Source organism: Cupressus sempervirens, chromosome 9, assembly GCF_028749045.1.
Source record: "Cupressus sempervirens isolate cs-2001-9-10 chromosome 9, ASM2874904v1, whole genome shotgun sequence".
Taxonomy (NCBI): domain Eukaryota; kingdom Viridiplantae; phylum Streptophyta; class Pinopsida; order Cupressales; family Cupressaceae; genus Cupressus; species Cupressus sempervirens.
In genome coordinates, this window is record NC_143126.1 from 278,698,244 (window position 1) to 278,770,332 (window position 72,089).

General features: G+C 34.4%; 1 protein-coding gene and 1 pseudogene across 1 annotated transcript; both read right to left on the minus strand.

The window, feature by feature from the left end:
• Positions 1-14,099: 14,099 nt before the first annotated feature.
• Positions 14,100-15,192, minus strand: LOC149538522 (factor Xa inhibitor BuXI-like). The gene is made up of 2 exons (XM_089799845.1): positions 15,046-15,192; positions 14,100-14,952 (listed from the first exon to the last, which is right to left on the minus strand). Exons 1-2 carry the CDS (start codon positions 15,057-15,059, stop codon positions 14,358-14,360), a joined length of 609 nt encoding a protein of 202 aa, XP_089655971.1. The 5' UTR covers positions 15,060-15,192; the 3' UTR covers positions 14,100-14,357.
• Positions 15,193-23,910: 8,718 nt separating this feature from the next.
• On the minus strand, positions 23,911-53,339 carry LOC149538523 (3-hydroxy-3-methylglutaryl-coenzyme A reductase 1-like; annotated as a pseudogene).
• Positions 53,340-72,089: the final 18,750 nt, after the last annotated feature.

Sequence of the window (72,089 nt, forward strand, 5' to 3'; positions counted from 1 at the left end):
GAGGAAGGGCAAGTATTGCTTTTGTTCTCTCTGGATCAATAGTTAAGCCCTGCTCAGATACAATATGTCCTAATAGTTTTCCTTGGTTAGTAGCAAAGACACACTTGCTTGGGTGGGTTAAGCAAAACCCCAAACTCCCTGCATCTTAGGAATACCTGCCTTAGATGATCAAAATGATCCTCTACATTCTTTGAATACACAGTGATATCATCAAGGTAAACCAAGACAAACTTGTCAATCAATTTTTTGAAGGCCATCTCCATTGCCTTTTGAAATGTAACACCTGCATTGGTTAGCCCAAATGGCATCTTACAATAAGCATAGGTACTCTATTTAGTGGTAAATGCAGTCTTGTACCTATCAGACTCTCTAACCAGCACTTGATTGTAACCAGAAAATCCATCAAGAAATGAAAATCTCTTTGAACCACTGACCTTGGACAAAATCTGCTCCATAGAAGGGAGAGGATGGTGATCTTTAAAGGAAGCTTGGTTAAGGTCCCTAAAGTCCACACACAATCTAATTTCCCCATTCTTCTTCCTAACAAGGACAAGGTTTGCTACCCATGATGAGTGCTTGATAGGGAAAATTATATTGGCCTCAATCAACTTGGATAGCTCTTTTCTCATTAAGGGTTCAATCTTGGAATTCACTGGCCTCTATTTTTGTCTTACTGATTTTACATCATCAACTAAATCTATGGTATGTTGAAATAACCTTGGGTCAAAACTCTCTAAATCATCATAAGTCCAAGCAAAAACATCATTAAATTCTTGACATAGATGAACAAAATTTTCTGGCTCGATTTTAGAACATACCTTCCCCATGTTTAAGGATTTTCCATCAGCAATCATGATTGTAGTGTAGTCACTTTCATCAGTAGCTAGATTCATGGCCCTGCCTCTTGCTTGGTTATCAGGATTGAAAACACTTTCTAAGGTAATGAGACCCTTAGGCAATTTGTTAGAACTGAGATGAATGATCTGATCACCATACTGATCCTGCAGTCTTGACTAATTTCTCTCTAAAAATTTTGCCTCATTTTGTAGGAAGCTCACAATTTGCTCATCAGACTCAAACACTTGCCAATGGATGTTGTTATCAGGTATGGCAGGCCTTACTACCACTTTGATTTGTTGCTTCTTCTCCTCCTCAAGATTCCCTGGCACATCATAAGATGCACCTATTGTTGCAAGTCTATCAACATGTCTATTATCTTTTCTAGGGATGCTTTGAATATTAAATGCATTGAAACCTTCAAGAAAATCCTATACTCTATGTTTATAAGACTTAAGCAAACCATTCTTGGTGATATTCTAATTTCTCACTTGATTAACCACCAACTCACTATCTCCATGCACCCTTAAGGCTTGAATTCCTCTTTTTTGAGCAAGTATGAGACCTTGAATCAAGGATTCATACTCGGCTACATTATTAGTGCAATTGAATTGGAGCCTAAAGGAGAAATAATATCTTACTTGTGCAGGAGAAACCAACATCACACCAGCCCTTGATCCATTTTTATTTCTTGAGCCATCGAAGTACATACTCCATATCCCACTCATATCTTCTTTAGTATCCACAAGATTGGGAACTAGAGCATCTTTTTCCAATATACAATATATACTAAGACCTGTCTCGAGGGTTTCTGACATAGGGTCAAATTGATATGCATTAGCCCATTCATCCAAGAAAAAAATAGGTATCTTTGCTAGGGAAGTGGTGGGCTCATTCACTATGTCATTCTCATCCATCTCTAGGATAGGGCAATTCATGTTGATGGGGTTGGGGGTGTAAGATTTAGTATGATGGAGGGCTTGAGGCTCTGCTCTAATTGAAGCATTGGCTCCATATCTCGTCTTAAAAGACATATATGACCAATCAGAAGATATAAAACCACCTATTTGGGCAGTGAAGTCCCTTGACAGATAGATGGAAAAATATGGCTTGACCTCAGCAATAGAGATATCTTGGGTTACAGTACAACCATGGCATGCATGTAAGGCCATCTCCACATTCCTAAGGATCCCTACAGTCTTGACAGTACTACCATCCAACTGTAATACATCCCTAACAATGGGCTCATATTTCATTCCCAAAGTATCAGCAACACACCTAGGCATCACTGAACTGCTAGCCCCTGAATCAATCATGCAATTATGGACTAGTTTGCCCCCTATGATTAGAGAAACATAGAATGGAGGAGATCTAACCTTTTTACTTGTTTCTACTTCCCTTGATGGTTGTACTAGGCTTGTGGCACTTTCCATGCTAAGTATATGATCCTTTAGTTCAATTCTTTCCAATTCTTGCTGCAAGAACCTCTTTTGTATGGGTATAGTAGCAACAACATCCCACATGGAGATATTCACATTTGTCATCTTCATTTTCTCTATCACACTGAATGGCATAGCAGGTGCTTTGGTAGAGACTTTGGGAGCTGTGATTGTATGAGGTTGGGGTGGAATAGCCTGAGGATCACTTGTATCTTTTCTACCATGGTTTTGCCTTTGCTGTTGAAAGGTACTTGATTGATTATTTGTTGCTTGCTCATGAGATATTGTATTTGAAGTTGAGGCCTGATTGGGAGGAGGAGGGACAACATCTTCCATAGCTCTCCTTTTGCTTCTAGTGTTATGAGCAATGGAATCCTGGTTTACATTACAATGCTCCTCCATCTGATGATTCATAAAAGAGAAATCACCCTGTCTTTGCATATCTAAGGCATCCCTAAATTGGTCCTCCTCGTATGATTGTTTTGCTGCAGGTTCTTGGACTGTCAAAGCCATAAAAGATTCAACCTTCTGACACATGCAATAGGCATTGGAGTAATTGCAGGATGGACAAAAATCCTGGTCTTGGGCCATGTTGTTTTGAGGGACTATGGCTCTACTTTGGTTTACATTTGAGGTTGAAGCATGGCCACCCTACCTATTCTAATCAAAGGAATTGTTCCAATGATTAGGATTTGGAGGCCTACCACTGCTTGGAGCTTGATATTGCAATTGATGAGGTTTACTACCTTGAGCTTGCTGTCTTTCTAAAGTCACCACCTTGTTGCTCATTTTATGCATCATAGAGAAATTATCCTCTAGCCCCTTCCCATGATCTTGCAATCTTTTCTCTAGGTTCTTTTCTCTTTTATCCATGTTCTGCATCAGAGATTGCATCATCTCTTTAACTTCATCTATCCCATTTGAAGATGTGGAAGCTTAAGGGATTGGGACAAGGGATTGAGATGTAGAAGTTGTGGGAAGGGGAGTCATTGCTGGTTGATGGTTTGGAACATCAGGGAAGAAAGGCATAGGAGGCCTTGGAGCTAGTTTACCTCCTTGTATCAATATATTTTCTGCCCTTAATGCTATGTCATAAGCATTAGGCAAGGTATCTCCTCCCATAGTTTGGATTGTAGTGGCAATATCACTGTTAAAAGCTCTAAGATAATGCAAGAAGGCATTACTAGGGGTAGGATTCGCTAAAGCAGGTATTCTATCCCATGTATTTTGAAATCTATAATTAAAATCAGTCATACATTCATGGGGGGCTCTTTTTATAGTGGTCAACTGTTCTAAAAGTGACAAATAGTCACTTTTATCCTCAAAATGTTTGCACAATCTTGCTCCTAATCCATCCCAATCTGTTATAGAACCGCGAGCTAAACCTCTATACCATTGTAGTGCTTTTCCTTTCAAGGATGAGGCTAGGAGCCTAACTACGACATCATCCTCTGTAATACCATGGATATTATAGACATTTGCAACCTCTTGAATGTGTTCTGAGGGAGAGATAGAAATTTCACCAGTAAACTTTGGTAGACTTTTGAGGGCAACTACTGGTATGTCATGTCTTTGGGCTAATAAGAGAGGACTCCCACTATTAAAGGTGGCAAAAGTATGAGCTCTAGGCAACACTATATAGACAAGTGATCTATTGATGTGTATTGGTGGCAGTCTAGGCTGAGATCTAATAGCAGGAGGAGTAGAGATAGATCTTGTAGGTGTATTTGTTACTACTGCACTCCTAACTGGTGATAAAGATATTCTAATCTTCTTTCTTCTAGGGTTTGAAAATGAAAGCTCTTGATACTGAAACTTACCTCTAGAAAATGCCCTTGTTTTAGCTTTGGGCATGAATCATTGCAACTTTGGTCTAGAACCAGATATGTATTTGAAGCTCAGAGTCGCCAAGTACTTGAAGAATGAGCCTCTTGAAGGCTTAAACACCGAAGCCAGTACTATCTCCTCGGTATTGATCTTGAAATCTTCTCTTTTGACACCAGTAGCCTTGAAATTTTTTGAAAGTTAGTCCCACCGGGCATGCCAAAAACTGTTGTCACTTAGGTTTGCACCCTTGTCCAAAGCCTTTGCATGAGGACAACCTAATGAAACATGGAAACAACCTCCAAGCTGTGGGACTTGAACTGTGAGGTTGAGTCTCCGGAGAAGGCCGACTTCCTCATACTATCAGGATGCACCTAACTACTCTTAGAGAGGAAAAGGGAGAAGAAGAGCATGAAAGAAAATCTACCTAATCTAATCTAAAGAGGTGATGCACCAAAATAGAGTGTTCAGACCAATCTCTGCCCATATATGCACTATTGAACCAGCATGAAACTAAAGTATTACACATTCAGACTTGCTTTAATCTAATAATCACATGCATTTTAGAAAATCCAAGATGAATGACACAAGGAAAGGGGTATTCACTTATATTATCATTCATAGATTAAAGGAGATATAGTCATGCAGATTACAGATTTTCACAAAACAATGACGAAGGCAAAGAGTTCTTGCACTTTCATACCAATGGTTGAAGGAGAAAAGGTAGAATATCATTCAGTTCAGAGGCAAAGGCAATTTTTTACACTGAAATTGCAGAGCAACAGCAAAGAAAAGTCAGAGAAGGATCGATCTTAACAAAATCACAAAATTTACCTTTATAGTGCAGGCATAACTGAGATTTTCCCTCCAAAATTATCCTACAACCACCACCATCAAGTCCTGCAGGGAACAATCATGGGGATCTAAAGAAAATCTGATCTTTATTGCAAAAAAGTGCCTTGAGAAGATAGAAACGACACCATAATTGTGCCCTGACCAAGTAGATAGATTGGATCGAGGTGGTAGAGTGTTCCTCCACATTCAGCATTCACTTCTAGGTGGTTGGGATTTATTACAGAGATTAAATCTACAAGATAACCCAAATTTCTTCATTCCTGAGCACCTGAATTAGCAAAGTCAGCAAGTCAACTAAACCCTAGCACCAGAATGAGCCACGTGGTCCAACAGCTTTTTATCTTTTCGCCACCTTGCAAAGTCTCTCTGAATTGACCATCTCCATTCTTTACTAACTGCGCCAACCTCTTAACCCCTGACCGTGACGGTCACATTAACTGCCAGCCGCTAACTGTTACTGCTCGCACCGGACCCATTGGGACATGTGTCACCTAGGTGCTATGTCGCTATGCGTATCTTCCGGGCACTTTTCCATAGAGAGATAGCACCCACCATAGATTTAAACTGATCTGACGATCGTGAGGACTCACCAAAATACTGCGCTTTGTCCTTAACCTTTAGGGCCCACAAAACACGTCGCATCTATCTCAACAACCATACCACATTGGACAACATTTGGCATCTAGCTGGTGATTCAAGGAGAAACTGGTCCCGCAGAGACACATGGCGGCTACCCGCTTTCCCACATTTTTTAACTTCCTCGTAACTTGATAATGCGAGAAAGCCTCAGCCTTTGATCTGCTTGCATCAGACGATGAACATAATTCATACTTTCTAAACCTTTGAGAACATTCACCGTGATGTCATCTGGGACATGTGCCTTCCACCTGCTTTCCAGCAATATTTAACTTCCTTGCATCTCCATAACGCGGGAAAGCCTCAACCCTTGCTCTGTGAAGATCTGACGGTGCATAGAGATCTATAGAACTGCATGTCTAGTCAATTGGGTGGGCCAATAAGATCCTCCTTCATACTCTGACCTACTTGACAGCTGCCACGGAAGACAAGCCACCTGTTGATATCTTCTGAGAAAGTGGGCCCATGACGTCAACAAGACAGGTGTCGCCAAACCGCTTCCCCGCATTTTTTAATTTCCTCGCATCTTCATAATGCAGGGAAGTGCTAGCCCTTGATCTTCTTAGATCTGATGGTGCCTATCACTTGTACCTTCTGGACCTGCACGACCATTCGCCGTGACATCACCTGGGACACGCGTCAACAGCTCGCTTTCTCACATTGTTAGAAGGTCTAACAAAGCTCAGAATGTGGGGAAGCGGGCACTAACCGATCTGCCAGCTCAGCCACCACCTGTTCATCCTGTGGCGCATAGAAGAAACACAGACCTATCTGCCACGCATCGTCGAGGCGTTATGTCACTAACGGCAAGAAGAACCAATTTCTCGATAGCGCCATAGCACCCTCTGGTGCCGTAACCTGTTGTTGAAACTTGGCGAAGACCCCGCGTGACGTCACTTGTCCACACGTCAGAAAGGGGGATTCCCGCATTATTTAAACATCTTGTATCTTGGTAATGCGGGAATGCATCGACCGTCGATCTGGGAAGATCTGAAGGCGAGGAATGTTGCACGTCGGCGAGGCAAAACATTAAATACCTTGGGCATTAAAATATCATAAATTTGGCGAGTAGCTATTGGGTAGGCCGGGTAAGCATTTAAAATTCAAATTTTGGCGGGGCGCAAAAATAAGCAACAGTACCCTATACTTCAGCTGTAGGAAGTTTGATGTATGTTATGGTATGTACTAGGCCAGATATTGCACATGCAGTGGGAGTTGTTAGCAGTTATATGAGTCATCGAGGAATTGAGCGTTGGAATGCAGTAAAATGGATTCTCAGATATTTAAGAGGAACATCCAATAACTATTTATAGTTTGGGAGCTCTACTACGGATTTATAGGGCTATGTTGACTCAGATTTGGCAGGAGATATTGATACCAAGAAGAGTACTACAGGTTATATCTTTACTGTTGGTGGGGCAGCCATGAGCTGGGTTTCTAGGTTACAGAAGGTTAGTGCTTTATCCACTACAGAGCCAGAGTATGTTGCTGCTATAGAGGCAGCCAAGGAGATGATATGGCTTCAGTTCTTCTTGAAAGAATTGGGATACCTTCAAAAGGATAATTATTTGTTTATAGATAGTCAGAGTGTCATTCATCTTGCAAAGAATTCTACTCTACACTCAAAGACAAAGCACATTCAGTTGTGGTACCATTTCATTTAGTTAGTTTTGGATGATGGACAGTTAAAGTTGGATAAGATCCATACAAATGACAATCCAACAGATATGTTTACAAAGGTAGTGACAAGGGAGAAGCTAAATTCCTCTTCAACTTTAGTTGGTCTTCTAGACTGAACATGAATAAAAGAACAACAGAGTCCAAGGTGGTTTGATCTAGTGAGAGCCCCATGTGGTAGCGGTATTGCTAAAAGATTAGTGTCCAAGTGGGAGATTGTTGTCTAGTGTGGAGTTTGATCAGTCCCCAAGTGGGAGATTGTTAGTTTGTCATGACTAATCAGGGAAGTATTGTACATACTTCATAAATTCTTTGGAATAAAAATTTTTTTTGGCTCATGGCCGATGTATGGCCAACATGTTGTAACCCTAAAGTGGCATAAAAATACTTGTATAAAAGGGCTTAGGGTTAGGGATTGTTTCATTGTTGTGATGCAAAAATTGATTCTTGCGGCGGTATTGAGCTGTAAGGGATTACAGATTGTAATCAAGCTATAATCATTGGATCGTAATAATATTGGACTTTTTGTTTGGTGAACATAGCCGAGGGATTGGGTGAACCATGTCAAATCTTGGTGTCTTGTGTTCTTTTCTATGTGATCTATTATTTTTTGTTATTGGTTATATTTGCATGTAATTGTTATTTTTGTCTGTGGTTTTATCCTAACATAAGTACCTCTGAATTTCAGTGAGATGGATCATTTACCATATAAACACTCTTCTTTTCATTCCTACTTTGGATGCATCCTTTTATATTCGATTGATTAGCTCTTCAGGCTTCGGTGTTTCATGTCATTTGTATCTTTGAGTTTAGTTGTTTTCCTTTGTGTGCTTGGTGATTCAATGTAGATTATAGTCTTCTCTACCTGGCTAAGTTCTATTTTAGTGGAGGTTCTTCAAATCGACAGTTACTTTTGATAGATTTTTGTAACTTCTACATGCTTCAATCGTGTTCTTCATGATCATATTTTGTTCCTATCTTTTACGACATTCCCTAGTTTGGAGGCTTCTTTAGTCCTTCACTAGCTCTTTCAACATTATTTCCATCTCTTTTTGGAGTAGGGTTTTTCTCATGTGGTTTTCTTCATTTCTCCTTTTTTCAAGTATTTGGTTGTGCTTGGGTACTACATCAGGATTTATTCTTGGGACCCAAATTTACTTTCAATACTAGTTTCTAGGTCTTTGGCTATTTCCTAAGTTTATCTTATGGGGGTGGGGGGGAGGTTAGAGTAATAAAAAATTTTCTTATTAATTAAATCATATTTGATTAATTATTAAGTCACTTATTATCTCTAGTTTACTTAAGCTAAACTTTCGACATATAATAATTAATTCTTTTATTAATTATTACCATGCAACCTAGGTTAGTTACCTCTTAGGGTTTTGATATCCTTTATAAGGACAATCTCTCTTTGTAATCAGAACATTGATTCACTTTTGATAATATAAATTTCTCTTTTTGTTTATCAAGAATGGCTCTTTGTGGATCTGGGAATTCTAACCTCTATAACTTTTGCTTCTCTCTTTTTGTGATAACTATTTGCATGCAAGTGATTCTTGGGAGCTATGGGGTTGATCTTCCATCACCTTCAACACTTTTCTTTTTAGTAATGTTGATGGTGCATCATGGATGATTGTCACTAAATTTGGAATCAAAAGGTTATTTATGATTTTTATCAATGAGAGGATCCTAATCACATTGCTACTAAATTTACTTATGTGCTTGTGATGGTTTTTCTTGGATTAGATCCAACATATATGCCCCTAGCTATTACAATCTTAGAAAACATAGTACAACAAGAATCAAACTAAAAGAGTTGGATCAAAGAATTGGAAATGAAATGAAATGAATACAATTACTTATAGAATGCATTCAAAATATCCTAGATATATTCTTGTCTAGGAATTTCCTCCTCTTGGGTGGTTTAAGGTGATTCCAAATTGGTAGTTTCTATGATTATTTACAATAAGTATAAGATGATAAAGATAATTGAATCATAAACTTGTAAATTGTATGCTCTATTTTTCTCTCTTGTTCCATTGGAGTCTACAAATAGTGACAGAAACTAGTCTTCTCTTTAATCTAGAAAAGATGGGAGGTGAAAGGATTTCTTGATCCTATAAATTGTGACAATGTAAGGAAGAATATACAAATTTGGAACATCCTTAAGAAAGATGGAGTTACTCCTTTCCTAGAGAGGCTTCATGGGTTTGACCCCAAAATTACCAATATTGTTTGCAAAGAATTGAAGAATTAAACTATTACAATATTAGTTTGGAAGCGTGAACTCAAGGAGGAAGGTTACTAGTCTCCTTATGGAGGTGAAGAAGTACTTTGAGTATTATGGAAGGAATTGTATGTGGCTATGGATAAGTTTGTGAATAATAATGAAGGGAAACTAGTTAAGAAATAAAATAGTGGGTATGTCATGAACTCCATCAAGAAGATTTGGGTTGTACATTTAAAAAATTAAATTTATCTACTTCTTGTATGGTTGATTATCTAAAAGATTAAGATATTGATGTGAAGTTTGAGATGATATCCCTAGAGAGACAAGGGAGGATTCCTAGTGTTAACAAGAAGAAAAGTCCAAAAATCCCTAAATCTAGAAGATCCTCCCCTTCACTAAACCTTTTCATGGACCCCCTAGAAGACTTTTCTTGACATGTGAAATTAATGGATATGATGGTAGAATCTGAGGAGATGATACCAAATTTAGAGAGGAAGGTATGGCCCTCTTTCCCTCATGAATTACCCAGGCAATCATCCTTTGTTACAAGTTAGGGAAACTTTATCCCATTATTAAAATATTTTTTTGATGAGACATTTCTCTTGTAAAATATTTGAAAAGTACCCATGACAATATGATAATAAATCCAATCACATTTTATCAGAGTAATACTTCTTATCAAAAGATATTTACTAATAAGACAAGAGTCTACAACACAACAATAAATTGTAAGTCTATTATTTGGGAGGTCTTGGGTCTAAGTCTACTAAATATTTTTTTAAACGAAGAATAAATTTTAACTTCTTTAGATGTTCTGTGTGTGTGTGTGTGCGCGCGCGCGCGCGTGCATGCGTGCGTGTGCGTGTGTGTGTGCGTGTGCGTGTGCGTGTGCGTGTGTGTGTGTGTGTGTGTGTGTGTGTGATCTATCCACAACACAATTTAGACTAAACAAATTACAAAGTATAACTCTTAATCTAACTAGATCTAAATGTATATTTAATAATCCTCAAGTGTGTATTGACATGTGGTGTGTGTGTGTGTGTGTGTGTGTGTGTGTGTGTTTGTGTGTGTCTGTGTGTGTGTGTGTGTGTGTGTGTTATCTATCCACAACACAATTTAGACTAAACAAATTACAAAGTATAACTCTTAATCTAACTAGATCTAAATGTATATTTAATAATCCTCAAGTGTGTATTGACATGTGATCTATAGGCACTAGAAAAAATATAATTAGCATCTTAACAGAAAAGTTTACACAATTCCCAAAATGTATAGCATAAGAAAGAAATGCAACCATGCACATAATGATCGATTTTTAGGACAGTATGGGTTACTCGTGTGATTTTAATGAGCACAACCCTCATCCATTAAACATTAATAGCTAGCTACATGTATAACACAAGGAAAGATTATAATGTTAGAATATCTTCAAACAAGTCTTCATAAATTCAAACATTTTGACATCACCTTTGACATATTCATTTTTGTGCATATATTGTAACCAACTCCTTCTATGAGATCACATTTCTTGTGTTGAAGAGCTTACAATCCCTATTTATGCTTCTAGATTTTTTATGGATGTTTATTTTGCATTTGCAAGACCCCAATTTTGATACAAGTAGGGAGTATGTTGGCTTTGCAACTATCAAAAAAAAAAAACTTTACCAGTTGACGAATATATGGTAGCATATCCATTTTGTTGACATTCTGCTATCATGACCATTTAATAGATTGAATTTCTCTATTGGGTGTTCATCAATTATATCCATTTAAGTTTCCCTATAACACAACAAATTTTATGAAATTAGAGCCCTATTCACTTCAGAAATCAAAAGAATCAAGGATTTTAAGAAGAAAACGCTGCGACAACTCAAGCTTTCAGAGAATACGAACTTACCCTTGTGCATGATATGGATCTTACATTATTGTGTATTTGTACATCTGCTTACTATAATTGCGACTTCACAGAGAATAATTGTGACAATATCCTACAATCTACACATTCTTGTGAAACATTCTCATGCAGAATAATTTGCATATCTTGTCTAAGCTTCCATGTTTTGCATACATCTCTACCAGAGCATATCCAGAAAATATGTCAATATTCTTTTCATGCACAGTGATTTTAACTCATCTGTTGGTGGGCAGGAGGAAGAGACCATTTTGAATTTCGAATTTGAGCACACACACTTAACAATATTTGTTAAACAGTGAAATGAAGTTCAATGAGTTATGGATGGGCCTCACACCAGCCATCGAAACACTCAACGCTTTGAGTGTGTTAGTTAAGCCAAGCCCTTATGAAATCCCCACCATTCTATTCTTATATATTTTGTTATTATTTTTTATATTGTAGAGTTTTGAGACTCTTGTTGGAAACAAACCTCAACTGTTATTTATCATTGATTATGAGTTTTTATGTAAGGAACGACCTGGTAACTACTTCACTTCTAGGAGATTCATAGTTAACATCATAGAGAGAGTCCATGATTGTATCACGTTGAGAGTCTGTGATAAAATGTTGGTTGTAAACCTTACTAACTTGTCATGTTGAGAAATTACATGACAACATCGTGTTGACTGAGTCCGTGATGAAAGGTGATTGTGTTTTTTGTAGGTTTGTCACGTTGAGAGATTCCATGACAACATCACGTGGAGTGAGTCCATGATTATGAATAATGGTTATAGGTCTATCATGTTGCGTGATTCCATGATTATTAACAATGAGCAAAATATTCTCTTAGTGTCATGTTGAGAGATTCCATGAAAGCTGGTTGTGTTTCTTGCAGGGTTTTCATGTTGAGTGATTCCATGTTGGTTTGTTGGTTGTGTTATGTTCAACTAAAGATCTCTCTCTCTCTCTCTCTCTCTCTCTCTCTCTCTCTCTCTCTCTCTCTCTCTCGGAGTGTTGGAGTTTGTAGCTACAATAGAGATCTCTTTATCTCTTGGGTGTTAATACCATTATGGTCACCTTCAACTGAAAAGAATATTCATGATAAATTATAATATTAAATATAAAGACATGTGTCATTCAACATGCATTGAGGTGTCAAGAGACCTTTGGTTGGAATGTAAAGAGTCTCTCTTTATGTTATTTATATCACATCACTCAAAAGGCATTGTACACTTGAATTTTATTATTAAGAAAATGATCATTTGTTGTGCTTTTGGGTTTTTCCCTTCATTCTCTAAAGGTTTTCCTAGAGTATCTTCTGGTATTTTTTTAGTGTTAAGTTTCCCTTATTGTTGTTTATCATTGATTGTTGAGTTGAATCCAACACCAACTACATTTTCTTTTATGTAAAAATGTGTAACAATCATTTGTTTAAAATAAAATTAAAAAGTAATTGGTCAAATCCTAGGTTATTTATTATTAATTTATTCTTATTTGTTGCGAGAAGCTCGAGTAAACTCAAACCCAAGACATTAGTGCAACAATCTTAGTGCTTGGACCACCCTTCGATTAATTATTTTACGCCTTTAATGAAATTCAATTTTGAAGCTACAATATTTTAGGGATTGTCATGACTAGCATCCCGCGCACTTGCCAAAAACAACATTACCTTGGTCTTGGTCACAATAAATCACTCACACAAACTCAAGTATGTAGTGAGCTTATAAAGACACCTTCAAGCATCATATTTTTATCAAATCATTCATGCATTGTTATTATGAATATTATTATTATAGAACTTAATTTTAGAACAGAAAAAGTAAGGGTCCAAGTAGGCAATTCTTAACATTAAAGCAAGGCATATGTACATGTTTATTTATATATTTCATACTAAATAAAAATTACCTTAGCTTGAGAATCTCTTTCAATGTACCAATTACATGATTGAGTGTGATTATTTGTATAATGTCTCATCTTATTTCTTATCATTAACATTTTTTTATTATTCAAATCATAATAGATTTAATGTCTTTGTAAAATCCAACTTACTTTGTAGGGGTGTGTGGGGGGTGTGAGGGATGGCCTATGATATTAGTGCTTGTTAATTAAGATGTACATGAGTTTTATACCCTAAAAATGAGCCTTTTTTGCCAAAGTGTTATTTTGCATTAGATTTGATGTGCTTCCCAACTTACTTCGTACTAGAGGGTAGGGAAGGGAATCTTCTTGATTTTCTACTATATTAATGCTTCTTAATTTATACATGAATATTAGACCCGCAAAAATGAAAACATGACAAGTACTCTTTTACATTTAGAACCTCATAACAACAAAGTAAGTTTGAGTGTACAAAAGCACATAAAAATCTAACATCTATTAAGTATGCATGATGTACCTAAAAGACACCTTACAAATACATCTACCTCACTTCAATAATTTAACATTCTTTCAATATACCAGCATTTAACATTCTTCCAATAAACCAATACATAGGCTTTGAGATGACATACTACCCTAATTATAATTATAATCTTTCAATATACCAGCATTTAACATTCTTCCAATAAACCAATACATAGGCTTTGAGATGACAGACTACCCTAATTATAATGTAGATCATAGAAGTTGTTGAGAGTCAAAATTTTCATTCCACCTTAAATATATTCTCAATGCAAGCAACATCACTATTTTCCAAAACACAACCTCATCCAAAAGCATAACATCTGTTAACCTTTAAACACCACATATCCCATCATACAAATTGTTCAAATCACGATATTGATATAAAATAACCCTATAACATCCATTAAAACCTCAATGACACCGTTCATTCATTACCAACCAATTCAGCATTAAAATGTCATAACCAAATTTTCCTTATTACAAAACACTAAACCCAGCCAAAGCTCAACAACTTACCGGTCTAAAATCCTCCGTCTCCCGTACGTCCCGGGTTCGAAACCCCTTACTCTCTTACCATTGCAGGCGCCTGCTTGAATTGCACAGGCAGGGGCTGCAAATGACCAGCAACAATCCAGCCGTTCCCCTGCTTATCGGCACGAAGTCCAAGAGCACTACAGGCAGGGCCAACGCCAAATCTTTTCTTGCAAATCACCGCCGGACACCAGAAAATCCCGTACTGATTTTCCCCTATTTTGGAAATCATAAAAGATCGGCCTTCCCCTGGAGCTATTTTGATCAAAGTCTGGTTAATTCCAGAAACCCTAGCGACGGACCAGGCATTCGCCCCGGAATCGTTTCCGCAAATTGATGGAGAAGAAATCGAAACATGCACGGCCGTGTTGCGATGAAAGAGCGAATTATTTCCAGAGCAAACGGGGCGAAATACCACAGGAAGCCCTTCCCCGGATTTATCCTGCACAACGTATTGCGGACAAGTGTTTGTGAGTGCAAATCCTCGGCCTTTGCCCCCTGCCGTGGCTAAAATGAAGTAATCCAGCCCCGATTGCAAAGGATTGCCTTCCATGTCCAACAGCATTTCCTCTGCATCGGATAGAACCGCCATTGAAGCGGCCAGAGAAAGGAGGATTACCGCCGACCTGTGCACAAAACCATAATTCAATTGGAAGATTGACGATTAGGGAAAACAGGGGGAAAACAGAAATGGGATAAGAGTATGCTCTGTTTATTACCAAAATGTGGCCATTGTGAGTCAAGCTTGTGACAATTTTTTCTTCCAACCTGTTTCAGAAATTTTAGAACGTGTTAAGCCAAACAAGGTTGTGTTGCCCGAGGTTATATATATAGTTGCTCTCGCCATAACTGACGGTTACATAGTTCCATAATGGTGGTCAGATTGGCATGGTGTTAAACTCCGCCAAGTGTCCTCGGCCATCTAGCACTTTTGATTTTTTTAAAGAAAAGTTTAGGGCTTGTTTGTTTGCAGAATTTGACTCCAATAGGAATCTAAAATTGGAATTTGTCTTCAATTTCTGTTTGGTGTGTCAAATTGGAATTGAGAATTATAATTTGTTTTTAATTCAAAGTTTAGTGCGTAAAGTCATAATTGAGAATTGAAATTTGTATTCTCATTTTGGCCTCAAAATTATTGTGTCCATTCTAAAAAATACATGTTATTAGAATAATTATTCCTATTATGATTTTAACTTTTTCTTATTTGATAAAATTTTGAAGTTTGTTGCACTCCATTGCCTATTCAATTTTGAAGTTTGCTACACTTTATTGCCTATTGGAGCTTGAATCTACCTCGTCAATTCAAACTCTCTCCTCTCTTAAGCAAACTTAGCAAGTTATAATTATTGACTCCATTGTTCAACACTTCATTGTTATTATCATTTATTTGCAACCCATCATCTACTAGTGAAGAATATAGGGCTCGTTGTGGTGATCCCTTGGCATGGAGACTCCCAAATGCTCAGTTGGGTTGTTGTATTAATGATATTGACATAGCAGTATTCCAAGCCAAGTCCTTGAAGGCCTAGATTTGTTTGCTTTCTCACAAGCAATGCAGTGAATGTGCTCAATTGGGATGTTAGAAATGGATGCATTGTTGTTAATCTATTTTGTGTGGCTTTGACTGGTATTAGGACGAGTCATTCCTTTTCCCACAACTTCAGCCTCAATCTCGACGCTACACTTTCTTTGATATACTTCAGAGGATGATATGCCATTCTTTCTATCATGTTTCCTTCATCCACTCTCACAGAAAGGATAAAGAAGTCTTGCTTGTTTTTGATACCGTTATTGTATTATTAATACCTTGTAGAAGAAACCAAGTGCTCACTTTCTCACTATCATCTCCATTTGGAAGATTATGGTGAGCTAGTTGTGATTTGAAAGCGAGGTTTGTATCTAAAATATGATATGGTGGAAAATGACACAGGATGTTGATCAAGCATGAGTAAGATTATAGACACGTGTCATGTCGAAAATGAGCTAAGCCAAGGAGAACTAAAAAATATCAATTTGCATTCCAAGGAATGGAGAAGACAGAATCTGCTACGAATTTTTCACCATTTGCCCCCTCCAAATTACATGATTACTCAGGCTTAGTAGAACCAAATGAGGTGTAGAATAACAAATCCTATTCCTATTCATATTCCTATTCCTACTTCTATTCTTGATTCCTATTTCAGATCCATATTCTTAATTCCTATTCCTATTACTATTTTGCATTCCTATTCTCAATTTCCTATTAGATTGAAATTGACTTTTTCCAAAACCAAATTTAGAAATTTTATATTTGTGTCCAAAACTTTCAAAATGGAATTAAAATTACAAAAAATTAATTTTACCTCAAAATCAAGTTATTAGACTTCTCACTGGCTACAGGAATTGAAAATCAAAACTTGGTTACACTTTTTTGAGGAGACTAAAATATCGCATTTTATTAATTTTTCATGTCCTTTTAGAGTTTTCAAACTAGCAACATCAATGTTTCATAATTGATTTTCCTTTTCCTTGATTAAATGAGGACGAGTTTGGGATTCAACTTGACTCTGTTGTATTTTAGTTCTATATAGGAGTCGTCGCACTGAGCACCCAAATGAAAGACAAAGGAATAAGAAACGATGGAATTCGTTGAAGTATTGCCAAAGAAATCTAGATGTCATAACACAATGTATGATTTTCGTCAATACCAGGACAAAGTTGGAATGACTCATAGACAAATGAGAGCTTGAGATCACATAGTGTCTGCAATACATGGTAATATGGATCAAAAACCCAGAGACATTGTTATGAGAGAATTTAGATCTGGTTCTTCTAGAGTGTTGATTATAACTAACCTTTTGGCTCGAGTTATTGATGTTCAACAAGTTTCTCTTGTTATCAATTATGACTTGCCAACACAACAAGAAATTTATCTCCTTTGTATATGTCTTATTGGGCAATTTGGTAGGAATGGTGTGGCTATTAACTTTGTCACGTGGGATGGTGAGAGAATGCATTCAGATATCCTTCAACACTTTTGCACTTCTGTTTTACTTTTCTATGTGCACTAAGTTGCTCTATGCATGACTAAATTAAACTATCTGGTGTCATTGTAGTTGGCTCCTCTACCTAGTGCGAAATTAAAATCTTAATTCCAATTCTAATTTGAAGAACCAACCATAGAAATGGAATCTTTTGACTCATCTTCCAAGTGAACAAAACGATTCTACTATAATTGCAAAAAACATTTTCAAGATTTGCAAAACCTTGATTTGGCTAAATCAAAATTTGTAGAAATTTTGATTTATTTAATTCCATGAACCAAATGGACCCTTAGAGAAGCATTCTTCTTAGCCTGTGTTTGTTAAGTGTTGAAGGATAAAGAGTGGTTATTTTCAAGTGTCTTCATTTCAAAGATTGTTGAAATTTAATGTACAGATGTATTATTATTCATTGAAAAATTATCAAACATTTATTCAAAAGTGTATTAGCAGTTATTTATTAGGGTATAAGTGGGTGCCAATTAGTAAATGATAAATTTGTTAATCGACTTCTAATTATTATTAGTTTTTGGTTCCTTCAAATAATTAATTGAGGGTTTGGGTGCATGTGGAGTGAATGGCTATTGTCATGTGGGCAAATACATAATTGAGGGGTTGGGTGTGTCTCAAGTACATGGCTATTGTAGAATGGGTGGTTGTTATTGCTCTTCCCCTAGCATTTCAATTTTAGGTGGTGCAAGGTATGTATTGGTAGAGAATTTGAGGGAATATCATCCTAGTCTTCTTTCAACATTCAATTTTTCCTTCATTTTGATAAAGAATGTCATCATGGTTTTCCTTCTATCCCTTATAATTTTAAATTATAGGTAGATGTACATATATAAAACTCTCAATATTAAGAATTATAAAATAATTGTATTTCTATTTCTTTCTTTTATCCCCATTTTTTTTTTTCAAGATTTTTCTTCAAATCAAAATAAATGCATGCAACTACAAAATAATTAGATGTTTATAAATATGTGAATTACAAAGTTCCATTCAATACTATTTTAGAATGAAAGTATGAAACATCTACAAATATTACTCCCCCACAAAATTTAAAACAATCATATTGTATTTCTTCTAACTTCAAATCCTCAAAATAATTTGAGGAACAATATAATGTCTATAGAAGACTTCAATATTGAATGATTGCTAACACTTCCTTACAAAAAGAAATAAAATAAAATAAATATTTATGGTTACATGGTACAAGATTTGATTGATTTGTTGGTGAATAGTATAAAGTCTATTTATTTGATTTATAAGTTAGATAGACATCCATTTTTTACATTAATGTCCCCACTAACCAATAAAGATAAGTTTAAGACTAAATTTTATTTTTTGATGGAGGTCATCCAAAAACAAGTTTTAGGTACCTAATACAGGCCCATGAGTGCCTGAAACCTCTTTGGCTAAGAGCCAAGGACTAAGGAGCATCAACACTGCCAGATTCACCTAGGGTACGATCTTGGCCTCATCCCTTATAATGTCTTCAGACCTTGCACTTAGCAAGACTTGATCCCTGGTGGGCCCTTTGTGAGCCATTCAACTTCACCAGTAGACCAAGGGCCCATTGACTAAGACTAAATTTTGAATCAGAGATAACCTTTAAGACAACATTTGAAAATTGAGAAAAAGTTAGTGATGTACATGGCATACTGAAGATTCAACTATCCAACATTTTTGATGTGTTTTTAATAAAATAATGGCTAGCACTTCAATCTTAGTTGGTATTTCTCTTCATGATGTTAGGTCATTGAATGTGATATAAAATGTTGAGGAAAAAACATTTATAGCATAAATTAGAAGCTTTTGCATTTTAAGCACTACCATCATTTTTTCTTTTACATCTTAAATATAAAATAAGTGGATTAAAAATGTGATGTCTAGATATATGTATTGAAGGCTTATGAATAATTGCTTGTGAAAATAAGAAAGATCATTAATTACTTTTCATGACATGGTACAAAAGTTGGCTAATTATTGGTGAAACCTATAATTCCCATTTATATTGTTTACTAGCTATCTAGGCATCTCTTTTGGCATGTGTGTTCTAGCTAACCAATAAATATGAGTTTAAGACCATGTTTGAGAAGGGAGGAAAAGTTGTTGATGCTATTATAGTTTTGGTTAGATAAAACAACATACTCAGTGTGTATCAATGTGTGTGTGTGTGTGTGTGTGTGTGTGTGTACATATATATTATAATTAATATATAACTAACTGCATAATTTTTAATATTGCCACTAATTTATTCCACTGAATCAGTCAAACATTGATTAATCACTGAAGGTCGTAACTAGCGATCATGTGTGGGGTTATATGAAAGTCACAAACCTGATGGGTTGTAACTCCACATTGTAATCACATCCATCAAGAATGTGATTCTTTCACACCAATATATATCATGTGTGACTATCCTCTCGACAAAATGCATTTTTTATCAAAATTCAAAAAAATGAAAACACAACAATTTTTTCTAAATTTTTCAACATTTGTTCTTCACATATGTTTTATAACAATTTTTTTTTAAAAAAAAGAGAAAAATCACTATATTTTTAAAGATGTCAAACAATTTTTTTTTACTTTTGATACATTCTATGTGGAATATAGTTGACACCATATATATCGGGTGATATCTCTGCACTAAATTGATGAGACTGAGCACATATTTATCGTAGTCTTCTACTATTAGTTTCATTGCAGATTTTCTCCAAGTTGTCTTCATAGTTATTGTACCACTAAGATGGTATTAGAGTAGCATACTTTACTAGGGACTTGTAAAATTTTGCACTAGTTGAGTATATTCAAGTGCGAAGAGGAAGCTGCTAAGGGCTATGATATCACTTCCCTAAAATTATGAGGATGCACTGTCATTAAAAAACTTCACTTCTAAGGAGAAATGAAACAAAGGAGACCATTTTCCTCAGTCACCACTCAAAGTTCAAGATCATGGACATGCTTCAAAAGAAAACCTACAACAAGTCAGGAAGATGGTGATGGAGATTCTAGAAAATCATTCAATCTAGAGGGGGACACCTTAAATATGTTGGGAGACTTGTTTGAGAAAGTTGTGACACTGAGCAATGAAGGAAACTTTAGCCAGTTCATGGTTTTGAAGCACCATGCCCAATGATGCTTCTCTCTCTCGATGGAAACAAAGAAATATATTAAAAGGGTGAATCCTGACCCATTATTACATTCATAATTCCCATCTGCCATCGAAGTGGCAACTAAATAAGGTTTCTCAACTTACCAATTGATATCCTTCATGAAGGGAGAAAAATGAAAAAAAAACTAATAACAAGCACTTGCACCCAAAGGAGGTGCAAGGGATATGCCAATAGGTGTTTAACTGGAAAGGTCAAAGGAAGTTTAACATTGCATAAGGAAGTGTAGAAAAGTGATGATCTTAAAACATGTCTTATTGCATAAGGAAAATCTCTATACAATTAGCACCTTTTTGGATGATTTAAAGTTACACTATTGTATTTTTTTCTTTTCACAATCTACCATAAAAAACTCTAGTGTTCAAATGCATTAGAAAGGTATTCTTTCTAACTATTTTGTTTCCTCCAAGGTCAAAACCATTTTTCTTGCAACCACACTTGGAAAACCTTCAAGAATTGTTGTTTCTTATTAACCACTTACTAGAAAGTCGCTTAAGTTCATCAATTGATAAGTAGGGCATTTTTTCCATAGCAAGTCAAATTGTTTGACATGGGTCAATGAGTTTGACTTAAAACTACATAGTTAAATCCTAATAGAAATATCGCAATTTTGATATTGTTATTCAGATTGTACTATGTATTTTTTGAGCCAAACTCATTGACCCATGTTTCATGAGTAGTGACTCACTAGATCTCATCCATCATTAGAATGAATTGAATAGTTAACAATCATTGCATTGAGGTGATGCTCACAAAGATGAACTACCAAGATTTCCCATGTGGTCATGGATCCGGTACTACTTCAAGTCAAGCATGCTTAACATGTAACCACAAGCACGATGCTAAATGAACTCCATTTAATTTCTTGATTATTTGTAACATACATTTCTTGCAAAGAGAACATGAGATTGAGAACAATATTAAAGCATGAGAAATTTGCAAATAAGAGTAAAGGATTATTGATAAGATTTACATGCATGTTAATGTAGATCATTTGTATGATATATTCAGATCCTATATCTAACTTCAGCTCAAATTAGGTCTTTGTTCTTTTCATCCTTTCAAAATTTCATAGTACAAGGTTTGATTTATGGGGGAATAGTATAGAGTAATATAGTAAAATAATTAAATCAAACTAGCCAATAGAAAATGTAATTCTAATCTAAATTAGAATTTTGTTTTATTTAAGGTAGTTTTAAGCAAGTAAATATGTTGTCTTAAACTCAAGTTAGGTCTTGTTCTCTTCATCCTTTCAAAATTTTAAAATACAACATTTGATTTATGGGGGAATAATATAGATAAATATAGTAAAATAATTGAATCAAATTAAGCAATGGAAAATATAATTCTAGTTTAGATTACAATTCTATTTGATCTAAAATAGTTTTTGTTGGAAGTCTTAATGGGAAACAAGATACTAGGGGGCGAAGGGGTGAATCAGGATCTATAAAACTTTTCATTGTTAAAAAAATTAAAGTTTATTCACACCTAATCTATCTCATATCTTAGATCTCATACCATATAAATATAAACTTTTAATGCTGAAATGAAATTTATCTAAGCATAACATCCATAAAAATTAAAAATCATAACACAATGATTTTGGTAGCCGAGAAACACATCAAGATGAAGGTAAAACTGGGGTCCAGATGAAACCCAAAAATCTTTACTATTGCAACAAAAAAGTTTGCCTATTAGGGCTACAATTTGTTTGTCAAAACCACTCTATTAAGAAATTTTCCATTACGCAATCTGTCAAAACTGATTTAGTACTTGATCCTTTAGTTTTCTCTAAAAGTTTTTTATGGATCTCCTATCCTCAATATCTCAAACTAGTCTCCTTATTTGATATGTTTTGTTTTGTACTTCGCTACTCTAGTTACTCTATCTAATCTCCCTTTAGACTTAACCTTCCTTTCTTTGTACTTAGCTTGTTCACTCCTTTACTTCACCATTCACCATACATTACAATCCATAATGATTTTAGGGTTAGAACCCTTCTTAAATAGAAAATCATAAAAAGTTCTACATCTTAATCAATGATCCATATTTCATCCTTTTGTTGTTTTACTCTTTTGGTTTTTTGATTTCTTAATCTATTTTGTCTTGGGATTAATGCCTTCTAGTAAAATGTATAATCTTCTCCTTAATTATCTGTAAAATCTTTAAATATTGTGTAGAAATTGGCTAAAATGATTTACATAAGTGTTTGTGTAATTACAAAGTCATATGTCAAAATTGGTTTTGTTGGTGTAAATAGGTATTTACTCTTTACACTTTACTAAAGTTTACTTAGGTTAGTGCATTATTTTATTATTTATTTTTATAAGAAACTTAGGAGTTTGCGCGCCTTTTTGAGTTGTCATGTTGACAACACAAAAGTATGCAACTCTAATTATGCACATGGTGTCTACAACACTAGAGTTTGCATCATTCATTGAGTTGTCATGTAGACAACATAGTTATTCGCACTCCTAATTTAGCACATGTTGTCTATAACACTAATTTGAGTGTCACACCATTGTAGACTTATCCTCTCATCATCACACTTACTTCCGTGCTTAATGGAGGATAATCCATATCTGGTGGACATGTGCCTAGTTGTATGACTTATCATGATGCTGATTTCGAGGCATTCTAGATGCATCTTAGAGGTCTTTATATTCAGGCACTCCTAGTGTACTTGCACATGGTATTGAATACTATATAGTTATTCTAATCATACTCTGGTCTAATTTGTGCTTGTTTTTTGAGCTCCTTGGTCTTGGGTGAATTATGCCCTAAGGTAGATTCTTATATGGTATCATAGATGAGGGAGACACTCATCACATAGCCATTGGAGACCTCATTGCTTCATCTCTCTAAGGGACCCGATTCAGATCCAGAGCAATGATTTGATGAAGATAAACTATAAATATGCCTACTTTAGGCCATAGTCAACCATGAGGCAAAATTTTTTTTGCAAATCAGAACCTGAAGGCCCGATTTGCAAAGTTGGGTATGGTCTTTATTTGATTTGTTAAATTTAATTTTTGGATCTATGATTTTGCAATTTTTCTACAATTTACCTGTGCGAAATATTTCACAGGGAATATTCTACCATCAATTGGCATCATTTTTCAGCATAGCACCATCACACAATAAACCTGGTAGTTCACAAATTTCCACTCCATAGCATGCAATACTCAACCCTTGGTGGCTTCAATATTCCAACCACCACTTTTTTTTATAGTTCACAGAGTAGTCATTTTAAATATCCCATAAGTTGAACATCCCATCGACATGGGATTTTAATTGCTAGGTTTTAAATCCCAATCACTGGGACTTGGACTTCGACGAGCTGCTCACTTTTCCACTAGCCACCAAAAAATTTTCGACCTCCAACTTTGTGCTAAGATCCATATAGTCTGCCATGTGGTACGATAGAAACCTTTTCCATGCCTGCACCTAATGCGATCACCAACAGGGATCCACCTACCCATGTCACCTGCCAAAAAATTGCCACATGACATCTAATCATAGCCCCATCAAAAGACAAAGCCGCCATGCGGCCAAATAAAATTCATACACATGGCATCCAATCATCATATGGAGAAGACACATCATCGCCAGTGGAGTAGTCTAGTCATTAGGCCGTACACATGTGGCACATACACATAAATTTTTTCTATACAATTCTATACGAATCCGTACATGCTGATGCCAGTAGTCATATAGAGTGACATCATCACCATGTTAGCAGGGGCCTACATTTTTATTGATGCCAGCAAAGTACGAGCCTAAATTTGACAATTGTCTAATCGTCATTCTAGGGCTTTTTTGAACTGCTGTGATGACCATTTGATTATCAAATTTAACACAGTATTTTCCTCTTCAAACCTTTATTTAGATGTAGTTTTGATTTGGTAGCCCAACTTTGAGAGGCCATAAGTTGGACATCTGGAATCCAAATCAGGTGCAATTTTTTTGATTTTGGCTAAAATTTCTTGAAACTTTCAGTGGTGCAGCTATTTTTTGGTTTTGGTGCACGAATTTGTCAAAATAAGCATTTTTTGGTGACTATACCTATTTAATCCTACATTTTGCAACTTCAAACGCATCGTATGGGCTTATTTGGACTCCTTTTTAGGTTCTATTTTTTTTTAAAGTGTATATTTTTTCATCTACTTTTTAGATCTGCAGTCAAATTGTAGTCTTGCATGGCCAAACATACCACTATTAGAGATAGGTCCTATTTTGCATTGTATTGCTTCACAATTGTTGTATTTACAGGTTTACTTGGCACTAAAATGTTATGATGCTCAGTCATAACTAAAATTCATGATGTCACTTGGCTTCTATACACTCAATCTATACTGATTCACTCATCATTAACTGACTTTACATATGCTTGGTCTCTTTTGTTTTACTCAACATGTATGTTGACTTGGTCTCTATTAGGGTGCTCAACAACCTTTGACTTGCTTGATGTATGATAAAATATAAATGAGTCCTTTATATCTTGACTTTCTCTTGATGGCTCAGTTATAGTGATGATGATCCAATGTTGCTTTGGAAATGACTAAGTGTTAGACTATAATAGTCAACTTGGGCTTAGAGATCAACAACCTTCCCCTTTGACGTTGGTGGTAAAAATACTTTGGCATGACTTAGATATCCATTCAAAAATAATGCTCCTCCTGAGATTGTAACTTGGTCTTAAAAATTTTATCTCTATTATATAGTATATACATGTTTGTCTCTGATTGATGTAGGAGCATCTTGCATCCAAAATAAAGGGGAGGCACATTGAAAGTAAAATTTTAAATTTTAAATTTAAAAAAAAAAAAAAACTTTAAAAAATTGTGGAGGAGAGAGAAAGTGACGAAAATTAGAGGAAAAATAATAATAAAATAAAAAAGGGGAAAAAGGAGAAAAGAAAGGAAAAGGGGATTTCTATTTTCGAGGTGCATAGGTGGCATGATAGAAAAAATAAAAAATAAATAGCTATCATTCCATTTTTCAAGGTGTGTGGGTAGAATTCTAGAAAGTTATGGATATTGTAGAAATTTGTGGATATTGTAGAAGGTTGTGGATGTTGTAGAAGGTTGTGGATATTGTGTAGGAGGAATTCTAGAAGGTTGTGGATAAGTCATGCATTAGGTGGTAAGTGCCTATTTAAGCAAGGCATATGAGCATTTCTAATCAAGCTCAAGAACTAGAAGTTGTGGAAGGTAAAGCGTTGGAAGGAAAGCTGGATGGTGTGAAGGCTTCAAGGTGTGAAAGAGAAGGAGGAAGTGAAAAGTGAGTTTTGAAAGAGAAGGAGGAAGTGAAAAGTGAGTTTTCTTGAGTCTGTGGACAGAGTGCCGACTGTGAGGCACTTTACAATAGGATTGTGATGGAGTTGTGAGTGTGTAGGCAGAGCACCAAATATGAGGCAGTTTACACTTGGATCTTGGATAGAGTTTGAGAAGAGCTAGTGACTACGGTTTAGAAACAAGGAGATTACTTGGTGGCTTGTGAGAACAAGTTGAGATCTCGAAGGTTTCTACTAGAGTGTGGATCTGGACTAGCTTAGGTTTGGATTGGATCTTGAGAGATCTTGCAGAAAGGTTATTGTAATTGCTAAGGGTTTTCAAGTTTAACAAAATTTCTCAGGAAGCATTTTATCTCTCTTTGTCTTCATATTGTTGCATTCTTGGTTGTGAGTTGGTAAGGGTGGTGTGGCCCTTTGTCAGTGGTATCAGAGCATACCTTCATCAAGTGGTATCAGAGAAGGAATTCTTGAGTGTACAAGTAGATCGCCGAAGTGTGAGGTAGTTTGTACTAGGACCTTGGGAGGACATGTAGATTGATCAATGGATGTAGAGTTGGAAGACTGAACTTGTTGAGGCATGATTGTAGAGAGCTTTTGGATTACAGATCCGTTGTCCTAGACTTGTGATGTGGTTCCTGATTATTCATGTGAGGTGGCAGGTTGCGATCTGACTTGCAAACAATTCAAGGTTGTCACAAGGAGCATGGGAAGGATTTGTTGCAAAGGGTTTACAAAGATCTTGGGAGATGGCTCCAAAAGGATTGGACCCTAAGATAATTGCAAAACTCCATGATATAGTGGAGAGGAATTTTTCTAAGATGTTTTCTTGGTTGGATGATAGATTGGTTGATCAAGTTAAGGAGGTTCATGAGAGAAGATGGCATCACAAGGTTGAGGTGGAAGAAGTTGGTTTTGTTGATCAGTTTGTGAAGTCCGATACAAAACATGTAGAGCAGCTGGAGGATGTCACTAAATATATTCCTAACCTTGTGACACAGGTTGGTTTTCATGATCAATTGGTTGAGTCTGACATGGAGACTGCAGAGCACTTGGTCATGGATGATCCAGTTGTTGGAGGTGAGTTATGTATTGTAGAGCATCTTGTTGTGAGCAATGAGGTTGCTGGTGTTGAGAGTTTGGCATGTGTTGATGGAGATCTACATGTGGCTACTGATTTGGACTTTGTTGTTGCTGATGCGGAGTTTGTTGCTATGGGTGTGAATTCACTAGTTGCTGATGTGGATGAGAGTTTTCTATTAAAGCATTATGTTTAGTTTGTTCTTGGGAGTGAGCATGTTGATTGGATGGTTGAGATTCTGGTGTTTGATGGTGTGATGCAGATGTGGAAGATTTGCATGGTGGTTTTCTTGTCCTTATTGAGGTGGAAACCTTTGGTGAAGATGAAGATGGTTGTAGACCTTTCTTTTGGCGTCAAAGTGTGGGACACACTTTTCTAGCTACCTGGGGAGTCTGATGCAGGAGCATCTTGCATCCAAAATAAAGGGGGGGGGGGGGGGGGGCATGTTGAAAGTAAAATTATAAAATAAAAATAAATTTTAAAAAAGTTATGGAGGAGAGAGAAAGTGATGAAAATTAGAGGAGAAATAATAAAAAAATAAAAAAGGGGAAAAAGGAGAAAATAAAGGAAAAGGGGATTTCTATTTTTGAGGTGCATAGGTGGCATAATAGAAAAAATAAAAAATAAATAGTTGTCATTCCATTTATTGAGGTGTGTGGGTAGAATTCCAGAAAGTTATGGATATTGTAGAAAGTTGTGTATATTGTAGAAGGTTGTGGATGTTGTAGAAGGTTGTGGATATTGTGTAGGAGAAATTCTAGAAGGTTGTGGATAAGTCATGCATTGGGTGGTAAGTGCCTATTTAAGCAAGGCATATGAGCATTTCTAATCAAGCTCAAGAAGGACAAGCTAGAGAAGGAGAAGCTCGAGAAGTAGAAGCTGTGGAAGGTAAAGTGTTGGAAGGAAAGATGGAAGGTGTGAAGGCTTCAAGGTATGAAAGAGGAGGAAGTGAAAAGTAAGTTTTCCTGAGTCTGTGGATAGAGCGCCGACTATGAGGTAGTTTACAGAAGGACTGTGATGGAGTTGTGAGTGTGTAGACAGAGCGCCGAATGTGAGGAAGTTTACACTTGGATCTTGGATAGAGTTTGAGAAGAACTCATGACTACGGTTTAGAAACAAGGAGGTTACTTGGTGGCTTGCAAGAACAAGTTGAGATCTCGAAGGTTTCTACTAGAGTGTGGATCTGGACTAGCTTACGTTTGGATTGGATCTTGAGAGATCTTGTAGAAAGGTTATTGTAATTGCTAAGGGTTTTCAAGTTTAATAAAATTTCTTGGGAAGCATTTTATCTCTCTTTGTCTTCATATTGTTTCATTCTTGGTTGTGAGTTGGGAAGGGTGGTGTGGCCCTTCGTCAGTGGTATCAGAGTGTACCTTCATCAATGATTTATGTCTCCCCCTTTGTGTCATCTTCCCCTTTGTTAGAATCTTTCCCCCTTTAATGTATGTCATGAAAATATTTCCCCCTTATTTTTTTCACTTATGGATTAGTGTTTACAAGGGTTAGGTTGTATTTATCCAAAAATGTTTGATGATTGGCCAAAATTTCTTCAAGTCCTTTATTCCCTCTTTCTCTTGTTGATTCCATGACTTGAATGTGAATCTCTAGTTGAGTAGATAGATCAATCAAGCTCTCTACTATTGAAATATGTGGATGTTTCCTTGTTAGATTCTGAGCCACAAATAACGCCCTTTGAATTATCTCCAAATGGAGTAGTAACATGAATTGAATAGAAATCAATTTATTCCTTATCCCACTATCTCTAACCATTAACACAACTAATCTCTATTAATAAAATGCCAACTTATTATATTAAGGTGAGCTTGAACTTGCGTTCTTGCTTAATGAAATTGTGCATGCCTTCATATATGCCTATATCAAATCAATAGAACATTGATCCTCCAATGTGAAGAACTCAACATCGCAAAGTTTCATATACAAAGAATGAATGACTTTAAAAATTCCTTCTAGCTAAGTGGTAAGGTTAGAAACTTCAACCTCCCTAATGTAAGTTTTGGTGAGACTTTCTACAAAACTTTGTGCTCAAACTTCTTCTCAAACCATCTCATCAATCTATTATTGGTCTATTTATCTCCTATCTGAACCTTATCAACTATATACACTAGCTGATCCAAAATTTGATGTTGCTCATTACTATCATAGATCTTAAATTCATCAACACAAATGTCATTTATATTGTGCAAAAACTTTTTTTTTTTTTGTGTTTTTTCTTCTTAATTGTTCTTTCTTTGTCTCGCAACTTACCAAGGTTTGTAATTCTTGCATCTATTCCAATGTCATGTTGTTCAAGTCATACATAGGCAATGTGATGGCTTCATATAAGCTCACTGTCTCATTTGGTATTTCATCTTTATGTGCCATCATCTATGATCAAGGGGTGCTATCACTAAGTAGTGATAGCTATAGTTATTTTACCTTTTCATTTAATCTAGATGTCTTCTCCTATTGATTTGATTTAACCTATTGTACAGGTGTAACAGATAATGTCTCTATTGACATGGCACTTGAAAATTATATAAGAGATTCAATAGCCTCTTGTTCTTTTGGTTTCTCTTTATCAACCTTCCTTTTCTCCTCTTTTGCCTCTTCCTCATTTGGTTTGACATCTGTGACATGGGTAAATTATGGAAACACAATTATTCTCTTTCCCTGGTACTCAACACTCATGTCAGAAACCATTGTAACTGATGTGACTTTAAAATCATTAGTTTTTGCACTCTCAATCCTTGGATAGTCTTGTACTTGTAGCAACATTGGATTGATGCTTGGTAGAGATGTATCTGATGTAGAATTTTTCATATCTTCCTTAGTTAATACATTTTGATTCTGTGGAGATGAATCAGGAATGTCCTCAATTGTGAAAACATCTTGATCTTGGTAGTTTCATAAGTACCAAATGGCTTGGCATTTATGTCAACCTCTTTAGATAATAATGCAATCATTGTTGTTGTAACTTCATCAACATTATCTTCATATTGCATAGGCCTAATCCATGGAACTCTCAGTATTACTACCTGAGCATAGATAAAATCTAATGTAGGAGTATCCTAGGTGTAAGAGAAATCTTGCATCACCCAAAAATATTTTCATTTCAGTCTTTTTCTATTTTAATAGGGACTAGTAGACAGGGTGGTTACTATTTATGGAAACTTGCTATTTTTAGTAAGTTTGTCATACAAGCTTGGAATGTTCTCATTTTCCACATGAAAGTTTATTTTAGAGTTATAAGCCTACCATAAAAATCTAATTGCTCCAGCTTAAGTATTAGAGAAGTTATTGTAGATTTTTGGTGGAAACATTCGCAAAAAAATCTTCAAGCTCATCATTGGAGGTCTTAGAGTACCTGAATGAGGTCCAAAAACTCAAAGGAAGGGAACTTGCACCATTTCAAGCCTATAGATCATTAGCTAACATTTCTGAAAAGTGGTTATAATAGCTAATCAAAGCAACAGTTTGAGAGTAAAGGCCTTTCAAAGTTGGGCTATCTGAAATTCCTAAAATAAATGTCAAAAATGTATTTGGCTAACTCTATATGTATTTTTAGGGTCTATCAACCCTAGCTATTAAGTTTGAGCATCTAGAACCTTTTCTGGTGGCATAAATTTACCTATTTAAGAAAGGCTCAAACATTGTCTAGGATAGCTCTAGGTGATAGTTTGCAGCTTGTCTTACATATTATTGTAATAAAGGCACCCATGTGGCTTAGTATATTGTACTTGTGAATTCTGTAATTCTGCATTTGTGATGCAAATAAGAAGTCCATATTTTGTTCTCACATTTGTTGTTCTTTATTTATTTTTTGTTATGGTTTATGGCATCAAGGGGAACACCCTTCATCAAGTGGTATCAGATCTAGTGTTCTTGAGTCTGTGGATAGATCGTTGACTATGAGACAGTTCACACCAAGACCATGGTTTGGGCATAGCATGTAGATAGATCACCAATTATGAGATAGTTTGGACTAGGGTTTCGATGGAAGCGTGAAATTGCCATCACAAAGAGAGCATGGTGGAAGAGTTGAAGGTGTTATACCTAAGGATTTTAGAACCCTCTAGAGGAAAACGCAAGCGATGCAAGAATATATTTGCAGAGGATGAATCTTGTTGTAGGAGATGATGAAAGTGAGGATGAAAGAGAAAAGAAGAAGAAAACACAAACCCAAATGTAGTAGAGGAAGTTCTTAACCTAGAGGAGGTGAAGCTTTTTAGGGTCATTTCTAGTATTGGAAAAAGAACTAAGTTTGATGTTCCTACATTTTTGGGAAATCTCAACCTAGAGGAATCGATCGACTGGATCAATGAATTGGAAGAATACTTTGAATATGAAGATATTGAAGATCTAGATAGGGTCAACTTTGCAAAGGCCAATTTGAAGGGTCATGCAAAGATTAGGTTATAGGAGATCTAGTTGGATCGAAATGAAAGAGGAAAGGAAAAAATTACTAGATGGGATTGGATGGTAGCTAATATGAAGCAATAGTTCATTCCCATAGATTATGAGCTTGATCTATTGAAGAAAATGCAAGGGTTGAAGCAAGTAGGAAAATCTGTTCAAGAGTATACTGAAGAGTTCTACCAAGTTCTCATTTGAATTGGCCATGAAGAAATTGCTAAGGAGAAAGTCACCAGTTATTTTAATGGGTTACAACCAAGCATTCAGGATGAGATGAGCATTATTTGAGTGACCAGTATTGAGGAGGCATACCAGTTTGCTCTAAGAGTTGAGGAAAAACTAAGTAAGAATTTTGATAACAAGAATAGTGGAAGAGGTCATGGTGGAAGATCTAGTAGATGATCTTATGGAGGTTAAAATGATGATAAAAAAAACAAGGATGAGGTTGGAAGTAGTAGTTAGAATTAGAGGGGAAACAATTCCAATCATTTCCATGATTAGAAATAAAGATCAGAGAGGAAGAGTAGAGGACAAGGATCTGGAAGAGGAGGCTTTTATGTCAAATGTTTTCACTATGGAGAAGAAGGGCATAGAGCATATGAATGTTTCCAATGCCAAGGAAGGACAGATCAAATAATAGAAGGCCAGAACAGAGTTGCACATGTTGATGAAGATGCCAGATCATCACATTCTAAAGATTCTTGAAGAGGAGAGGTCTTATTTGATAGAAGAGTCCTATTGAGTGGTGAGAATGAACCTGATCAAAGAAGGAGCTTGTTTCGCACAAGGTGCAAATATGAAGATAAGTTTTGTAATGTGATCATTGATGGTGGAAGTACTGAAAATCTAGTGTCAAAAATGATGGTCACAAAGCTGAAACTAAAGGGAGAAAAATACCCACATCCATATCATATTGCTTGGGTGCAAGATGACCACAAAGTCATGGTCAATAAGCAGTTCTTAGTGAAGTTCAAGATTGGAAGCTACCAGAATGAGGTACTCTGTGATATCATACCTATGGACATATATCATATGTTGCTAGGTAGGCCATGGCAGTTTGACAAGATATTGTAAATGTATGGGCAATCAAATACCTACACTCTGACCAAGGATGGAGTGAAAAATAAGTTGAAGTCATTGAAGAACAAAGAATAAAAGGTATGTAGTACTGCTAGAATATGTTTTGTTCATGGAAAAGAGTTTCTTAAAGGTATGAAGCATGAACATTTGTGTTTTTCTATAATTCCAAAAGATACTAAAGAAGAAATAGAGGAGGTTCCTATAGAAGTTGTAGATATGTTGGGAGAGTTTACTAATATTGTATTAGATAATGTACTTGATGGATTGCCCCCAATGAGAAAGATCAGTCACTAGATGAATTTTTTCCAGGAGCCAGTTTCCCAAACAAGGAAGAACATAGAATAACACCAACAGAAAGTGAAGAGTTGAATAGACAAGTTCATGAGTTGTTGCAAAAGGGGTTGATTCAAGAGAGTTTGAGTCCATCTATAGTACCAGCTATATTAGCACCAAAGAAGAATGGATAATGGAGGATGTGCATAGATTCTTGCACTATCATACTATCAACAAGATCACAATCAAGTATAGATTTCTATTGTCAAGGATGGATGATATTATGGACTATTTGAGAGGAGTTGAGTATTTCACAAAGATAGATCTGAAGAGTGGATATCATTAGATTTGTATTAGAGAAGGTGATGAGTGGAAGACTACTTTCAAGACAAGGGAAGGATTGTATGAGTGATTAGTCATGCCTTTTGGGCTAACCAATACACCAAGCACTTTCATGAGGCTCATGAATGAGGTACTGAAGGAGTTTCTAGGTAAGTTTGTCGTTGTTTACCTAGATGAAATTTTTATCTTTAGAAAGACATTAGAGTAGCAGTTGATCCATATTCGTGAGGTGTTTGATAAGTTGAGGGAAGAAAAGTTGTTGATAAATCTAAAGAAGTATAGTTTTGTAAAGAATTAGTTGATGTACCTAGGATTTGTAGTCTCAACAGAAGGTCTAAAAATGGACCTAGAGAAAGTGAAGGCTATCCTTGAATGGCCTACTCCAAGTAGTGCAATAGAGGTAAGATATTTTCATGGATTGATTAGTTTTTATAGAAAGTTTATAAGAGGTTTTAGCAGTATTTGTGGACCCATGATTAAAAAATGAGAGGGGATAGAAAATACTTTAAGTGGACTATAGGAGCAGATAAGAGTTTTAATATGTTGAAGCAAAAAGTTACTAAGTAGCCTATTTTAGCACTTCCTGATTTTAACAAGGTGTTTCAAGTAGACTATGATGCTAGTGGTACTGCAACAGGAGCTATTTTGAGCCAAGAAGATAGACATGTTGCTTATTTTAGTGAGAAGTTGAATGATGCAAAATGAAATATTCTATTTATGATCAAGAATTTTATACTATAGTTCAAGCATTGAAGAAGTGGAGACACTATCTTCTTCCTGACGAGTTTGTTTTGTATACTAATCATCAAGGTTTGCAATATTTGAATAGTTAAGGAAAAATGAACCAAAGGCATTTGAAGTGGGTTGAGTGTTTGAAGAATTATACATTTGTTTTGAAACACAAGAGTGGGAAGTTTAATAGAGTTGTAGATGCTCTTAGTAGAAGACAACTTTTACTGACAGAAATGTAGATAGAGGTGGTTGGGTTCAAAGAGCTCAGTAATTTGTATCTAGATGATCCTGATTTTGGTGAAGTGTGGAAGGCTTATATAGAACTTATTACACTTGATATGAAAAAGTGGTTACATTTCATGATCCAAGATAGTATGTTGTTAAAATGAAGCTAGTTGTGCATTCCTAGAAGTTGAACGGGATAGAATCTAATCAAGGAGAAGCATAGTGGAGGATTTGATGGACATTTTGGTAGAGATAAAACCATAGCTTTTGTTGCTGAGAATTATTACTGGCCATAGTTGCAACAAGATGTGAAGAAGTTTGTACAATGTTGTAAAGTATGTCAAATGGTGAAAGGAGTGAAGCAGAATATAGGGTTGTATCAGCCATTACCTATACTAGAGAAACTTTGGGAGGATGTCAACATGGATTTTGTTCTTGGATTATTGAGGACATAGCGAGGGCACGGTTCTATTTTTGTGGTGGTTAAGAGGTTTTCAAAGATGACACATTTTATTCCTTGCAAGAAGACTAGTGACATTGTTCATGTGGAAAAATTGTTTTTTAGTCTACCCAAGAGTATAGTTTAAGATCGAGATACCAAATTTGTTGGGTATTTCTAGCATACATTGTGGAAGAAATTAAAGATAGACTTGAAGTTCAATTCATCACATCATCCATAGACTGATGGATAGACAAAAGTTGTGAATTGTAGTTTTGGAAATTTGCTGAGATGTTTGGTTGGAGACAAGCCAAAAGGATGGGATATGATTTTAACATAGGCAAAATTTGCATATAATACTTTTGTCAATAGGAGTAATATTAAATCATCATTCCAAATTGTATATGGAAGTAGTCCAAAAAATGCTTCTGAATTATGATGGTTGGATAATGGAGAGATAAGTAGTGCTGAAGCAAAAGAATTTGTTGAACATATGAAGAACATCCATGAGTAGGTAAGGAAGCACATCATATAGATGAATACACAGTACAAGGCTAAGGTAGATGTGAAAAGGAGGTATAAGGAATTTTAGGTTGGAGATGAAGTCATGGTTCATTTGAGAAAGGAATATTTTCCAATGGGTACATGTAATAAGATGAAGATGAAGAAGCTTGGATTGTGCAAAATCATGAAAATGCATGATTCTAGAAATGCTTATGAAGTGGAGTTGCCTGCTGAATTGAATATTTCATCAATATTTAATAATTTAGATTTGATAGAGGATTATGAAGGAGGTGATGGAGATGAAGTTGCAGAAGTGGAGTGGAGTATTCCAACAACTAGTTCAACTACAAAGGCGATTGAGGAAATACTGGACAGATGTATTAGCAAAAGTATAAGGAGCAAAACTTATGAGGAATACCTATTCAAATGGAAAGGGAGGCCAATAGAGGATTCATCATGGCTAGTAAGGGAGGAGGTTAACCATCTTGGTTTTCCTCTGAACACCTAAGATGTGACGAGGTCACTTCTAAAATTACCCTAGGTGTTTGATACAGAAACATCATGGGTATAAGAGCAATCTTCCATCACCCAAAAATATTTTCATTTCAGTCTTTTCTATTTTAACAAGGACTAGTAGACAAGGTGATTACTATTTATGGTAACTTTCTATTTTTAGTAAGTTTTTTTTATATAAGCTTAGAATGCTCTCATTTTCTACATGAAGGTTCATTTTAGATTTATATGCCTACCATAAAAATCTCATTTCTCCACCTTAAGTATTAGAGAATTTATTGCAGATTTTTGGTGGAAAATTTTATAGAGAAATCTTCAGGCTCATTGTTGGAGGCTTTAGAGTGCTCGGATGAGGTCCAAAAACTAGCTAGAAGGGTATCTGCACCATTTTGAGCTTGTAGATTAGGAGCTGGCATTTCTTAAAAGTGGTTATAATAGCCAATTAGAGAAACAATTCGAGAGTTATGACCTTTCAAAGGTGGGCTACCTGAAATTCCTAAAATAAATGTCAAAAATATATTTGGCTAACTCTATATGTATTGTTAGGGTCTGTCGGCCTGAGGTATTAAGTTTGAGCATCTAGAACCTTCTTGGGCAGCATAAAATTACCTATTTAAGAAAGGCTCGAACATTGTCTAGGACAACTCTGGGTGATAGTTCACAGCTTGTCTTGCAGATTATTGTAATCATGTGGGTTAGCATATTGTACTTGTGAATTCTATAATTTTGCATTTGTGGTGCAAATAAGAAGTCCATATTTTGTTCTCGCATTTGCTATTGTTTCTTTGTTTTCTGTTATGGTTTATGGTATCAAGGGGAGCACAATTCATCAAAATTTGTATCTACCACAAAACAATTATCCTTAAAATAGTTATCTACAACCAAATTAGGTATTCTCATCCCATTTCTAATCTTTTTCTTGAATTCTTTGAAGTAGTTATCCATTATAGCTTCAAAATTTTCTGCCAATTGATTGATCATGTTGGTTTTCTTCTCAATTGCCAATCTATGTTTATTCCATGCTATCGTGTCAATGGAGGGGAATGAAGTATATACATAGAAAAATATACAAACAAGTAAGGAATCAAACTTACATGAAGTATTATTGGCTTTCCTTATTTCTCCAAGATTCTCTGACAATTATTGTAGTTGTATATCAGTAAGATCATAACTATGATCTTTCTTCACAAATTTGTATTTGAGGTTGACTGTAATACAAGGTACACTATTCAATTGGCTCAACTGATAGAACTTGTGTGCAATAACATGTACTGTAAACTCCATGACTGGGTCTTTGATCCCATCAATCAACATTCTACAACTATTCCACTTCACCTTCATTTATTGCATAACAACATCCCTCACAATACTTATCGTTGTATTTGGTCTATTCAAAGTAGGATAACCAATAACTTGGTGTATGATAGCCTTGTTAATCTTAATTGGTCCACTCTTTAGCCATATCTTCATGTCATGTACTTAGCTCAATACAATTTTTATCTGCTAAACCTTAAAAAAATTCAAAAAGGATAGGGCATAGGTCAGTCCTTTCTTGGAAATAATCTTATGTTCATCTCTTAAGACTCCATTGTCACATAATTTTTCATATTCTACACGAAGTTGATGATCTCCAATTTCTCCCACTCTACACATATAATGTTATCATACATCGTGAATCATCAATACCCTTGGTGGAATTGATGAAAGAGCACCAAATTCATCATGTTTCAATACAACATTAGGATATTCCTTGAAATTTGGTGGATATTGGTCATTCCTCACAATTTGTGCATTGCTCTCCTTCAAAATTTGCTTCACAAATGCAAATGGAGAAGATGTCATTTCCACACTAGGATTTTGAACAAATTTTATTTAACAACAACAAAATAACATAGCTCAACACTAGAAACTTAACTTACTACTATCTTTCAATTAGCCAACAACATGCTCTAATTCGCTTGTTATGTTGCTAAATTCACCTTGATTGCTTTTGAATCACTTGTGCACTAAAAATCACTTGGTAAAATGGAAATGAGTACCAGAATTTGATATATACATTCAATCTATCCATTTAGGTCTACATTAAATGAATTTGTGCTTTGGTAGGTGCACAACACTTTTCTCGACCTTCACAAGTTGTGTTCACGCTTCTTTCCATTCAAATACTCAGTCACCATCACCTCACTCAATCAATATCAATTTGTTCGGCCAATACATCAACTCAGTTGATGTAAGCTCTTGGTCTATATTGCAATACTTAGTTAATATAGACTATATTACTGATGCTCAACACTTGATAGTGAAACATGTTCCATTGCCCAATACTTCTCTCAGATTTGTTATAATGCATCTTGATTCATGCTAATACAAAATTTTAGTCACTTTTCTTATTAGAAACTGATATATGATATAACATTTAAGTATATAGTCCCTCACATACCTCTTTTTTAGTTGGATGTCATGTGATCACCTAATCCATTGGATTGGGTGATCTCAACTTCTCTTGATCTGCTACCTTTAGCTTCTATCTATTTCTATGACTTATTCATCTCAACTTTCTATTTTCCTTTTTTGCTTTCACTATTTGGTGCTGGTGCTCGGGTCTTGAAGTTCTTACTAACATGTCCAACCTTAAGATAACTAGAACAAACTAGGTTTCCATTCAACCATTTCTTATAGTTACCTCTAAAATGTGTTTTAATGCAATTCTTTGGAATGTGCCCATTGTAATGGCCCAGCTGGAGATCCTTGGAAACAAGGATAAATATAAGACAAGATAAATTTTTCACAACTATGGATGCACATGAAATACAACATACAAGGATCATGAAGATCATAATAGAAGACTAAACAAACATCCAAATGCCAAAGGATCTCCAAAAACCACTACCGACCAAAATGACTAACCACAAAAGGATGCAAACAAATACGAATCCAAAAACATACCAAAATAATAATAAAAATTCCAAGATATTCGAGAACACCATAAATGGTGTCCAAAACACCTCCAAAAAACTTCTAGACAAATCGAAAAGTGCTTGCTACTCATCAAGAAGGTTTTTCCAAAACCTAGGCTATACTTTAAATTGGCAAGTGTAATACTTTCCAATATCGAATGACCTTTCTAAAGAAGGCATGCAATACAATCAAGGTTTGGGTGACACTTCTTGTGAGGGCATGTGATACTTTACAAGTACTATATGACTTTTCTCCATGAGGTGTGCGATACAACAAAGTGTCATATGATAGATTTTACAAGGGCATGTGATACTTTCTAGTATCGAATGATTCTTCACATTTGAGAGTGCAATACTTTAATTTATCACCTTATGTTGATGCATGGTCACCTGTGAAAGAAATAATTATTTTGAGAATCAAAACTAGGGATAAAATAGGAAATCAAGCCTCCACATCAGGGAGTGCCAAATCCACAATTGAGGCAAAGATACTTGAAACAATAGCTACAAGACAATTACTGCATCTAACCATCTAGCATAGCAATGAAGGGAAAGAACTGAAAATAACATCACAATGTATAGAAGTAATATTGTAATAAATGAACAACCAAACTAAGTATGCAATTTCTCCCAACCATAATAACATCACGAGACCAAAATGGGTCCTAGCCATCCCCTGCATGTAACATCCCAAACTACCAACTAGATCATTAGAGCTCTCTTATGAGGATGTCACTACTAAAATGTGGTACAACATAAGAATAATAAAATCTAACTTGCTAGAACTAAAGCATAAGATAACCTTGCAAATCAAATTTATCATCTAACGTATGCTAAATATCATAATATAGGAATGTGTCAATAAAACTACCATCATCTAACATGATATACAAGCATTCCAATGAAAACATAAATCACAAGAAAATATACTCTAGAACTCAAAGTACCAAATGAATACATCCAACAATGGTCGCACTAGGAAAATAGATCATCTCTATACACCATTCCCTAGTACTGGTGAAGGTAGCTATGCCTCCTAACCATGTGGAACCCATATGTACACTTCTATTATGCTAATGGAGATAATGATCCAACCACAAATACACATAAAGATAATGTCCATTGCTAACACTTATGCTAGACAATATGATGACTAAAACTAAGAACATAGAAAATGCATAAACTATAGGTCCTGGTCAGACCCTCAATGGGCTTCTAAGTAGGGGATGACATCATGAAGAGTCTCTTGGCATCAAGAAGCCTAAGCTTAGATCGTGCAAATTCAACTCCTTGATGGAAGGCTCTAGCACAACTTTTTTCATTATCTTAAGTTTTATGACCACCTAGTATTTTATTTAGTTATCACTTGATTAAAGCTCCCTCTACCAACCTATGGCATCATAATCACCAGTCTATGAGATAGAAGCCTCCTTCATATGATACCCTACCCTAACCATGCTCATCCAATGATGAGTTCCCATAGGCATGTACATTCCCAACCCAACCCCAATGATCATAACTCCTAGAAATACCATGGAAGATTGGGCCTCACAAGTCACTTGAAAAATGTATGTTGATGTACTTGTGTGTGGTGTACCACCATCATGAAGATCATAACACAAGGAATGAATGAGAACATAGTATGAAATATTACTCAATCAAAAATAATTTTAGTTAGATACATGCAGCATGCATCCCAATGCAACATAATAATGCAAGAATGACCTGACTAACATCCAAATAGATGATCAAGATCCATGACCAACATCATGCCAAGAAAACATGAGGAAACAAGGTGGCACATGAAACAAGGTAAAAACCCCCAAAACTAGAAAACTTTGAAATTAAAATGTATTTGGTCTTTGGGCATAAAAGTCATAAAAATCTAGTAAAATTTGGGTTTAGACATCGTATGCAAAAATGGCCAACATAATGGCATGAAATCCCAAACCCTCATCCCAAAAATAGGGAAAATATTCATACCTAACCAACTGGTCAGAACCAACAAATAGAAATAGAGGGGAACACTAGTTCTTAGCCTCTAAAGAAACAACTACCAAAAATAGATACAAAATTAGAGCTAAAACAAGAAAATGGGAAAGCCCTAAAGATAAACAACCCAAAGATATTGCCGAAAAAGATGACAATGCAAGGTCTTCTTGAGCTAGATCCAACAAGTCCATTCTCATGAAGATCCCATGCCCATAGCTCTCACACTGAACAAAAGACCAATCCTTCATAAAAAGGATTTCAGAGAAAGCTTTCCAATTTCTAAATTGAAAAATTGAAAGGTGAGGAATTAAATTCCTCTTTACATACTTATTCACTTTGAGTGGATAATTGATTAGGGAAATTAGCCAGTTAAACTAGCTAAAATTTGAATCCACCTATATGAAAATAAGTTATTCATAGAAATAGGAATTCATCTATGGAAAATCAGTCATAAATTAAATTCAATAAAAATTAAAGCTCAAAAACCCAAAATCATAGAAATTTCCTTAACAACTTTCACAATAATGCGAACCTCTAAATGCATAGACACGCTCACTGGTCTAATCACATAATGAAAATGAGTTTAGATTTAATAATCATTGAAAGGTTAAATTTAAACAATTGATTAAGGATACATCGACCATACAAGGACAACATTAGTAAAATATGAATAGCTGAATCACTAACTCTATGTGCCACTGCTAGGGATATAAATTCTACATACTAAACACATGATCAAGTGCAAATACATATAATATCATAGCCAAAGTAATAAATGCATTAACTAACATATTTAACCATTTATTCAATTCTACTAAAATAATCCATTTACATCACTCACATTTGCATAAAGCATAATGAAACAAGAATGAAGCAAATTACCATATCATAAAATCTATCACATAACAGAATTAGAGATATGTTCAGAATACTAGTTAACTAGAAATCATCATAGAATATAATGTCATCTCAAAATGACATCAATATGAAAATATGATAAACTAAACATCTTAGTAGTATAACATTTATGATACTAAAATCAAAGTATAACATCTAACCCTCGAGTCATCTCAAAGTAAAAATAATAAGAGTACCAAGTATCTCTTGAATCAAAATATAACACTGTATAGACTACAAACACGAGAGGCACTAGACCCATATTCTCCATAATAATGACAATTATATCATGTGTTGTAATCCCAATTGTAAGAGTTACCTTGCTTAGGTGCATGGGTTTTACTTTCAACTGTCTAGTTAGATTTAGTTTTGAATTTTCATTCATGAGCTCTATGTCCATATTTTTTATAGTTATAACAATATCCTTGAAATCTGTATGTAGTAGGTGCATCACTTATCTTTGACCTACATTCATGTGCTTGGTGTCCTTGTTTCTTACAATTAAAGAAGTTATCAATAAACTTAGGTTTAGGGTTTTGCATATCATTTTTTCTTCTACAAATATTAGCAATATATCCAAGTTTACCACAATGATAAAAAGTAGTTTTTTCTATGGATTTTGTATTTCTTTTCTCATCACTCTTTGATGACTCTCCTTCCTTAGTAGATGAAGAGTGCTTGATATGTCCTAGACCATAAGTATCGCTAGATGACCTTGGTGATCTCATTAGTTCTTTCTCAGATCTCAACTCATTCCTTAGTTGGTCACTCTATGATCTCATATATTATGATCTCCATGTCCTTTCTATTCAACTCTTGATTTTCAAGTAGCAACTGATTCATCATGTCCAACTAATTGTTTGTAAGCTTCTGCACATAAAATGATCTTTCTTCAAGTCTAGTAGAAATTTGTCTTTTGTCTTCTTTAGCCATAAATTTTTCTTCTCCAACTTTCTTCTTTTTTTTAGTTACTTCAGATAGTCTTACTAATTGAATTTCTTGTTCTCTTTTTAGTTCTCTGACTTCTTTACTTAGATTGTTGTCCTTCTTTAGTAGATCTACTATTGTTGCATCACTATCATCAAAATTCCCACTATTAAGTAATCCCTTGACATCAAATTCCTTATATAGTGTCTCATTCTGTTGAATGGCCATATCTTTTCTTTTCTTTAAGGATTTCCTTAACTCATCTTTTTATCCTTCAAGTTATTATAGTATGATTTGGATCTCAATCATCTAGTTCTCAATAATCTTTCCCATTTTGTATTCCTTCATTTCAAGATTTGTACTCTCAAGTTGTTAGGCTTCCTTCAAGAGAATTGTGCTCTGATACCAATTATTGGAAGTCTTAATGGGAAATAAGATATTAAGAGGGTGGGTGAATTGGGATCTATAAAACTTTTCACTATTGAAAAAAATAATTTTATTCATACCTAATCTATCTCATATCTTAGATCTCCTACGTTACAAACATAAACTTTTAATGCTAAAATGAAATCTATTTAAGCATTATCCATGAAAATATAAAAGCATAACACAATGATTTTGGTAACCCATAAACACTTCAAGATGAAAGTAAAACTAGGGTGGGGATGAAACCCACAAATCTTTACTGCTGCAACAACAAAGTTCACCTATTAGGACTACAATTTGATCACTTATGATGATCTAACATATAAGGGGTCTTCTCTATCAAAATATTTTAAGATTATTAGGTCTTATCTTGATTAAAATATTTTACACTTACAATAAAGTAAGGACTCTTTTAGGAGATATAAATAAGTTCTATTAGAACCACTATGTTAAGAGATTTTCACTAACTCAATTTATCAAAATTGAAATAGTACTTGATCCTTCAATTTTCTTTGAAAGATGTTTATAGATCTCCTCTCTTCAATATCTCAAACTAATCTCCTTATCTAAAATGTTATATTTTGTCCTTCACTATTTTGGTTTCTCTATATGATCTCCTTTTAGACTTATCATTCCTTTCTTTGTACTTAGCTTGTCACTCCTTCACTTCATCATTTACTATACATTACAATCCATAATGAGTTTGGGATTAGAACCCTTCTTAAATAGATAATCGTAGAAATTTCTAGATCTTAATCAATGATCCATATTTCATCCTTTTGTCATTTTTCCCTTTTTGATTTTCTAATTGGTCATTATGCTTTTCTTAGGATTAATGCCTTCTGAAAAAATACATAATCTTCTCCTTAATTATCTCTACAATCTTTAAATATCATGTAGAAGTTGGCTAAAATGATTTACATAAGTGTTTGTTTTATTACAAACTCATATGTCAAAACTAGTTTACTCAACACTTGAATGTTCTGACACTCGGTTATAACTAATATTCATGCTATCACTTAGCCTATACTAATTCACTTGGAATTAACTAACTTTATATATACCTAGTCTCTCTTTTTTAATTGGCATGCATGCTAACTTGGTCTCTACTAGAGTGTTCAATAACCATTGACTTGCTCAAGATATGATAAAATATAAACAAGTCCTTTGTAGCTTGACCTTCTCTAAATGACTCAGTTATAGCAATGATTATCCAAAGCTTCCTTGAAAATGACTAAGTTTTAGACACTAAGAGGTAAATTATGTAAATGTTGTCTTAAACTCAACTTAGGTCTTGCACTCTATACCCTTTCAAAAAAAATTAGTAAAAGGTTTGATTTATGGGGGAATAGTATAGAGAAATATAGTAAAACAAATAAATCAAATTAAGCAATGAAAAATATAATTCTAGTCTAAATTATGATTTTATTTGATCTAATGTAGTTCTTAGTGAGTAAATATATTGTCTTAAACTCAAGTCAAGTCTTGTACTCTTCATCTTTTTAAAATTTTAAAGTACAAGGTTTGATTTATGGGGGAATAGTATAGAGAGATATAGTAAAATAACTAAATCATATTAAGCAATGAAAAATATAATTCTAGTCTAAATTATAATTTTATTTGATTAAAGTAGTTTTTAATGAGTAAATATGTTGTCTTAAAAACTCAAGTTAGGACTTGTGCTCTTCATCCTTTCAAAATTTTAAAGTACAAGGTTTGATTTATGGAAGAATAGTATAGAGAAGTAGAGTAAAGTAATTGAATCAAGTTAGGCAGTAGAAATGTAATTCTGGTTTAAATTACAATTTTATTTGATCGAAAGTAGTTTTTAGCAAGAAAATATGTTGTCTTACTTGGTGCTTTATCAAATTGAGTTTTTATTTATGATATTTCTACAAGATCATATATTCATCTAATTTAAGAGTCTTAATATATATTATGAAGCTATCATGCAAACCATCTATAAACATGTAACCATAATCATGTCCCAATTTTTAGTTGTTATTTTTGTAACATTCACATCTCCAATAATTGTGACATTGTATGTGGAAAAACCAACTAATGCACAATTTATAGAAGTAGCTCACCTTAATTAATTATAAATGTACCAAAATCATTTTTAAATATTATTTCCTGCATATTTTTCATATAACACAAGTACTGACATTACAATTTTTGTGACCACATTTTCGTAGAAGCCACCATATTGTAAACCACCATGATTATACTAAATTTTCTCAAACTTATATTTTTTCCCAAATGTTATAGTTTTTTGGTTAATAGTTTGTCCCTCTTGCTAACTTGGCTTTACCTTGACTCTAGATGTCCAAAATGTGAGGAAACAAAAGGATGTTACCAACAACTGGATTAGTGTATGTGTTATATTTCTACTCTATGAGTTGTAAGTTGCAACTCCATTATATGAAATATATGCAATGAATTTTGTTTTTAATATATCATTGGAATATGGAGAATGCTCTTAACCTAAGAGCAAAAAAGGATAAACTAGGATGTTCATAACTACAAACACCCTAGGAAGAAATAGATTTGAGTAACTTATAACACCCAAGGGAATGGATATCACAAGCTACCTTAAAGTTCTTCTAACATCTACTCCTACTTATAAGTTCAAATTTACCATCTAAATGCAAAAGAGGAATCAAGAGACATGCACATGAGGGAAAATAGAATTGCTTTCACTATCAGCCTTGAATGAAATGGAATCCAATCAATAACTACTATATTCATATACATTTATCTATCATTTCCCAATGAAACTATCTAACATGATATGAAATGAACAAGAGAAGAAGCAAAATCATAAATGAGGAAAGTAAATGGAATCACTTCTACGACAAATATCAAAATGAAATGGAATCCATCTAATTATTGCAAGATCACATATAATTGTCCTTCAATTATTAATGTAGAACCAATCTATACATTGACAACAAAACATCACAAGAAAATAGGGTAAATGGAATCTTAGACCAATTGACCATCAAGTTTGCCAATGCTTACATTATCAAATGAGGTTACATTTATAGTTTTTTGTCATTTCTTAATTTTGGCAGAGCAATAATCATCAATAGAAAATGAAATAAGGATAAAATATGATGTTATCCAATAATATGATGAAGTGGCATCTTCTCCATCAATTATTTTGGATCATAGATATTCCAAAAAACATTCCATGACCTTTTAGCTTCTTGAGATCTCAGAAAACCTTGTGGAAAATCACAGTTTCTTTTATTTTCTATTGTTTCATGCTAGACCACTTATTTTGTATTTCAACATTCATTGCATTTTTAAATTCTAACCATCAATTTTAAATCAACAATAATGATTTAAACATTGAGACTTGCCTTTATAGTTTCCACCATGGGTCCACTGAGAACACGTGTCTTTCTATCAATTTCTCGCTATGACAATTCTCCTAACAATTTTTAATAGCGATATAACGACAAATGCAGATCTTCTTTTAATCTAATGCTGATAATAAAATGATGTTAAGTCTTTTTGATTTGCGATGCGGGTCCCTCTTTCTAACTAAGCACATTGTGGTAGTACTTTATTGGTTGGAAGATCTGACATAGTCTTTCATGAGACCTCATGACTATTCTGGGCCCATTTGGACATGTGTTATCACATCACTTTGTCGCATAAATTATCAAACAAGCATCTTTAAATAGTGACATTATGACCTTTGTAGATCTTTTTTGATATGATAGCTGAAGGCATCTAACTTTCTTTTAATATTAAAATGGGACTTGATCTGATAAGTGAACACAACTGCCCAATACCAAACATTCTTTCATTCAATTGACTTTTCAACTATGCAACTTATACTCATAGATTAAATTTTAACCATCAATTTTGCTTCAAAAAGAGTCATACCACATTTGACTTGTTTCCTTTTCCATTTCTACATTTTAAAGTATTAATTCTATATTGAATCCAACTAAACTTGATTCTAAACTATTCTCACAATTTGTATATTAATCTTTAGCCTTAGTCTTCGATGTCTTCTATTGCATTTTGCTTAAAATATGTCTGTGATATCTTCATTCTACTTATGTTATGTCTTTAATGGAGCACCTGACCATAGAGTTAGGATTTCATATGAATAGAACTGATTATTTGTTTCTCTCTCTCATCTAGGGTATGCAAAAACTTACCACCCCAAATCCTAGTTAGCTAGACCTAATTGAATATATTACATTAGTCTTATATTCCCCACCTAGGAAACTTAGGGATAAAGATGAGAGAGGAAAACCCTAATGGAAACCAAGACCAAGCACATACATGAAACATTGATACAACCCTAATCCTATGATCTTGAAAAATATAGGGGTCTGATATCATGGCAACAACTAGCTTTGATTGGGGAACTGGGCATGTTAGTGCCTAGTCAAGAACCTAGCAATCTCTAGTTTCAAAAAGCCTCAGCAAAAGCATACACAACAACAAGTTACTTTCTTCCTTTATTACAAAAAAAATCCAAATAGAAAATATTAGTTCCTAGTTCATTGGTTTGTAGAGTCTTAAATAACATGGGGAGATGCCATGCATTTGGCTAGTGGGGAAACAGGGCAACAAACACAAAAGAAAAGAAAGCACATAGAAAGAAGTAGAGAAAGAAAAGATAGCTACACTAAACACACACCTAACCTATCATATTTACAAAGGTGAGATGAATCTCACCTTGGGAACCAATAACAAAGGATATTGAAGTGAATCCACTTACTAATTGGTTGAAGTAGGATCCCCTCCTCCACAATTGATTTTGATCTCTAAGTAGGATCCCTACTTGTAGCAGTAGCAAAAGCATGACAACTCCAACTCTCCAAGTAGTATGCACAACTTGACTAGATGCTCACTTAGATCCAAACAACCATGCTACATTATATATTACCTCATCTTCCTCGGGCTCTTTGATAGTGCCTTTCTAATAATCTTCTAGAAGAGGAAAATGATCATGCATCTCTTTATTAGGAGAAAACTGGTTGGCATTAGGAACTTCAATTACCCCCTCACATAAATGGGCTTCATCAACCAAGGTAGAGAAAAACCTCTCTTGCACAAGCTTTATTATTGGATGGATACCTACTTTATTGCATTCAAGAACCAAATCTCCCTCAACTATACAGTGATATGCATTCTCCCTATCCTCCATTGCATCTTCATTATCTTCAAGAGTAAAATCAATAGGAATACACACAAAAGAAGGAGAAGAAAACTCAACCATTAATGACCCTTCTTCAATTTGATTTGGTTTTTTATTTGGGTTGTCAAATGGTTCTTCTTTCTTTACAACCTCTGACATGTCAATAGTTCTTTTAATAACAAACTTATACTTTAGATTGACAGTGTATGGTTCATAAATATGAGAAGAGGAAGTAAAAAACAAATCATATTCAATAGGTAGACCTATCATACTTGAGTTGTTGTGAAATATTTTTTCTCTCCACTTCATTGCTTCTTCAAAGGAGTTATGAACATTCAACAAGCTCTCAAATAGTACATCCATCGCTAATCACTTTTCAACAAGTCCATCTAGTGAGAATTTCTCAATAGGAGAAGACCAAAAGGAAACACCTTCTCTTTCTATGTCTTCTACTTTCTTTTTGTCATCTAGGACTTGTTCTTCATCATAAGAGGTAAGGTCTTGATGATCAAAGATAAAATTACCAAGTAAAGTGGTTTCATAAAAGGGCTTTTCCTTACCATTCTTCTTGATCTTCAATAGAGTCACATCTTCTTCTTCTTTTGCAAGAAGTGCACAAGTTGTTTCTTCTTCATATTGATAGTTGGTATCAAGAATCTTTTCTTCAATTACCTCTTTATCAAGGATAAAAATTTTAGTAGTGGGTTCATGAAGTTCTTCCTCATGCTGGTACAACCATTCTTCAAGTTGAACTTCATTGCTTCTTTCTTCAATTAGAGTCAAACTCATAGCATTTGGAAAATCACAAGTGGAATGTTCTAGTGCAGGCATATGATTATCAAAAGATTCTTTTTAAAAAGAATTTGATGGAATATTGTTACCTTGATCTATAACATCAGGAATAACTTATTTTCTACCAAAGACTACAATAATATGAGAACTAGAGTGGGAGACATTACCATGGGAGTTTCATAATTAGGTGTAGATGTTATCTTCAACTTTAGCTCCTTCCTATTGTCTTTTTGTTGATCCTTCAATTTTTAGAATAGGTTGCAAAGGTGATCCCACATCTTCTTTGCTTTGGGGTCATCTCCTTTATCGAGACTCTCTACAAAATTTAAGAAGATCTTCTTAAAGACCTTGTCCTTAATTGTATAAAGTTCCTCAAGAGAAGGCTCATGCCTTAGCCTATATAAGGGTTTTTCATGTTCAACTATATGTACTTGTTTTAGCTTCTTTCTTTCACTTCCTTGTAAGTCTTCCAACTTGTAGAATCTAGAGCACACACATTTCCATAGGGAGGTAGAAACATGATCATCTTCAATGCTGATTTTTTTTGGATAGCATGGGAGATGATTTATTTATATAGAAGTATAATCTCCTTGAACAACTTGTCATTAGTTTCATTAAGCTCTTGGAAAGTGGGTTTAGGCCTTGGCCTTTTCTCATTTTTTGAATTTTTCATGACCATTGAATTACACTGGACCTTCTTAGACCAAAGAATCTAGGTCCTTCATACAAAGTCACTAATATTCATCCTAGAGAAGACACCTATAGACTTTTGAGAATGAGAAACCAAACATTGAGCTTAGATTCCAATCCCTAGCGAAGTCACCAAAACTGTTGGTTAACAGTTTGTCCCTCTTGCTAACTTGGCTTTACCTTGACTCTAGATGCCCAAGATGTGAGGAAACAAAAGAGTGTTACTAATGAATGTGTCAGTGTATGTGTTATATCACTACCCTTTGAATTTTAAGGTACAACTCCCTTATATGCAATATATGCAATGAATTGTGTTTTTAATAGCTCATTGGAATATAGGGTATGCTTTTAACCTAAGAGTAGAAAAGGATAAACTAGGATGTTCATAACTACAAAAACCCTAGGAAAAAATAGATTTGGGCAACTTATAACTCCTAGTGGAATGGATATCACAAGCTACCTTGAAGTTCTTCTCACATCTACTCCTACTTTTAAGTACAGATTTACCATCTAAATGCAAAAGAGGAATGAAGAGATATGCACATGAGGGAAAATGGAATTTCTTTCACTATCAGCTTTGAATGAAATGGATTCCAACCAATAACTAATAACTCATATGCATTTATCTTTCATTTCCAAATGAAACTATCTAACATGATATGAAATGAACAAGAGAGGAAGCATAATCATATATGAGGAGAGTAAATGGAATCACTTCTACTGCAAATATCAATATGAAATGTAATCCACCTGATTATCACATGATCACATATAATTGTCCTTGAACTCTTAATGTAATCTATGCATGGACAACAAAATATGACAAGAAAATAGGGTAAATGATATTACAAACCAATTCCCATCAAGTTTTCTGACTCTTTCATTTCAAATGAGGTTACATTTATAGTTTGTTGTCATTTTTTAATTCTTGCAGAGCAATAGTCATAAATAGAAAATAAAATGAGGATAAAATATGATGTTATCCAATAATATGCCCAAATGGCATCTTCTCCATTGAATATTCTAGATCAAAGATATTCTAGAAAACACTCCATGAAATTTCAGCTTCTTGAGATCTCAAAAAACCCTATGGAAATCATTGTTTCTTTTATTTTTTGCTATTTCACACCAAACTACTTATTTCGTATTCCAACAATCACTATATTTTCAAATTCTGACCATCGATGTTAAATCAATGATCATGATTTAAATGTTAGAGACTTTCCTTTATAGTTTCCAGTGTAGGTCCATCAAGTACACGTGTCTTTTTATCACTTTCTTGCTTTGACAATTCTCCTGACAATTTTTTGTAGCAAGATGGGTATGAATGTAGATCTTTCTTTAATCAGATGATGATAATAAAATGATGTTAAATCTTTTTAATCTGTGGCATGGGTCCCTCTTTCCAACTAAGCACATCATGGTAAATAGATGGTAGTACTTTATTGGCTGGAAGATCTGACATATTCTTTCGTGATACCTTGTAACTATTCTGGGGCCATTGAGAATGTGTTCTCACATCGCTTTGTCACATAAATTATCAAACGAGCATACTTACATAGCAACATTACAACCTTTGTAGATCATTTTTGATCTGATGGCTAAAGGCACCTAACTTTCTTTTAATATTAAAATGGGACCCAATCTGATAGGTAAGCACAATTGGCCAATAGCAAGCATTCTTTCATTCAATTAGCTTTTCAACTCTGCAATGTATATGCAAGGATTAAATTTTAACCATCGATTATTATTCAAAAAGAGTCATACCACCTTTGACTTTTTTCCTTTGCCATTTCTACATTTTAAAGCATCATTCTATATTAAAATTCAACTGAACTTGATTCTGAACTATTCTCATGATCTATATATTAATCTTTAGCCTCAGTCTTCTATGCCTTTTACTACATTTTGCTCCGAATATGTTTGTGAATACTTCATTCTACCTGTGTTATGTCTTCAATGGAGCACTTGATCATAGAGTTAGGATTTCATATGAATAGAACTAATTCTCTCTCTCTCTCTCTCTCTCTCTCTCTCTCTCTCTCTATCTCTCTCTCTCTCTCTCTCTCTCTCTCTCTCTCTCATCTTAGGTATTTAGAAACTTATCATCCCAAATCCTAGTCATGTAGACTAATTGAATCTATTACACTATTCTTGTATTCCCTACCTAGGCAACTTAGGCATAAAGTTGAGAGAGGAAAACCCTATTGGAAACCTAGACCAGACACATATGTGAAACATTGACACAACACTAATCCTATGATGTTGAAAAATATAGGGGACTAATATCATGGCAACATAATTTAAAATTTACTTTTAATGATTTGATACCTCATATTCAATTAAGCAAGTATGCTCTTTAGTTAGCATTTCTAGGCTAGAATCAAAAGCCTTAAAAAATACTCTCCACCAATTTATTAATATGAAGCAATAAGGATAGGTTTAAGCACCTTTGCAATATAATTTTATTAAGAACTTCACAAAAGTTGTTTCAAGCCTTCTTAAAACTTTCTTGTTGACACATTACCTTAAATGGGTTTTGTAGAGTGAAAAGTTTTTTCATATAGTTAAAATTTGATATAAAAATAATAATACAAAAGGATAATTATGTTTAGAATTTACTAACCAAGATTTTAAATAAATCATGGATGGAAAGATAGGTCATTAACTTATACCAATGTAAGGACTGGTAGGCTGGTATCAATCCTAAAACATAGCCCAACATTTTCCCCTCATATTTAATACCCACATTTAAACTTTAACGAATAAATAGAACAAACAATATGAAAAATAGAGCCTATCGGGTTTCTTTGTCTTGTGAAGCTAGTATATTATCATATACCCAATTTCAAAAAAATAAAATTTTATGCCCAAAGTAAGTTTTTTAGTAGTGAGAATCAATATTGGATTTGACACATTTCAAAATTTATGAGTATTTATGTATTTAAGAATATTTATTATTAGAAATACAACAAATGGAATACTTTTGTGGGATCCTTTCACTAATGGGAATACCCAAAACTAGCAATTGGTGCCAGAATAATATTGTAAGACTAATTTTCTATTTATTTATTTTAGAATTTTACAAGACTTGCCAGATTAGTGTTGAATATATCACATTTCTACTTATTAGGAAAGAAGCTAGATATCTCATAATATGTAGACTACAAAGAAACATAGTGAGTGGTAGATGTAATGCTTACAACAATGCCCTTGTAAATGTTCATAAGTTTACATAGGGTCTACTAAATATGGTAATAAATAAATCTCAATACTATAGGCTTGAATCAAGCACATATTCTCAAGATCTTCTTTGTGGTTTTTACTTTGGATTAATTGAATTACCATGTACTCAAACCCATTGACTAATAAAGGCCCTGCTACACCCATTGTGATTTTCACATATGCGACAAACATTTTATGACATTACCCAAGAATAGATTGATAATCAAATCTCTCCAATGGCCACCTGTCAATAGATATCCCAATCATGAGCTCTAATGCCCTCCTCCTCATAGAGGCATCTCTCTCACAATCCCAAAGGGAGGATTCAAGAGAATAGGATGCACACAAAAACTACAATATTTTGATTTTCATTGTTACCAAGGTGAAGTCCATTGAGTTGGATCTCAAGCTTCTTAACAATGGCTTCTTGTTTTTTTGGTAGTCCACAAGCTATTGTAGGGGCATTCAAATAATCTTCAAAAAACTCATCCTAGAAGGCATCATTTCTCTTGTTGATGAACTTTTGCACATAATCGATGCCAAAAAAACCCCAAAAGATAGATGAAGGAAGCCAACAGAGCCACAATGGCCATAAGCTCCCCAAAGCATACATGAATAGGTGTTGAGATTTTGATCTTCTCCCTCCATCTCCTCATCAAAAAATATGATGTCATAAATAAAGAAAATGAATAAGACCTTGTTGGTAAGCCCTATAGGGAGAAGTAGGGCATCTAATGCCAAAAGCTTTGAATTTCCACTATCATTCACATTGTTTTTCTTCATCTTTACCTTGCCATCATCCATTTTCTTCATCATCTTGAAATCATGGAAACTATCATTCTTCACACCCATTATAGATTTCCTTAGCCCAACAACATCCATCATGAACATGAGGAAGCTTTCTATGGTGTTTAAATCTAGGCTTTGGAGTAACCCCCCATGCAAGCACATACAATCTTGTTTGCAAAATCCTAAATAATACTTGGTCACATTGTTTATTGTTCTATGACTAATCTTTCCTTTTATGTCCTGTGAAGCTATAAGTATCAACACTACCCCCAAATTATCTATCAAATTCAATGAAGGCTGAAACACATGAACACAATTTCACCTATTTAATTTTAGCCAAAGCTAAAACTAAGAAAACTAAGAGACCCCAAAAATAGTTAAAAAACCTTGACTCAAATTGGCTAATTTCGTGATCTCCAAAATTCAATGATTTTTTTTTATCAATCACACATTTTCATCTTTAATTATATAGTTATATCAAAGATTCGATGTCAAATGTGAACTCTTACCCATTTGGTTGCTAGAATAGGAATAGGAAATTATGAATATGTTTTGTATTCTTTGTTGGGTGCACCAAATTGGAATAGAGAATATGAATACATATTGTCATTTTGCCCCTAAAATGAGCATATGTCCATTCCAATTAGGCTAAGATCCAAGGACTAAGGAGCATCCACATTGCCAAATTTTCCTAGGGTACTATCCTGGCCTCATCCCTTATGATGTCTTCGAGCCTAGCACTCAAGACTTGGTCCCTGGTGTGCTCTTTGTGAGCCATTCAACTTCACTAGTAGACCAAGGGCCTATTGACTTTAATCAAAAATTTAAGTCATCTTAAGACTGCTGAATGTGATAGGAAGCAAATTTAGGAAGGATACTCTAAATGTTAGTTGTAGAGATGGGGTCAATTGAGGTCCAAGATATGCAAAGACATCTAGGAATATTTGGTAGCAAGCTTGAATAGTTCACCATCAGCTTCATTTGCATTCAATTTACACTAGCTTGTGGTTGTGGGTTCAAATCCTCTCTAGTTAAAGTCACACAAGTGAAAATAAAAAAGAGTCACAATCAAGACACTAGTAGATCAAAGATTTCAAACCATCAAGAAATGAGCAATATAGATCTACATTTTTAGTGGTCAAAGAAGACATTTCTTGATCAAACCATCAAGAAGTAAGCAATATATATGTGATGGTGGAGTTTCACACACTATACAAATCTACAATTCAGTGATCAAAGAAGACATTTTTGAGAGCATCAATATTCCAATGGACAATAATATATTTAAACCATAATCTCTATCTATTAAAATTGATGGAAAGTTTGGAATCCAACATTCCAAGATATTTTTTGTAGATTTTGATGCATACACAAGTATTGACATGACCTAGTTAATAGATCAAAATATACATGCGAACAATTTTACATGTAATAATGAGGAAGGAAATAGAGATCATGAGGATTGGACAAAGGAGCTATGACACCAAAAAAAGTCATGTCTATAGTATTTCAAAGGATTTGAGGTAGAAATGGGGCATTGGAGTAATTTGGAAACAAGTCGTTTCACTCTTCACATGATTCAGATGACCATGGATCTTGCACAACCTCAATTGTCATAGGATCACTTGTGCAAAATACAAGTGTATTTGGTTATATTGGAAAAGCTAGTTCTAGAGGAGGATCTTATTATACTTGGATGGTAATTTAATTCCAATTTCAATTTGGTGAACCAAATAGAATAGAGAATAAAAATTCACAATTCTCATTCACAATCTCCTTTTCTATTCCCATTTTTTAATTCTAATTTCCAATTCCTATGTAGTAACCAAATGGGCCCTAAGTGATAGGAAAATACAAATATTTTGTGATAGATTATGCATTTTTTTGAAAATAAAAAGAGATATGGATGTAGAAATTCTTGATTTTATTAAAGACTCTTATGCTATGGATGTTAAAGGCTCTTCTACTATGGATGACAGGAATGACATTTACCATAACATACAAAAGATAATTATAATGCATCTCAAGAAAAAGTAGAAGAAAGTAGAGAATATGAGCCCTAGAATGCATTAAGAAAATTCAAAAAGCATGTTTTGGAAAAGAGAAGGAGAAATAAATTCAAGAACAAAATCAACTATTAAAAAGTAGGGCTCCATGCTTTACATGGTATCCTTCAAGGGCTGAAATATATAGATTATTGTTAATGATCCATATCACATTTTTTTTTGAGTAAAAAATTCCATCTACCATTGTTGTAAGAGAAATTTTGAAAGAAATATTGGAAAATAAGAATTAAGAAAATAGATTAGAAAGCACATAGCCAAATTATCAACTTGTATGCACACACACGTCTATTGACAAAAGGAATGGATATGTCCATTGATAAAAGGTTGCCATGGTTGTACACAATAGTATGAATGACAAATATATCCCACTTTCTCCTACTTCTATGATAGTTTTAACTACAAGCATACTTAATGTCTCTTTGAATGATGTATTGTAAAGTGGTGAAGTTTCATAAACAACATGAAAAATACCACCAAGCTTTATAACACAACCCAATCAAGCTTTGTCTAACAATACAAATAAATAACACATGGAGCAGTGATTTTAGGATTGGATATGATGTTCCTAGAGAAGATTTTGATTACAGATTTGACATAAAAATCAATCACCTCAAACTATCATCTAAAAATCATTTACAATTGTTATTTACCGATGTGCAAGTAACCTCACAAGGAAAGCCTACCGGCTAAATAAACTATTGAATATGTAAAGGGCAATGTAGAGCAAAGAGTAAGGTTTCACCAAATAAGGGTGACCAAACACAATACCTCCTTATCAAACAAGTGTCCCACATGGTAACAACCATGTGGAAGAGTGGAATAATTATAAAATCAATGACCCGCTACCACTTGATACATACATTGATATTAGCAATGCTACAAAATATGGAGCATTGCATATAAGAAGCCCATTGAAGACATAACAAGGTAAAATCAAGGTTGGCATATTATAATTTCTATAAATTAAATTTATTATTATTTTATTAGATAGTTTTTTATTACATATACATATAGGCTTAAATCTACACACTTAAGAAATGAGGTAGTAGCACCAAATGATCTAATAATTAAATCAAATAAGACACAAATGTGACACTATGAACCAAAAAAAGAGAGTATTCAATAATTGGTAATAAACAATAAAATATTCAATCCAATCAAACACCCTAGGCTTCTATTGCTTCTCTTTGATCATATGAAGTGTGCACTTAGTTGTGATTTTGACAACACTTATACTTTGAGCTCCAAAAAATATAATAAAATAATATGATTTCAAATGATAGCAATATGATAGAAAATTTACAAAGGTTTGTGCTATAAATAGGGAATACTGAGAGGGGGGGAGGGGAGTGAATTAGTATTCTACAAACTTTTTCCCACAACAAGATATTGTTACTTACTTTAAACCATGTATAAGAAAGTAAACCAATAATGCTAAACAATAAAGATAACCATACATAATTAGAACTCATAACACCATATTTTGTTAATCAGTGAAACCTTGGCCAAGGGAAAACCTAGGTGGAGATGGTACCCACAAAATGATCCACTAAACAAAACTATCTGATTAAGGATATTGGCCTTGTTAGGAGTCTATTAAGTACATATAGTGTCTTGAGACCTTGTTAGAGGACTAGGCCCTATTAAAGGCCTCAACCTTGTTAGGATTTGGTAGTACAATTATAATGTATGAAAGATGAGCCTACTACCCAAACAGGCAATATACAATTAAGCTTCTTTACAAAATTAGATATACATACAATACTATCTTACTATTGTACTTCACACTTCCTCTAATCATACATAAGATCTTGCATCATACAAGGTTCACATATCACATATACATCCTTCACATAAATTTTCATGCCATCACACTAGGCTCATAACTGCACAAGTTATGATATTTACTTACACCTTACTTTTTAGAAAACTTTGTTTAGTCAGCCTTGATGCTTCCACATGTTTGGAAAATTAACTTAGGATTAACATCTAGGATGCTATCCCATGATAGTTAAATAATTATTTTGTTAACAAAATAATTCCTTAATTCATAATACTTAATCTTCTATTGTGTTATATTCTACCTTGCTAATTACCTGTACTGGTAATTCCTCTATAACTAATGTCACACTTTTCATACACATATGTGTACTAGCACACATTATCACAACATTATCAACTATCCTTCCTCAATTTTGCATGTGTCAACTCTGACTCAGTCATCTGTACTCACAAATCTATTTTTGTGTTGATGTAAACTGTCTAATACCTAGAAAATTTTCTATCTCCAATATCACAATGAAATACTAAAATATATGTTGCCATAAATGACAACACCAAATTGACTAAGCACTCAACTAACTTAAATATATGCGAGTGATGAAATTGTGAGATAGGAGGGTTGTTTATATAGATTTTCTAAAAATTCATAAACAATTGAGATTGATTTGGGAAAATCATGATCAATGGACAAAGATGAAAGAGATTAGAGGAATAATTGTAAAGTTTCCAAATTTAAACTGAAAAATATAGAGGATAAAATCTAAGATGTTTTCTTTTTTTGGAGAGACAAAGTTTCCAAAAATTGAAAGTCAAAACTTTAAATATTTTCTGATTTTGGGTCTTCAAGAATTTTTTTTTCACTTTATGAGGATTTTCTAATTTTTAGAGATCATAATTCCTTATAAATTTGATTTTTCAAATGTTATTAAATTTAATTGAATCAAAATTTTAATTAAATTAGAAAAATAGAATTAATTGAAATTAAATAGAAATTAATCATAAATTGATTGAAACTAAAATTGAGATGAAACTAAATTTAGATTTTAATTTAATGAAGATGAATACATTGGTTAATTTAAATAGTTCTTTAAATTATGGGAAATTAGAAATTTAGTTTAATTAATAGATAATAATAAATTAATTAAAGGTTTATCAATTAAATAAGTTTAATTATTTAATTAATATTAGGGAAGATTAAATGATAAAAAGATTCAATTATAGAGGAATAAAGATGATTGATTAACAATTTAAAAACTCTTAGTTAATAGAAGAATAATTAGTGCATTAAATATGAACTCACAAGTCTATCCATTTTTTGGTGTCTACATTTTCCCCTATTTGATATAATGTGATTATGAGTGTTGCATTAAAGAATTTCATATTGGGTTTTACCCCAACTTTCCCTAGTGATAACAAGTTGACTATGTGCCCCCTCGAGATATCATTTGTGCAAGAAAGACATGAATTATCTCTCGATAGAAGATAAGAAATGTTAGATGAAATGATGAAAGAGAAGATTAGTTAGTATGGAATGAAAGCTTAGTTAGATGATGATTATTTGATTGATAGAGATTGCTTACAAGAATCTTGTCTATTTTTAGGAAGGACCCATCCTGTATAAGGCAAGTAATAGTGTCTAGTTTTGGGGAAGATACACCCTGTATACATGGTAAGTGACAATGTTTTTTTAGGAAAGATACATCCTGTATAAGACACATGATCATTAATTGATTGACTGATTAATAAGAAGATTTGAATTTTGTTGAAAAATTTATGGATTGACTAATTTGATTGATAAAAGTAATGTTAGTGAGAAGCACAAATGAGCGAGAAGAATGAGTTAGGAGATATGATATAGAAGAATTGAACTTGTCCTATCAAGTTGGATGGTATATTTATTTGTTGCCAAATATTTTTCATAGGTGTTCATCATCATTCTTTATTGAAAAGAAAGAGATATAAGTGCACCTAGATATTGACCATCTATATACTACAACTATCTCTGATTAACAAGAAGAAAAAAAAAGAAATATTTCAATATCATTCTAGGTTGTCTTAGATCATGGGTGTGTGTAATTTCCTGATGCGTTACAGTTCTTATAACATTCACCCTACATCATCCTTGCCCCAAAATTTTATTAAAACACTCCACAAACATCAAACAAAGAAAATAAGATGATAAACTATCATAGCCTCTCTCACCAATTAGTGGTATACTTGAGGAGCATTGGAACATAATCATGAAAGATAAATCAATAATGGACTAACATAAAGGACTTTGTCAACAACCTTACTAATTATTAATTGTATTGATTTGATCGAATGATGTGCCTCGTGAGTCCATTGTTGATTTTTCAAGCTCATTGCTTTGATATGAATGTTTGATCATCACATTTTTCTTGTTGTCAAAAAAGATATTTTATTGCAAGGATTTTGATGTGTTTTGATTTTTTGGGATTTTTTTCAAGATTGTATATGATGTTTTTGAATAAAAATTTCAGTTCATTTTATGAAATTTTTGAAGGTTTTTTCATGACACTTTTTGAATGTTTTTGAACATTTTTTAGGACATTTTTTTGAATGTTTTTGAAAATTTTTTCATGGCATTTTTTGAATGTTATTGAAGATTTTTTAGGACATTTTTTTGAAGATTTTTTTAGGACATTTTTTGAGAGTTTTAAAAGATTTTTTCCAAGACATTTTTTGAATATTTTTGAAGATTTTCAAGACTGTAAGAGTAACCCCAATGTCTATAAAGACAAGGGATTGAAGGATGGATTGGTATAATACCAAAGGTACCTTAGTATTCCTTGGAGATTTTTGGATGTTAAGGACTATCCATAGGAATGATAGCATATTTTTGACAAGCTTAGGGATTGGACATGACAAAAGGTGATGATTGTTGGCATTATGATTATTTTTGTCATTAGTGACAACACTTACTCAATTCTGAATGCTTACTGAGCATCCAATGGTTACCTTGTAAGCTTAACAGTTATGCAGTTTACATCGAGCATTCCTAAAGCTATCGAGTAAATATAGGCAATGTGAAGACCAGTAGTGTCTATCAATTTTTTTAGTGTCTACCATGCTTCACAATGTCTACCCGGTAGTAAGTTTGTGTCATGGAGATTTAGTGTAAACCAAGCATTGGAAGAAGCAGTGTTTACTGAGTGAAGCAAGGTAAACTTAGTGTGCAGTATCTATTGAGTGACACTACATCTACCGAGTCACTAGTGGTTATCGAGTTTAGAACTACATTGAGTGATTAGTATGGACCAAGCCTTCACTTCTACTGAGTGCATGATGATGCAGAGTAATGCAGCGGATGCCGTGTATCGGAAGGTCACCGAGTCAGTTCAGTGAACCCGAGTTATTTACTGTTGGGCCAACTTTGTAATGTATTTGTTCACTTGTATTTTGGCTGACCTTGCAATTTTGTAAATTTGAAAGGTATATATGTAAGATGTATTGTAAGATATCAAACATATGAAGGAATAGTGAAGTAACGTGAAGTAATTTTGAAAAGTATCTATGAAGGATTTTCAATAGCAGTTCAAGGAATATAGCAAGGTCAATACAGAGGCAGAAAAGTTATATTCATCACATAAGGTGATCAGTGCATAAAGGATCTTATCCAAAATCAGTTGTAAGTAGATCCACTGCTTCATCTTAATAGGTGAATCAATTTTCTAAATCTTCTAACAAGGTAGACTTAATAGTCTTTGTATAAATCTCCTAATCAAGTTCATACTTCATTGTATGTTTGTAAATCCTCTAACAAGGTGGACCTAGCAATCCTTTGTGCTCCTAACAGGGTAGATCACCAAAAGTGGTCAATGTAAGCCTTAACAAGCCAACTTTATGCTGCAGTATTGAAGTTTTGTGGGTATCATCCCCACCCCAATTTTACTTTCTATTTGGAAGGTTTTTGGGTCACCAAAATATTGTGTTCCTTTGTGTAATGAATGTTTTATGTTTCAGAACTAATGTATGTAGTAGCATAGATGGATGTGTGGTAAATTTAAAGAAAAGTTTTAAAGTTACTGATTCACCCCTCCCCTCTTAGTAACCTGTCATATCTTGAATATTTACAACAATTGGTATCAGAGCTTTGTGGTTCTCAGGATAAAAGTTTGGTAGCTTGAGCAAAGATCTAAAAGACAAATGGAGATATTCAGACTTGACAAGACAATTAAAAATGAAAAGCTAGATCTAGAGATGGCCATAACTCAACTCAAAGAAGCAAAGGAGCATCTTTCCCAATCCCTGAAAAGAAGAAGGAACTTGCAATACAAATGGATGACCATCAGTATGTTGAAGAAAAGATTGAAGATCTTTTACCATTAAGTAGCTCAGATGAAGCTAATAAGGCAATCAAGGAACTCCTAGCAAAGAATGGCTCTCTACAGGAAGAAGTAAGAAAACTCAAAAGAGAACAAGAAATCCAATCAATCAGGCTATGTGAAATTTTGGAACAAAGGAATAAGGAAAATGAAGACTTGGAGGCAAGAAAAAATGAATGACAGAATCAATCCAATCAGCATGAAGACCTCATTGATCAAATCATCGAAGCAAATGAAGAAATAAGGATTCTCAAAGCACATAATGAAAGAATAAGAAGTGATCTAAATTATGAAAGGGAAATTATTGAAAGAATATTGAGAGAACTGAGATGTGAAAAGAAATTTTTTGAAAAATTAAAGAATGACCTAACTAGTGAAAAACAAATCAATGAAAGAATGTTGAAATCACAAGAAGACATGAATCAACTGATTCAACAAAATGAGCATAATCTTCATAAGCAAAAAGGTAAAGCAAGACTTGGATACAATGAAGAACAAGGTGAATCTTCCAAGCAAGGTGCAAAAAGGAATCTAAAACCCTCATGCAATTATTGTGGGAAAATTTTTCATACATCAAATAAATGTTGGAGCAATGGAAAAGGAAAATTCAATGGAAAGTGCTATAACTGGAATCAACATGATCACAAAGCCAATAAATGCAAGGAGAAACCAAAATTTGAAGGTAATTGTCACAAATGCAAAAAGCATGGTCACAAGGCATCTCAATGTAGATCCAAATCATTCAATCCCGTTGAACAACTTGTAAAGGCAATATTTGGATGGGACTACTATACCTAGTGTAGGTTTCATTATTGTGGAGAATATGGACACACTGGTATAAATTGTGCAAGACATCATCTAAGGAAGAAGGACACTACTATAAGGTGTTACACATGCACTAAAATTGGTCATATAGCTAAAAAATGCATGAATATAAGCAAAATGAAGATGAAAAGAAAGCAAGGGATGACAACATAAGGAAACAAATGAAGTAGTAATGGATTCCTAAATCCACTAAAGATACAAGCTCAAATCATGGAAGTGAAGTCACTCAAGAAGTGGGTGACTCCATCCCCTCAAACTAAATTCCTAAGAATGCGTAGGAGCTATACTCAACAAGGAAATCATAAGCAGTTCTAAGAAATATGCAGAATGCAAATGATCCAATCAGTATTCCAAATACAACAGGATCACAAAAAGGTTATCTTTCATCAATTGCATCAAAATCCATCGAGGAAAGTGGTTAAAGACCTTACTGAGCAAGGTCAGGTGTAAAAGGAATTTGGTTCATCTACCAAGTTGATACACTTGCTAAGTTAGGTCAGTGGATGATAGTCTATCATGCACTACAATAGTATGCTACCTAGCATTAATGGAAAACTTTTCATCAAAATGGGAAAAATTCAACTTCATTTTTCATCGTATCCTTAGAGAAAAGAGATCTCTAGGTGCATTCAAGAAATTTCAAGTGATTTTGAGAAAATTTGTAGTTAGGGAATTTGTTCAAAGATTTCCATCACTTAGCGAGTAGAAATGGCATTTAGAAGCACCAAAAATAACAAGGTGAAAAGAGGATCAGAGATGTTGGTCAAGGGTGTAGAATGGAAAGCACCAAATTTCAAGTTAGTTCCTGCAGTGGCAGAGGCACTTGACCCTAATGGTGCACAATCACAAATTCCACCAAAGGTACTTCTGATTAACGATATCCACACTCATTTTAAATGTTCAATTCAAGAGATAAGAACCCTAGAAATGGATAGTGCTTTAGAAGAAATGCGTGTTGATGGCTCATTGAAACTTGAGCATAAGCTTTTGGAAACAAAAGGGTTGACTCACATATCACACCTGCCAAGAAGCTTTCAGATAAAATGGATAAGGTATATTCTTAGCCATGTTCACAATGGTCAGTTATGGTTGGAGTGACCCATATTGATCACCAAAAAGATGATTCACAAGATTACTAGCCTTCCCATTCTGAGCAAAGCTAAATCCACCAAAACCCTAGGTCAGGATGAACTCTAAAAGAAAACCCTAGCCAAGTGGGACAATAGAGGCTTGAAAATTAGCACTATTACTGACATAGAGCTAAGGTTTGAAATTCATGTAATTGCTCACAAGATTTATAGTTCCAGTCATTTTAATAGCGTACCATGTGAGGCAGTAGACTTAACATTCAAAGTTGTGAAGAAAAACATGGAATATGACCTGTCAGAGCTACTACTAAGGCAACTAAACAAGAATATGGATAGCATCAAGTCATTAAAGAACAATCCCTACAAATTTGATTCTTTGTTAACATGTCTCTTCTTTTATGTGCAAAAATTATTTTCATCAAAAGGTTCTATCGTATGGAGAAAGGATGTTCCCATTTTGTATCAGATAAATGAGTTTATAGCAGAAATGGGTGTAAACTTTGATAGTATAATAGATAATTATTTTGAAGACTTCAAAGAAAGAATGAAAAATAGGTTCAAGATTCCTCCTAAACTTGTTGAGGACTATAAAGATGATGTATGTTTTATGGTAGACTGTGATGGAGTATACATTCAGGCAGTTAGGCCCCGAGTTGCATGGGTGAAACCTCTCCCTTATGAGGTCAATATTAATGAAACCAAGGACAACATTGAAAAACTGGTAAATGAGCCTATAGATTTGAAGCAACCAGTCTTTGGTACTTATGATGAGGCAAAAGCCAGGATTGAATTAGAAATTAAGCTACCTCAAGCAATCAACAAAGGTAAGAGAAAGATTGTTAAGATTAAAATTGTCACTGGTCCCTTAATGCTTACTGAGGGAAAAGGAGAGGACGAAGAAGAGGATCAAGAACAAGAAAATGAAGAGAAAGAATTAGAAAAAGTGGTAGAGCTAGCAAAGAAGAAAGGGAGGGTTGTCATTGCTAAACCTCCAAAGGCCTCCACAACTATTTTCACCAGGAGAGGCAAAGGAAAAAATAAAGGGGAAGTAGTATTCAACAAGCCCCAACTTACCTTCCAAGAAAGATTAAAATAAATGGAAGAAGGAGCTGGCATCACAAACTTCAAAGATTTAAAGTTTGAAACTAGAACTGATGTAGAGAAGATGCAGATTGAGGAGCTGGTACTCACCAAAATGAGAAAGTGGAAGTATTCCCCAGACCAGATTGCTCCTTAGATCTCAAAAGAATTATTAGGAAGACTGCAACCAAGGTGGGAATCAATCACAAAAATAGCAAAAGACATCTATGAACAATCCTTGAAGAATCTATTACCAAATCTCACTAAGGCAGAAGTAAAGGTAGCCATGGAGAATAATGAAGGTAAAATGATGATTAGATTTCACACATGTTTGATTCTAATTAAGGACATTGAGCATGTTGTAAGAGATTCAAGAAACATGTGGAAGAATATCTATCATCTGCATAAGCCTAGTGATAATCCAGTTGTGATCAAGGATGATAATGGTGATAGTGATGATGAAGAAGATGACAACACTCCATGTGCTAATATTGATATTGAAGATTATTAGGCATTAAGGGCTGATGATGAAGAGAAAGGGGAAGAAGCTAAAGAGGAAGACAAGGAGGAAGTGGATGAACAAGATGACCCAATGAAGATTGCAGCAGAAGTCATTGCTTCCCTTCCTCACTCTCCACCTAAGCTAGAGACATCATTAGGGTTGGAGACAACTTCAACAAGATTGATTGCATCTACATCAGAAATATCATCTGCTCCTACCACCCCACAACTCCAAGCATCTTCTATGGAAGTATCAGTCACTTCATCTACTAAGCTATAACCCTCTTCATCAACACCCGAGCAATCAATCACATCATCATCAACTATGCCAACTTATTCTGCTCCATGTACAGTAAGTTTGACAACCCATTCTACAATTTGGTGTACCATAGCTCTGGCTGCACCAATTTCTATTAGTACTTCAATTATAAATATTCTAACCTATACATTACCTATTGGTACATCATTTTTGGGAAGCACATCAATTTCGGATACAATTGGCACTTCTCTCATTTTTCCTCCAGTTGGACCAATTCAAGTTTTTTCAGCTAGTCCATCTATATCAACTATTGTTTCTATTTCTAAATCCAAGGAAGTAAGCACTGAAGTAAAACCTAAGACTCCTCTAAAAATTCTACTTACTAGTAAGGAAATTGATGAAGATTTAGACTTGGATAAAGAAATTATTATTCCCAAGATAGATTTAGAAATTGCCTCAGCCAATGAAATGAGAATGGTCAGCCAACTTTTAGAGCTAAAGGCAAGGTAGAAGCAGCTAAGAGAAGAGAGGGACAGAGAATACACAATAATCAAGAATGCCAAAAATATAATTACTAAAGCTACTAGTGTTGATGTTGATCCATCTCAACACATTTTGTTACAATTAGAAGAGCCTGTAAATAAGTTCAATGAGGACACCTCTGGGCAAGACAAGATCATTGAAAAAGTAGAGAAGAAATTTGACAGTAAGGTGCTTGATCACATTGCTTAGCACATTGCAATAAATCAGGTAGAATTATCCACAATTTTGAGCAACCTTGAGCAATCTTTTACAAATGTAACATTACTTTTTGGAAAGCTCTGTGATGTTACCGAGTACACCAAGGATGTTAAAGAAATTTTAAATAAGATAGATGTGGAAATGAAGGCTAGTGCTTAAAAGTTACAGCTTGACCATAGTTCAAGCTCTTCACATCACATGAAGGTGAATTTTTTTCAGAAATGTAGGCAGAGTTACTTAGAGAAGAAGCCAGGATAAGATCTACACTGACTAACATCCAGAATATGATCCTTCCAGTTATGGACCAAATGTAGAAACATATTGCCTATTCAAAAACATTGATTCAAGACAACAATTTTTCTATAGCAGATCATATGATTGAACTTTCTGTAGAAGTTCAAGTGGCTTTGTCCTCCTATAAAATTTTGCAAGATAATTGGGATAAGACATTGTCTCTTATTTTCAAGGTACACACTAAATTTCTCTCACATTTTAGTGTCTCTATTTGAATTTATTGTATATATTCTTTGGCATTATTGTCAAAAAGGGGGAGTATCAGATGAACAAGAGAAGAGAGCAAGGGGAGTAAAAGAGACTTGTGAAGAAATAAAAATAAATTGACATATGTATAGATAAAAGCTATGTATGCCATATGTATGGGGGAGATATGTAAGATATGTATATATAGCATATTTACAAAGATCAATTTTGGTAAATCAAAATTAGAATGTTAGTTAACATAAGTTTTGGTTCATAAGTGCTTTTTTCACTAATGCCAAAGGGGGAGATTTTTGGCATTATGATTATTTTTTTCATTAGTGACAACAAATACTTAATTCAGAATGCTTACCGAGCATCCAATGGTTACCTTGTAAGCTTAGCAGTTATGTAGTTTACACTGAGCATTATTGAAGCTACTGAGTAAATATAGGCAATGTGAAGACCAACAGTGTCTACCAAGTTTCTTAGTGTCTACCGTGCTTCACAGTATCTACTGAGTAGTAAGTTTGTGTCATGGAGATTCAGTGTAAACCAAGTTTTGGAAGAAGTGTTTACCGAGTGAAGCAAGGTAAACTTAGTGTGCAATATCTACCAAGTGACACTACATCTACCGAGTCACTAGTGGTTACCAAGTTTAGAACTACATCGAGTGATTAGTATGGACCGAGCCTTCACTTTTATTGAGTGCATGACAATGTTGAGTAATGCATTGGATGTTGTGTATCAGAAGGTCACAGAGTTAGTTCAGTGAACCTGAGTTATTTACTGTTAGGCCAACTTTGTAATGTATTTGTTCACTTGTATTTTGGCCGACCTTGCAATTTTGTAAATTTGAAAGGTATATATGTAAGATGTATTGTAAGATATCAAACATATGAAGGAATAGTGAAGTAATTTTGAAAAGTATCTGTGAAGGATTTTCAACAGTAGTTCAAGGAATACAACAAGATCAATATAGATGTAGAAAAGTTATATTCATCACATAAGGTGATCAGTGCATAAAGGATCTTATTAGCAATTAGTTTTAAGTAGATCCACTACTTCATCTTAGCAGGTGAATGAGTTTTCTAAATCCTCTAACAAGGTAGACCTAACAATCTTTGTATAAATCTCCTAACCGAGTACATACTTCATTGTATGTTTGTAAATCCTCTAACAAGGTGGACCTAGCAGTCCTTTGTGCTCATAACAGGGTAGATCACCAGAAGTGGTCAATGTAAGGCTTAAAAGGCCAACTTTATGCTACAGTATAGAAGTTTTGTGGGTATCATCCCCACCCTAGTTTTACTTTCTATTTGGAAGGTTTCTAGGTCACTAAAATATTGTGTTCCTAATGTATGCAATAGCATAGATGGATGTGTGGTAAATTTAAAGAAAAATTTTAAAGTTACTGATTCACCCCTCCCTTCTTAGTAACGTGTCATATCTTGAATATTTCCAACAGATGATATCTTGCATTGATTGGCATATGGCTTATAAGAATGTACATGTCAAGAGGATGTTGAAAATATATTTACATTTTTATGTCCTTTATTTTATCAAGATCAATAGATGGATTTGGATAGGATAATCATAGGTGAAGCAAGATTTTGAAAAAAAAGGACTAGATAAGGGATAGGGACTAAAGATTGTGATAAGATAAGCAATATGGACCAATGGGATATGGATGGGATAATGGATATGGACCAAAGGGATCTAGATAGGATAATGGATATGGACAAATGAAGTAGATAGGATGTGTGACACTTCCATGGATATCATTAGCCTTTTCAAGATCAAAGTTGGGAAAAAGTGAGTATGGATGCTGATAAGATAAGGGATATGAGGGACATAGGATAGTGGCGAAAATGTAATGAATGTGATATGATAGGATTATATGGATGGAATGCACCCCCAATTATGTGATTTAAGAAGTTCATAACTTATGCATGATGCTTTTTTCTAGGTTTTAATCATGGTAGTTATCCAAAGTGCTTGTTTTTCAGGTTTTCACTATCGGACAAAATTATTTCTCTTGATTTTTTTTTTGAATTATTGTGGAAGATAGTGGATACATGTTAGGTAATAGAGGAGGGAATCAAGCATAATTTTCCATGGATAGTGATCTTCCAAAATCTAAAATAGTAGACCACAACATTTAATGGTATGCTCAAAGATGTTGGTAGGGTAATGACAAATGAAATGAAATGGATGGTTGGATAAACTGGGAGAGAGGTTTATGAAAAGGACAAGGTAAGATGGATGTGTCAGTGTTTTAAAATGCTATAGGTTTCAAATTACCCTAATGAGAAAAAGACACATCTAGGGGTAGCTAACTCCCATCCTTAACGTATCCTTTCTGATGTAGGAGCATCTAGAGGTATAAGGGCAATCCTATGTCACCCAAAAAAAAATACCTAGACATAGTTTCTATTTCATGTGTTTTCATTTCTGGATACCCATTTGGGTCAAATAAAGGTTCAACTCTCACAATTCCACTCTCAATGTTCTAGGTTAGAGATTTTAAGCACCTTGGGATACGTGTAAATGCCAAAAAAATAGGACTATGTAGTTAAGCCATAATTATGGTGAGTTAGAAGGTATAAATTGGAGGGATTATTAAAATTGTAATTTAGAACATTCCAGAAAAAGAATAAGGTCAAAAGGTTGCACAGTTTGAAAGTTATCACAGTTTTTCAATTTCTAGAGACCTCCTAAGAATGCTTCAAAGTCAAGTTCAAGGCACTAAATGACCTCATACAGAGCTGAAAAATGGGGGACAAGAAAAGATCATCCATAAGGCTATAGAGCACTCTAAAAGCTTTCTAGAAATGTAAACGGTTTGTCAATCAGAGCTCCGGTTCAAAAGTTATGCCTCCCGAAAGTTCAGCTACCATTTTTGGATTCTTCTAATTTTGCACCAACTTCTAAAGTGACTTCTGGAGCCTTCCATTTTGGTGGTGGATGCCAACTAGCACTTTCTAGAATGTATTCCTAATCCTTAACCCTTTGGGGTCTATTTAAGAACATTCTCGACATTGTAAAAGGCAGTTCGGAGTGGAGTTTGAGAGAAGGTACTGGGAGAAGAAATTATCTCCAGATTTATACTATTGTAAGCCCATAGGGCATGTTTTGGAGTCTATTTTCTCTGCACTAAGTGTATTAGCATATTTTCATAGTTAATAAATTTTTCCCTTTCCTGTTGTGTCCATTCTATACTTGGGTTGTTTCCCCATCACTTTCAGACACTGGACCAACTATAAGGCTAGACCCTTCTTCTACCTCATACTCTGCAAGACCTAGGCAAGTGGACCTCAGATCCAATCTATATGGTACCAATTCTAACATATTCTTGAATCTATTATATGCCAATTTAGCCCTTATTTCTCTAATTGACTCATTGAATAACATAGATCTACAATAGCTAAGTGCAAGATAATGAAATTCATAAGCTGAGTGAGGGCATAACATTTTGGTTCTTCAACATTATAGGGAAAAACATTTGATTAATGATGTTGATTTTAGAAAAACATGACATGAACAATATAACCTTATGATCCTTCAAAATGATTAGTGCTTTATTTGTTGGGCAGTCACACAAAAACCTAACAACACATCCCTGAAAGTCATTGACATATGCCATTTATCAGGACTTCTTGATCTATCTATCCACTTTATGAATTAGACATCTACATCTTTCTGAATCTCATACTTGACCTATCCCTTCATGAGATCTGCAATCCTATGATGATGAATCAAGCATTTACATGAATCTATAGCAGTTACATAACTCTATTAGTCATAAGAAAAATAAATCAACATTTACAACCAATAGATTGTAACTAAGTTTCATAATCTTTGTTTACAAAACATAAAAGATCACAAACAACATGAATAGGAGAATAGATATCGAAAAGAAGACTAACTTGTTGCTACTTGTTCATTCATTTCTTTGAAACAAATATAATAAGATGCATGAAATTGAAATGCAAAACTACCTAATAGATCATAACTATCTGTATTCTCATTCTTGTTGTTCATTCACAAGAGAAATTGTTGAAGAATGTGTGGTATCACAGTCATGAAAATATCTCAAGAACTGGAATCAAACGGTTTCACAGTGAAAAACTAGAACCTATAAAAAGAATGAGAAAGAGAATGATATAGAGGAATGAATTCACAGATCTACTCTATGTCTAAGATCTATCCACTTGAAAACCTCCTCAAGAAGTTAAAAGAATCTCTCTAATCTCTCTCTGTAACTAGATATCAAATCCTTAACTATTTTTCCTCCCAAAAGTATAAAGTGATTCAGATATTTGATTGAAAATATAACTGATGTTGATGCCAAATTTGGAATCAAGGCAAAGACAAAAAATTAGTAAAAAATGACCTCTAGAAGCCAAGAAAAATCTTTTGAATTCATTTAGGCTTCAACAAACTTCAATATTTTCCCTCCAACTAATTTTGATACTTAATGACGAAATCTACATGTTCTAGTAAGAATGTCTTGAAATATTGAAAAATACAAATCTACTTATAGAGTGAACCAATGACGATCTTATCAAAATTTAATTCCATATGTGGATTCCTTGTCTTGAGACCTTTCCAACGATATATGTTACTTGATATTTTGGCTGAAAAACACCTCTTTGGTGACCATTTGAATTTGTAGGCTCCAATCTAGTGTTTCACATTACATTTGGAAAAAATTTTAACTTTTCAAAAGTTAAAACTATAGAGTAAATTCCAGTCTTATTTAAAATCTAGTTTTGTACGTACTTTCTAAAAGAAAATTAAAAAATATTTAAAATTTGCAATTTTCAAAATTTCCCACCATTCTCCTCTTGGTCAAACCTGTTGACTAGCACTCGCTATGTGTCAACATGTGGTTGGTTGACTACTACTTTGTCATCTATCCCTTGCCACTTGGATGCCACATGTCATCATTCTATTAGCTTCCTACTTTGCCATGTCATCATGCCACATCATTGTGCCACATCATTAGTTGCTATGTCACTATCCTAGTTAGCATTATGCCATGTCATCAGCGATGTAGCGACCTTGTGACATGTGTCATTCTCTGCCATGTCAAAAACCTTAGGAAGCATGCCACATCTAAAGTCCCTACCGTGTGTCACTTTTGGACTCGTCCACCTCATGCCCAACTGACATCTAATCACTATCCACCTCACCCTGACATGTCACCACCACATCACCTGGCTACCACTTGTCATTCTCTAATTTGCTGACTGCATTGCATGGGCCCCACAACTCTTGCTACTAAATTTTACACTTTTCTGGGAGGTCACCATGTCTCTTGCCAAAAAAATTCACTTTTTTTGACGGCGATATAGTGACCAATAAAATTTGGTGACCTTCTCCGACCATTTCTTGATTTTCTCTATTTTGTGTGTTCGTTCAAAATTTTGCTAACTCCTTGTGAGCTAGTTGGCCATGGTGGACTGCATTATGCAAGCAACTGCCTTCTAAAAGCTGATTTCTTTGAGACACTTAATGATATGTGTGCTTTATTATTTATGCATTTAAAATATCCCCGACATAGTGAATGTTGGACTATATTTTTCTTCTATTTTTGCTCTACCTATTTAATGGTGTCTTCTGGTGATTCTAATATTTTTAAA